Source organism: Helianthus annuus, chromosome 9, assembly GCF_002127325.2.
Source record: "Helianthus annuus cultivar XRQ/B chromosome 9, HanXRQr2.0-SUNRISE, whole genome shotgun sequence".
Lineage (NCBI taxonomy): Eukaryota > Viridiplantae > Streptophyta > Magnoliopsida > Asterales > Asteraceae > Helianthus > Helianthus annuus.
Window position 1 is genome coordinate 4,885,531 of NC_035441.2, and position 72,089 is coordinate 4,957,619.

The 72,089-nt window shown below is 36.7% G+C and overlaps 3 protein-coding genes across 3 annotated transcripts; 2 read left to right on the forward strand and 1 right to left on the reverse strand.

The window, feature by feature from the left end:
- Window positions 1-16,928: 16,928 nt before the first annotated feature.
- LOC110877050 (probable caffeoyl-CoA O-methyltransferase At4g26220) lies at window positions 16,929-19,254 on the forward strand. The gene is made up of 5 exons (XM_022125206.2): window positions 16,929-17,066; window positions 17,129-17,208; window positions 17,298-17,442; window positions 17,510-17,641; window positions 18,888-19,254. Exons 1-5 carry the CDS (start codon window positions 17,007-17,009, stop codon window positions 19,176-19,178), a joined length of 708 nt encoding a protein of 235 aa, XP_021980898.1. The 5' UTR covers window positions 16,929-17,006; the 3' UTR covers window positions 19,179-19,254.
- Window positions 19,255-28,038: 8,784 nt separating this feature from the next.
- LOC110877051 (probable caffeoyl-CoA O-methyltransferase At4g26220) lies at window positions 28,039-29,711 on the forward strand. The gene is made up of 5 exons (XM_022125208.2): window positions 28,039-28,113; window positions 28,187-28,266; window positions 28,356-28,500; window positions 28,567-28,698; window positions 29,343-29,711. Exons 1-5 carry the CDS (start codon window positions 28,054-28,056, stop codon window positions 29,631-29,633), a joined length of 708 nt encoding a protein of 235 aa, XP_021980900.1. The 5' UTR covers window positions 28,039-28,053; the 3' UTR covers window positions 29,634-29,711.
- Window positions 29,712-31,773: 2,062 nt separating this feature from the next.
- LOC110877049 (monooxygenase 1) lies at window positions 31,774-35,243 on the reverse strand. The gene is made up of 5 exons (XM_035976805.1): window positions 35,171-35,243; window positions 34,247-34,376; window positions 32,717-32,888; window positions 32,409-32,637; window positions 31,774-32,327 (listed from the first exon to the last, which is right to left on the reverse strand). Exons 1-5 carry the CDS (start codon window positions 35,241-35,243, stop codon window positions 31,792-31,794), a joined length of 1,140 nt encoding a protein of 379 aa, XP_035832698.1. The 3' UTR covers window positions 31,774-31,791.
- Window positions 35,244-72,089: the final 36,846 nt, after the last annotated feature.

Consider the following 72,089-nt stretch of genomic DNA (forward strand, 5'->3'; position numbering starts at 1 on the left):
AATTCATATTGCTTTGACTTAAACATCGGGGGTTGATACGACCGTGTCCGGGATATCCTCGGCTCATTTAATTACAAATGGCCACGACCTAAGCACGAAGTGTAGGCATACACCTGACAGATGCTAATGCTATGTTGAAATGATTTTATAACCTAATACTGGTTTGCTCAATAAGGGTATTCCCAATAAGGGAATAAATGTGTAGTGTGTCGTTAATCATGTCTCGGCCTTGTTTCCGAGCCCCATATGTATTGCCAAGCTTGTAAAACTGATAACATGAGAAGTAGTTTATCCCAAGTTATTTATGAAAATTATATGTACTATTATGTACATGAAAACAATTTTGAAATATTTTCAAAATATGTCGGTTATTTGTATTTACCAGTGTAAACTGACGTAACTTCAAAAGACTAAGTGACAGGTTGCAAGGTTATGAAATAGGCTGGAAGTGTCGGGTAATGCTTAAGAGGAATTTGCAACTCCTTGCATTAGAAGCCTATAGTCTGTTATTTCATTTTGTAATCTACGATCTGCTTGTGGATCTTTTCATACATGATCCGTCTGTATTATATTTTTAACACTCAGACATTTTTATTGTAATAATTTAAATCCAAGACTTCCACTGTGCTATCTGTGTATCTTTTATCAATCTAGTCATGTACCCCTAATCTGGGCCCACCGGGTGATGTGTAGAATACCGGGGTGTGACAGACCCCAGTCAAACTTGACATTCTTGCGGGTCAGGGTAGTCAAAGGAGTGGCTATTCTTGAGAAGTTTTCAATGAATCTTCTGTAATAACCAGCCAATCCTAAGAAGATACGTATCTCATACGGTGTCTTCGGTGCTTCCCAATTCATGATGGCTTCTATTTTGGTGGGATCCGCCTGGATACCATGCTCTCTAATCATGTATCCAAGAAATTGGACCTCTCTGAGCCAAAACTCGCACTTGGAGAACTTTGCATAAAGCTTCTCCTGCTTCAGCAACTTTAGAATGCACCGTAGATGTTTCTCGTGATCAACTTGATTAAGAGAATAGATAAGTATGTCGTCTATAAATACAATGACAAACTTATCCAGATACGGCTTGCAGACTTTATTCATGAGGTCCATGAATGCTGCAGGTGCATTTGTGAGTCTAAAAGTCATCACTAGAAACTCGCAGTGATCGTATCTTGTTCTGAAGGAAGTCGTTGGAACGTCTTCACTCCTAACCTCCAGTTGATGGTATCCCTATCTCAAGTCGATCTTGGAAAAGTAGTTGGCCCCTTGTAGTTGATCGAACAAATCATCGATCATGGGGAGAGGATAACGATTCTTGATCGTTATCTTGTTTAGCTCATGGTAATCAATGCACATTCGCATTGACATGTCCTTCTTCTTAACAAATAAGATAGGAGCTCCCCAAGGTGAAGAACTTGGCTGAATGAAACCTTTCTCCAAAAGCTCATCCGGTTGGGTCTTTATGTCACGACCCCCGACCCACCCTGGTCGGAATCGGGAGTCGCGAACAGCCCAGTGGTATCGGTGATTATTTTGAAAAATATTGCAGCGGAAATTTAATCAGGACCGTGAGTTAGGAAAAATATCAGAGTTTAGAAACACCGGATTTTTATTTATTAAATAGATGGAATAAATCTAGGTTTTACAAAGGTAGCTTTAATAAAGATAAATTTTATTACATAAAACAATATTTCTTAATTTGATTTTAATTAATAAAATAAGCCACTTCTTGATGCCTTTCAGTGCCGTGTCCATCTTTTACTCCAATGTACTGTAATTACCTGAAACGTGTTTTAAAAAGGTTTTGTCAGCGGAAAATACTAAGTGAGTTCATTCATTTTACTGAAAACGACACATTTGTTATAATTTACAGTATTAAGAGCGATTACAATGTTTCTGTTTATCAACCAACTACCCACAGTATTTGTCACTCGACCAGCCATCGGTAGCCTCATTGCCCGATGGTGTCTGTGACAATGGTCATATCACCCCTTGGCTAACTCGTTGTCCAATAGTGACGGTTATCAAGTAATGTATACAAAACCCCACATACCGGCTGTAATTTGATGATTACAAAGACTTAATCCCTGTAATTATAACTTTGAAAATAACTTGGAGTTTTGTAAAACAGTTGATAAAAAGAGAATGACTCACATTATAAGCATGCAGATTCATATGGCCAAAGTTTTAGTCTACAGATAATCCTTGATATATTGCAGATTTATATAGGCAGAGCTTAGCCTATTGATTTAACCTTGTAACCTAGTGCATACGAACTAGGTAGGTAACTTAATATAGCAATTACGATAACTCACGAGATTAAAACCCTCACAACGAATGACAAAGTGCAATCACTTAAACATCCATCGGATTCACGACGAATGACAGAGTATTCCCCGAGTTCGGGTGGTACTCAAACATCCTGTCGGAATCACGACTAATGACAAAGGATAGCGCTTAAACATCCTGTCGGATAGTTTAAATCGATCGGACATTGAATCGTAGCAGTGATCGAGTTAATACCCTGTATCGTAGCAGCCCCTGCTATACTAATTAGTGATTGTGTGTGTTAATTGTAGTAAACAGGTGATATTTCGATGTAGAAAATGAATTTGAACATCGTTCCAACTCCAGAACCCAAGTCCCAAAGTCGGCTATTTATACACGAATTTTAACATGCTTACGGACCGTAAGCATTTTTTTCCTTACAGTCCGTAAGGGACACGAAATCACTATAGGGTGGCCACGTGTGGGTGTAGGCTTGCTGAGTCGACATTTTCGTAAATTTCAATTTTGACAACATTTTATAAGGATAATCGTTAAGTAGGGAATACCCCCCCTGAGTTTTAGGGGCCCTGATCCTGATTCTGATTGTTCTGAAATTTTTAGGGTTTGTGCAGAATCACTTGGGTGTCTCAATTAGAGTTTCCTATTGGATGAAATAATACAATAAATAATAGTTTTGATGAGGGTTGTTACACTTTAACTCCTTCATTTCCGTTGGTGCTAGCCCATATGGAGCCCTTGCCATAGGAGCAGCTCCTGGTAGAATATTAATCCTAAACTCCACTTGTCTCTCCGGAGGTAGACCGGGTAATTTTTCACGGAAAACATCAGGATATTCGGAGATAACTGAGATGTCTTCAATCTTGGGCTTTGGCTCATCTATCGTCACTTGTGCCATGTAAATGACACATACGCTCTTCAAGCACTTGTATGCCTTGAGTAGTGACACAGTCTCAGGCAAACCATAGTGTATTTCTCCATGAATGGTAAGCATTTCAGCAGATGGAGATTTAACATCGATGAGTTTCTTATCGCAGGCAATGCAGGCTTGGTTATGAGATAACCAATCCATGCCTAAGACTACATCGAACCCCGCCAAATTCATTGGCAAAAGAGAGATAGGAATAGAATTATTCTTGATGGATATAGATATAGAACATCCATCAAGGATAGAAGAAGCAGTTTCTAAGGAACCGTCAGCTAATTCTATTTCATATGCAATATCTAAAGTTCTTATAGGTAGGTTTAGTAGTTTACTAAACTTATGGTTGACAAACGACTTATCAGCTCCAGAATCGAAAAGAACTCCAGCAAAGATATCATTGATGAGGAACGTACCCGTTATGACATTAGTATCATTAACTGCTTCCCTCCCAGTTAATTAGAAGACTCAAGCATTTCCTTTCTTCGCCTCTCCGGGCTTAGTATCGCCCTCTTTAGCAAGTTTAGGGCAGTTGGTTTTAATGTGGCCCTTCTCTCCACACCCAAAGCAGACTGCATTCTTCAGGTCCCTACATTTGTGGGACCGATGACCAGTTCTCTTACATATACCACACTGCTTCGGCTTCTTGTCTACCCGACACTGTCCCTAGTGTCGCTTGTTGCAGGTCTTACACACAGGCCTCTCATCGGACCTTTGTTGGTTCTTATTGAACCCAAATTTCCCTTTCTTAGTCTTCTGGGAGTTATCATCCTCCTGTTTACTTTTCCCGACGGTCTCAGTCTTGACCGACTTTCTCCTCACTTTGTCTTGAGTGAGTGAAAGGGATAGGTCCACAGCGGACCTGAAGGTAGTAGGCTTCGAAGCCTTGACCATGCCTTTTATCTCAGGCGCTAGTCCACCGATAAACCGCGCAATGCACTTAGACTCAAGCATAATCAGATAAGGAACTAGCCTGGACAATGAGTTGAAGTCAGACACGTACTTCCGACAATCTAAATTCTTAATGGTGAGAGTTAGAAAATCTGACTCCACCTTTTCCACTTCGTGTGGTGGACAGTACGTTTCTTTTATTAGGTCTACAAACATGGACCATTCCAGATTGTACAGGGATAGCTTCCCTGTAGATTGTATCATTTCCTTCCACCAGGTCAGGGCATCGCCCTTGAATGACTGGGAGACGTACTTCACTATTACTTTATCAGCACACCCGCTGATATCCACCACAGTTTTCATCTCGTCTAGCCACTTCATGGCGTATATAGCCACTTTTTCTCCATTGAAATCTCGGGGCTTGCACAAAACAAAATATTTATAAGTGCACCCGTCTTTAGCAGCACGAGACTTTTCCTTGACTTGTTGTTTCTTTAGCTCACTCTTCGCAGTTGAAGAATAGTGTGACCTTTCTTTTCATGCAGAAGAATGTGGGATAGTATGGGACTTGGAATGAGCAGCACTCGATTCCTTAAAGTTAGCTATGAAATTATTCATAGCTTTGCCAACTTCTGCGACTATCAAGGCTTAGAGATTTACTCATTCGTCGCCGCGGGCATTGTTTAAATCATTATTATTCCCGCCGTTAGCTCCACCTGAATGTGGATTCGCCACATCTATAAGCTTGGTACTATTAACCAAAATAATGATTGCTTAGTGCAATAATATATGGTCATCGAATTTGATGACTTGACAATAATATTATCATTGATCTCAATGGATCGTAAGGGCTACGAGGCTTGGACATATATCCTCCACCTATTTGATAAATGTGCTCATTATCACATTACCTTAATGAAACTTTAACACTTCATTGAGTGTTTAACAAAATGATCATTGAAGTTATGTCTTAATGATTTAATAATAATAATACGAGCTGCGATCTCATAGGATCATGTGGCTATCGGGTTTGGACATATATCTTCCACCCTATTTGGACAGTGTACCATATGGTTACAATTGTCATTGTCTCAATGGACAACAAAAGATAGCTCATAGGCTCGTCTCGAAGGACATTATAGTATAGCTCATTGGCTTATCTCAATGGACATTAAAATATAGCCCGTAGGCAAATCATTTTAACATTACATTGAATCCTAAAATATCATGATCATCTAATTTGATGATAATGTTAGCCAAGATCTCATTCGATCATAATGGCGATAAGGCTTGAACATAGTTCACCACCTTTGGACAGGGAATCATATGACCACAACTGTTATTGTCATAAATGACAATATAATATAGCTCCTACGCAAATCATCACTAAGGATGTTAAAATAAATAATCATCATATTGATGACATTAGCCATGATCTAATTTGATCATATAGGCTATAAGGCTTCGATGTAGTCGATGGCTAGTGTGGTTCCTCATGTCACACTGTAAGGAATACTAACATTACATTGAATGTTAATATAGAATAAATTTCTTAGTGGTTTGATAATAAATATATACACGTAGCCATGATCTCATTTGACCATAAAGGCTATGAGGCTTGAACATAGTTCTCCACCTCTGGACAGAAGGGCTAGTCATTCTTAACTGTCATTTATAATTGCCAAAATATAGGCTTTGCCATATGGCTGGTCAAAACCCATTATGAAGATCTTTTTGAAATGTATAGCGGATCGATAAAGTTCGAATAAAACCGAGACGATCACTTTGAAAAGGATAATATAGTAATAAGAAAATTGACAAATTTTCATTTCAAAAAGAAATATTACAATACTTTGCCCAAAAGAGGCTTGAAATAAAAATTAAACTACTTGTCCACGCATGGACTAAAAAAATAGATGTCTACACAGGGACTAAAAGAAATACATGTCCATGCAGGGACTATTGGAATTTAAAATTACAATAAATAAAAAGATATTGATTCTCTATTCGTCCTTCTTCCCTCTGAACATCTTGTTTAGCTTTTTGAAGACTTTATTCATCTTCTTCTTAGTCTTTTTAGCCTGTCGCTGAAGTTGCTCTGCTCTCTCCCAGGCCTGATTAATGGCCTCTATTTGTGGCGGTGGCTGTAACTGTGACTGTGACTGTGACTGTGACTGTGACTGTGACTGTGACTGTGACTGTGACTGAGGCATGGTAGGATACTAGTATCCATAATTTGGATATCCAGTAGTTGGATATGCGGGAGAGAAAGGATATAGGTAGAGAGTGTTGTGTATGACCGCTTGCATATAAGGGTCGTAAGCTGGCGCCTAATAGTTGTAATCTATTGGTGTAGTAGGTTTAAAAGAATCGTATCTAGTCGTATCTGGATACGTAGGAATTGGGTTATGAAAACCTGATGGTGGTGGTTGAACAAATGTTTGAGGAGTTATGTCAACCACTGGTACAACATTTGAGGGTCCACCCATTTGTGGGTCCTCAGGAATTGGAGGGTATGTTTTGGGCAACGGTGGTAGCGAGCCCGACCGTGGTCCCATACGCACTGACATGCATGCTCCACATTTACTCCTTGGTTCTGGTGGCGGCTGTGGTTGCTCCACATGCTCCATTTGCACGTCCTCTAGTGGAGGCGACGGAGGCGATGTCGGAGGTTGATAGGGTGGGTGTATGAACTAATGTAAACTGGTTGAAATATTGGTCCCATTCGTTAGGACCTTGGTATGGTGATCCTGCATAAGATGCAGAACCACTGGAAATCTCAATTGGGTACATATGCGTCCCAGTTTGTGGCATCTCTGGATTCGAGTCTTCGTCCGGCTCTTTTAGCTGGTCCAATTGGTTTTGGGCAGCTGGTGGAGTGTTGATGTACTGGTTTGGGTCAAATGACCCATTGAAGGAATGGGAATGTGAGTGATGGGATTGGTGGGAATGGTGGGAATGATATGAATAGTGAGAATGGTGGGATGGTGATGAATTATGTGAGACAGAATGTCTCGCTGGTTGAGATGAAAAGGACTCGCTTGAATATTGATAATGATTCGAGCTGTGATGTTCCGAGCTATGCGGTAGCAAGGGTGCATGTCCCAATGGACCTCCTCACATTGGTCCTTTTCCTTTACCTCTAAATCTTGGCGGCATGATTTAATTCCTGTCAAAAATAAAAAATAATATATATATATATAACTTAATAAGGATAAGAGTTAATCCTAGGTCAATGCCTAGACTCAGAAAGTCTAAGGAATATGCTATTGTGTTGTTTGAGATTAAACACAAAAGGCTAGTGTTTAATTCTCTCAAACATTGGCTCTGATACCAACCTGTCACACCCCAGTATTTCTATATCACCCGGTGGGCCCGGATGGGGTACGTGACGAGATTGGTAAAAGATACACAGATAGCACAACGGAAGTCTAGATTTAAAATACTATTACAAATATAAATGTCCGAATGTTCAAAATATAATACAGACGGATGTATTAAAAGATCTATAGGTGGATCATAAATTTACAAAATGAAATACCAGACTAATAGGCTTTTTATGCAAGGAGTTGCAAATTCCTCTTAAGCATTACCGGGCACTTCCAACCTATTTCGTAACCTTGCAACCTTCACTTAGTCTTTTGAAGATACTTCTGTTTACATTGGTAAATCCAAATAACCAACAAATTTTGAAAATATTTCAAAATCATTTTCATGTACACATTGGTACATCTAATTTTCATAAATAACTTGGGATAAACTCTTTCTCTTGTTATCAGTTTTACATGCTTAACAATACATACGGGACCCGGAAACAATGCCGAGATCATGATTAACCGACACGCCACATTAATTCCCTTATTGGGAATACCCTTATTGGGCGAACACGTATTGGGTAGCATTTGCATCTGTTAGGTGTATGCCTACACCCCATGCTTAGGTCATGGCCATTTGCAATTAAATGAGCCGATGATATCAAGGACACGGTCGTATTAACCCCAATGTTTAAGTCAAAGCAATACGAATTAAAACGGATTATTTGGATTCCCAACACATGGGTCTTTGATCCCATACCCGACCATGCGGTAATAATATACTGTATCCCAAGCCCGTATAGGGAAAATAGGTTAAGAGTATTTACCTGGCTTAAATAAGTCTTACAATGCAAGATAATATAATAAGCACAGCCGTTATCAATTTAACTAAGCTTGGTTGCAATCTACTAGAATACCTTAGTCTGGAATGAATGGTATAATAACCAATTAGAATGTTAACGAGTCTTATTCAAGTCTAAGACTTGGACCGGTTAATTTAAATAATGAAAAAGGTACGATACGCTAGATTAAGCGATGATCGGATAGAATGTAGTTTAATCCCCACAAGTACTAAGACTTGTATAATATGGGAAAACAATATACACATAAACTGGAAAAACGGGATGAACATGTTCATACATGTTCTAATATTAGTTACCAACTGATTTAGTGTTAAAAACATGAGTTAAAACGTTTACAACTTCATTTTATAAAGTTTTCAAAAATCTGCCATTTGGCTTTTTATTATACTTAACTTTGACCCGTCATTTGACCAACTTAACGTTTACATTTCATGTCTTTAGCGTACTAAACAAAACTCTATCTGAAAAATCCCTACACATTATACCGATTAGTTGTCGGGTTTGGCAAATGGGGTACTAGTTAATAGCGCTGTTAGGTTCGACAAACCTCACACCGTGTTGAGAGTCGGGTGTGAACTTTTGACCTTGACTTTATATCAATGATAGTAAACATTGATATGAGGCACAACAACTTACTACAGTCAAGTATTCGTTAATACACAGTATAGTAGCTTAACCGTGGGTCAGCTACCCATGACATGTTTTAATAAACTAATGTATTTAAAACTTACTTTACTTTAAAACTGAAACTGTGAACTCACCAACCTTTGTTGATACACTTGTGCATGCTTTGTAGGAGTTAGGTACAGCATGGGAGCTTGCAGCGTTTGGAGTGTCGTGGCTACAATAAGATATTGGTTTCAAATTATATTAGACATTGTAGTTTTTAAATTATGTCTGGATTTTTACGTTTTGCTTCCGCTGTTAGTTTAAACAGTGTTTTAGATATTTAAAACTTGATCACTAATCGTGTTGATTGTGATGATTTTTAATAATTTTAATATTTGTTCAACATGATTAGTGGCTTGAACTTGGTCAGTCACACCCCTCACGGTAAAACTCCGCATATGAATTTTGAAGGTGTGACATAATTGGTAAATCAACACACTTTTATATTGTAATATATTTGAAAAAACCATGGATGCATGTTTATGAACTTATTTTCAACTGACATGCTTTATCAACTTATGAGAAACTATATTTTTAACTAACCATAAAATAAATCTTTAAAGAATATAACGTACGATTTTTTTCCATAGTATCTTGATGACTCTTTTCGGTTGAACATATTTACTAACAGATTTTCCTTGAGACAATATGATTTTTATCAATGGTTACACCTCTTACTACAGGTTACAAATTAAATCTAACGAGGCATTAGGACCCGCGCATTGCGGCGGAACCCAAACAAAAACTACACGTAAAAATGTTGATTCACTACGTGCATTACGGAGTGTTAACTTGCCAAATTTAGACACCGAAAGAGAACACCCAAAAAATACAATTGTAACATGTCATAAGTATTTAATATAAGAGGTTTTAGCACCATGAGTAAATATTATCTTATAAAAAAAATTCTGATGTCTGTGAGTTGAGAAAAAATTGAGTTTAAACCCCCTATAGAGATTAGAGATGGAAGTTGTACCAAACACAATGGTCATATATATATATATATGGGTAAGGTTCATGCAAGAATCACCCTTATTGCAAAAACCGCGAGAACGAATGTGAACACAAAATAAAATCTAAAAAAAAATCAAAAACGCACTCAAAAGTTTTTTTATTTTTTTAAATATTTTTTAACAAAAATCGCTATATTTAGTTACCAAAAAAAAATTTCGAGTAACGGTTATCCATGCACATGTGCATATGTATCATTACTTCAACAAATTCCGTAATACATTATCAGTGATAGACAATTGCACTTTAATTTACAATAGCATTTGTAATACACTACTTTTTACATTACCAATATTCAAAATACACATGTGCATCATTAGGTATAACCATGATATAACATGTTTTGGTACAAAAAGTTTGTGATTTTGAATGGAGAAGTATAAATGGTGTTGTTATACATGTTTTTTGGTTAGTTATATCTAGTGGTTTATGGTTTGGCTATAGTTGTTACTTTATGATGTAATATGATGATTGTATGGTATAAATGGTGTTGATATACATGTAATAAAGTGAAAATATTGGTAATGGTATTGTATTATATATGGTAGGAGGTAATGATATTGTATTATGGATGGTAGGAGATAATTGTAGTGTATTATGGATGGTATGATATATGAAAGGGAAAGTGTATTCAAAGTAGTGCACCAAAACACCTTATTTCATGTTGATACATATAGATGCACATGTGCATTTCTAATATTCGTAATGTAGAAAGTAGTGTATTTCATATGGTAGAGTAAATGAAAGTGCAATTGTCTAATATTTGTAATGAGTTACGAAATTTGTCAAAGAGATGATACATATGCACATGTGCATGTTTGTGTATTATGGATGGAATGATAGATGAAAGAGAGTGTATTCAAAGTAATGTACCAAAACACCTTATTTCATGTTGATACATATAGATGCACATGTGCATTTCTAATATTGTTAACGTAAAAAGTAGTGTATTACACGTGGTAGTGTAAATGAAAATGCGATTGACTAATATTGTAATGAATTACGGAATTTGTCAAAGAAATGATACATACGCACATGTGCACTGTTACTCGGAATTTTTTTTTTTAATTTTATTTTTTTATTAACAAAATATAGCGATTTTTACAAAAAAAAAAATAGTAAAAAAATAAAAGAAAAAATTTTTTGGATGTTTTTTAGATTTTTTTAGGAATTACTGTTTGTGTTCACACTGGTTCTCGCAATAAAGGGTGGTTTCTAACGGATCCTTCTCCTATATATATATATATATATATATATATATATATATATATATATATATATATATATATATATACATATATATATTTATACATGTATATATGTATATATATGTATATATATATATGTATATATATATATATGTATATATATATATGTATATATATACATATATATACATATATATATATATACATATATATATATATATAAGCTCATATGTAAATAATTTTCTACTTTCCCTCTGTATCCAATCTGTGCAAACAAAATTTATCCTTTAATTCTCTCTCAAAAATCAGATCTAGTTCTAACTGTTAATAATGTGAATCGTGTTAAATTAAAATTTAAGAAAGGGATAATCAACCATAGAAAGGACAAGAAGGTAATCACAGTATAGTGGGATGTTTAGCAAATAGCATTCAAAAGAGTACCACCACCTCCCCTGTTGACCACAAAACAGCTCTCTAACTCTCTGTCTCTACCCAAAATCTTTAAATCCCATTACCAAATAACTTAATTTAACCCACTTATAATCTCACATCGTCAGGCATCAACCACACCATCGTGCTTCCCAAGATTCCATTTTAAACCGCACCCCTCCATAACAATTAACTTTTTACACATGTTTATAAAAACTTAAGATTTTTTGAAACAATAATGGTTGTCGTGTCTAACACAACCACCACCAAACAACCATGGTCTCAGTTTGTGTTTTTAAGTGAACATCTTTTACCAAAAAAAAAAAAAGAAAGGTTATACCCAACCCGACTACCACTCCCACAATATATTTATTCATTCCTCCGCCATCAAATCTCCGGGTGTCTTCACCTCCACTGCCACCACCACTGTCACCATAGCAGAACCACCGCTGTTGGTCGGTCATCTGACTTGTTCCTACCACCGCCACTGTCGCACCATCTCTTTCACACTCTCTTTCTTCGAAGACAGTCGCCAACCAACCTTAATGACATCCCTGTTGTTTGCCTCGTCAACCTCTCTGTTACCACCATCGGCAGGCTGCATGCCGGAAAAAGTGCGACGTCATCATTACAGTCTTGCAAGAGCTTAATTTGAGTTTGGAAACGTGTTTGAAAGTGGCGTTGAAGTTTCTTGTTAAATGAACCCACAACATGTTATACAGGTGGACCAATAATATTTAGCAAAATTGAACAGTAAAAGTAACCCACAACCATAATTTGATAATTAATATAGAGGAAATTACTAACTAATTTTATGAGGTCTATGACTTTATAGCCAAGTGGCATCTTAGGGGTGGGATAAGACTTTAAGACCAATAAGTCCTGGGTTCGATTCCCACTAGGGGGTTTTCCCATATTTATTGGGTTTCCTCCTGAATTGGTGTATAGGCATTATGCCTAGTGGAGATGGATATGATCGGGTGGTTCCGCTGGTGGCACGATGATACTCCACTGGTCCGTCAGTGATCCAAATTTACCGTTCAAAAAAAAACTAATTCTTTGTGAAGAAATATATTTACTTACCTAATATAACTCCTAATATATAATAAATATAAACACTTGTAAATAACTCTTTGTGTCTTAAAAATATATCAATACTATATCCACTAAAATAGAAGTGATAATTGTTGTACATGAATGGTTCATTTGAGAAGAATATTCTTGTAAGAAGGAAAATAAATTAATTTAGGCCCTATATTTTTTTTATCAATGGTTGGTTGTGAATCAAGATATAATTTTTGTCTACTTTTAATTAATGCTTTAATTAATAAAGGTATGATAGAAATTTTGATGTAGAATACTAATAAATATTACAAAGGGTTACTCAAGTCTTATTAATGCCACCATAATTTGCTCCTTCACCACCATTAATGTGTTGGTCCTACACCAATTTTATTAGAAGTGACCAAATTATTGAAAAGTGTTGTGTCCTACACATATTTTATTATGAGTCGCAAAATTATTTAAAAGTGTTAGGGTCATACACATTATGTACGCTACACCAAAACATTGTTTTTATGGTGTAGGAAACGTTGAATATGTAGGATCATTTGAATGATTGTTTTTATTGTGTAAGGTGCAAAACTATTTTATTTGATTACTCATTGAATGATTAGGGTTCATTAATTTGAATAGCAAAAATAAAAAATAGACTCATTAAATGATTTATTCAAATTACCTTTGTACCCTTTATTCTTTTTATTCTTAATTTATAATTTCTTCTCATTTGAAGTCTCCACTTGTTGTACATGCTATTTGCGTATTGGATAGATGACTGATGATGAATATTGATTAGGGTTTTTTTACAAATCAAAATTTGAGGATTCACATAATCTTATAAGATTTTTTGTTGATTTTATTTCAAATAATAAAAATTAATATAATAAGAGTAAAGTGTAATTTCCCATAACCAACTTATTATGGTTCGGTTGGCAAGGTCCGTATTTGCTCGATTCAGGTTATTTGGTTTTCGGGTTAAGATGTAAAATGGGAAAAATTGTCTTAACCTAAGAAATGTAGGAAACGATTTTGACTCTTAATTACATCAAATGGCTATAATTTAATTAACAACAATTTAGTAACTACTTCAAATTTAGTAAAGATCTAGAAGGGTGGAGGAATAAATTGGTATAGTCTACCATGGTTGATTTTATAATATATAACAACACAGTTAAACACAAGGTGTCATTATACTTTAAAAATTATAAAAAGTATATCAACAGAGTACTTATATTAAAAGAAAAATCCTCGATTTATTGTATAATATTTTTTAAACATATTTACAAAATACTTTCTATATCAAAGTATTTATTTTATCATTATTATACATAGTAGAACTTACTTTAAATTCCTTTGTCACAACTGCATAACTTACATTTTATTTTTAAAAACACTTACAGTCTTAATTATTTAAATGTTATTTTTTATTTTAATATCATTATTTAATATTATTTAATATGAGAGAAAAGTGAAAAAATATTTTTTTAATATTATCATATAATAGGATAGAGAGACGTTATAATTAGGATGCGAATGCACCAAATAGTGATATATGTCCTTTAAATTTTTTATTTATTATATATTATTATATAGTATAGATATAAGTATAGATATAGATATAAATGTTTACAATTATTTATGAAATATTTTAGTTTTTTCTACTACCTTTATAAGAACATGATGTTTTACAAAATTTCGAATGTATCATTGCGATGTACTTATTTTTATCTACATTTCGATATAAATTTCATTTACAACTGTGCTTTCGTGCTAATGTACAAGTTATTGAAACACGATCGGACAAGTCTTTGAAGTTGCTTCAAGGTTTCTTTTCTTATTTCCTTTTCTTTTTCTATTACAACTTTAAAAATATAATATTTTATAAAAATTTGATATTTTCAGTTTCATTGTGTTTTTTTTATCAAAGATTTTTTAGGGTGAATAACAGTGTACACAGGTTGTTGAAACTGAGCCCTACAAATACTAAAACTCCTACTGTTAACAACAACAACAACAACAACAACAACAATAAGACCATGGGGTGTGGTTCCTCTTCCTTCGTGTCCACATCAGCGTCACATTACTCTCACCTTCCACCTCATCATCTTCCACCAAACATGGGGTGTGGTTTCCCCTTCCATTTTTTAATATTATTTTACTTAATATATTTTATTTTTAAAAACATTTTTTTATTTGTCTAATGTGTTTTATTTATAATAAATACAAATACTTTTTAATAAATTCAAATTTGCATAAAAATTCTAGAAGATTACAACTAAAAAAGCACAAATTACATACTAAAATTACAAAATAAATTTTGCCTAAACCTACAAACACCACTACTCGTCATCAATGTGATCGACACGGAATTATTCCAAATATAGTCGATTATATCCGCACATAGTTTTCCATGTGCGTGCTCACTGCGTAGTGCCCACAAATTTGATTGTTGTTGTTCCTCGTCAACCGGCTCAATATTCCCATGAATGTCATTTGGATCGTATTCGCATATTGCTTTACCATCGTCTTCAATAATTAAGTTATGTAGTATTAAACAAGATACATAATGTATCTCAATTTTATTGGTTCGAATGCACGAGCCGGTTATTGTATTATCCCCCATTTTGTCTTTATCACACACACAACCGTTCGATATCTTTCCTTGCCGATTCTTGGCACTTTGCAAACTTTTTTTCTTTTTTCATCATGGGTTCAGGAATAGTTTTAGCAATAGCCGTATAGGATGGGTATATACCGTTGGCTAGGTAATACCCATGCTTGTACGACACCCTATTGAGCATGAAAGAAGAATCAGGGCCCGTATCTCTAATAATATCGTCGAAAATATGAGATTTTGCAAGTACGTTTAAATCATTGTTTGAACCCGCAACCCCAAAAAAGCATGCCAAATCAATAAATCTTGTGAGGGATAACCAATATCACCACGCATATATTGACGGCGCCATGCAGTAGGGCAATTACGACATTGCCAATGAGTACAATCAATGCTTCTAAGCATCCTAGATCCATGCCTCTCTTCATAGAATGCAAAAATCTTTTCGATATCCTTCTTCGTTGGCCTATGTAAATAGACCTTGCTATACAGGTTCACAATACCTTTGGAAAATTCATACAAACACTCCCGACTCATTCTCTCGTACATCCTTAAATATTCATCCCATAAATCACTAGCAGTGCCATACGCTAATTGATGAAATGCCGAAGTGTATTCTTAAACGTACTAAAACCCCTTCTCCCTATAACATCGTAGCGCAATGTGAAAAAGTCATCATAATTTGCCAAATCATTGGCAATACGTACGAACAATCGTCGACTCATTCGAAACTCGATGCCTAAATTGTTCGTTAGTGTACACATAATTTTTAGCAAAATAGCCACCGGCTAAACGTTCATGAGCACCTTAAATAAATGTTAAAAACTAAGTTTAATAAATTACTCAAAATAATCCTAAAAATAAATAATAAAACTTTCAAAATAAAAGTTGTATAAAAATATATACCTTTGTGATATTTAACGCAGCAGCCCTCGTTCTTGGTTGTGACGTTTCTTCGTCTTCATCATCTTCTTCCATTCGGCAACAATTTTAGCCGTCTCAAGCATCATGCTAAGAAAAAAATTCCTAGCTTTTTCTCGTCCGATGAAGAACTTATGGCGATTATTTTTTTAAAAATTATAGATGTATGTGAGAAAGGAAATATAAAAGATGGAGACGTTGATTAGTTTTGGGGAATAAAATGAGGGTTATACAGGGGCGGATCCAGGGGGTTTTTATGGGTTCCTAGGAACCCCCTCGGTTCTAGAAAAAATGAACAAAACTAGAGAAACTTTGTATGATTTGAAAAAATATCAGTGAAAATCTATTAAAAGAAACCCTTTGGAAAAAATTTCTAGATCTGCCACTGGTGTTATACAGTGTTTAAAATTAAAAAAAATGATTTTTTTAATTAAAAATATCCGTTGAATAATGGCAAGACTTTGAAATCATCATCGGGATGAATGGGAGAAGATTACCCCTAGTTTACCGAAGGCTTCCGGATCCCCCTTCCAGATACATATATACCACATAATCTAACAACAACAGCAACTTTGTCATAAATCATAAATCATAACATACCCCTTTTCTTTGAATGGCCGAAATGCATTAAAACAACCAGCTAATACTATGGAGCTAGAAGCGAAAAGAATACAACGAAAGTCAAGATGGAGGTATTAAAAAAAAAAGAAAAAAAAAAGAACACCACTACATACCTAGGGAACAAACCAAACCACCGGACAATGTTTGTGCCTATAAAATGGATTCCTTCCACTTCACAAAATTCACATACAAACAATGGAATCAGAAAAGCCAACTGAAACCACAGGCTTACTGCAAACCCATGAATTATACAAGGTTTGTTCATTATTCTTGTATATCTTTTGCTTCAAATCTTCAAAACCACTTTTCTCGTGCAGTACATCCTAGAGACTAATGTCTACCCTCGCGAACCTGAACCGTTGAAGGAGCTTCGAGCTCTTACCGCTTCACATCCATGGTAACCATCATGTTTATAACAAAAAATAACTTGTACGGACATGGTTTTAATTATTCAAATAGAAGCTTTAAGAATTTCTTTATATGCAGGGCTGTCATGGGCACTGCACCGGACGCTGGCCAGATGATCGGGCTTTTGTTAAAGATTGTTGGTGCGAAAAAAACAATAGAAGTCGGGGTTTTTACTGGTTATTCGCTGCTTCTAACCGCGTTAACAATTCCTGATGATGGCAAGGTTTGTGATTTTGGTAATCATAGTAATTATTTTTGGTAGTTTATAAATATTTTAACGTGTGGTATAGATTGTAGCAATAGATCCTGACCGGAAAGCGTATGAGATCGGTCTCCCGGTTATAAAAAAAGCTAAGGTGGAGCACAAGATTGACTTTATCGAATCCAAGGCTTTACCAGTTCTTGATAAAATGCTAGAAAATGTAAGTTCTCATCCGTTTAGTAATAAAAAAGTTGTTTGGCATGAAGTCAAAACTTGAGAAGTAAGAAAATTTAGCTAACAACATCCTCATTTATCTCGAACTGGGACCAAAAACAATAAATGAAAAACCGTATTGTTGATGGGGGTGAGAACTATAATATATAGAGAGAGAGAGAGACTTAAATACAAAAAACTTTTAGCGTGCGTAATTAGGCTTAATCCAACCTATGCGTAATTATACAAATAACATTTGTAGTTATGTATTATAAAATGCGTAATTATGCAAAGTTAATTACTATTGTGCCACTGCGCTTAATTGAAAGCCTAGATTAGATCAGATGTGCAGTTACGATGCTTGCATACGCATCTCATGATAAGGTGGCCTGGTACGTTAACTCGCCTCTATATGTATATACACATAAGTATTTAAATTTAAAAATGTATAATACAATATAAAAATATATATATATATATATATATATATATATATATATATATATATATATATATATATATATATATATATATATATATATATATATATATATATATATATATCGGGGCTTTAAATTTTGAGCCTAAAATCCTAGCATCATTTTATTGTGGTTTCACACAAACACCGACAGTTAGGGATGTAAACGAACCGAACGAACACGAACAAGGCTATGTTCGTGTTCGTTCGTTAACGAAACTTGGATGTTCGTGAACTGTTCGCGAACACATGACGAACAGAAGTTTGTGTTCGTGTTCGTTCGTTAAAGAATTTTGGTTGTTCGCGAACAGTTCGTGAACACTAACCACAAACACAAACGGACACAAATGAACACTAATTTTGAAAATTAAAAAAAGGCACCGTTAAGGCCACATGGGTAAACATAAAAAGAGAGGGAAATAATACTTATGGGGGAAAGTAAAAAAATTAATAAAACATTAAAAACTTTTAGAAAAATAAACATAAAAAACCGAACAAGAACGAACATAAACGAACATATTACCGAACGTTCACGAACGCAGTCGAACGAACGAGACCTTTGTTCGTGTTCGTTCGTTAAGCTTATCGAACGAAATTTTTTGTTCATGTTCGTTCGTTAAGCTTATCGAACGAACATAAACGAACTTCCCGCCGAACGGTTCACGAACTGTTCGCTGAACGTTCGGTTCGTTTACAGCCCTACCGACAGTGGTCAAGATTTGTATGGTTTTGATGTAAGTTGCGGTAATTATTTATACGATTTATCTTTCTTTAGCCTGATAATGAAGGAAGTTTCGACTTTGCTTTCGTTGATGCTGACAAGATAAACTATATTAACTACCACGAGCGAATAGTGAAACTATTGAAGGTGAACGGGATCATGGTGTACGACAACACACTATGGTTCGGGACGGTGGCAAAACCAGAGTCATCTGTTCCTGATTACTTCAAAGAGGGAAGAGTGAGCGCCATACAACTTAACAAATCACTTGCAGCAGACCCTCGCATTGATATCTCTACGGTTCCATTGGGTGATGGTCTCACCATTTGTAGACGGCTATACTAGAGTTTTATACGTCGTATCAATGTTTTTGTTATAAATAAATTTAATGGTGAAATAAAAGTTTTATCTTATTGGGAATGATTTCTAGGTATTTTAATATTTGTTATTTATAACTACTTGTGAATGTGAATAGAATAGACAGTTATTTTTTAGTTTCTTTGAAATAAAATAAAACTTGGTGATTTTATATATTTTCTCTTCCTCTCATTCTTGATTATTACCCATCTCTCTCTTTCTCTAATAGATCAGACTTGCACAATGTTTGCAAGCTCTCTTCATCCCTCCAACGTGAACCATTTAATAAACATTGCTTAAATCCCGGTCGACCCTCCTAACCTGATCAATCATCCGGTAACCCCAACCTTCCAACTTATTAGGTGGATATTAGAGCTTCTAAAGATTGCAAATGGCAGCTGCCATGCTCCGGGAGTGGCAGTAATTATATCTACATCTGTATTTATATCTATATTTATACTATTATATTAAGCAAACTGGATTGGAAAAGAAGATAATTTTCATTAATTTATAAGATGGCATATCAAAAGTCTTAGTTCAAATGCCAAAGTTTACCATTTTCTTCCATTCTTACCCATCTTCCCTTCATACCTTGAAAGAATGCTAAGATTGGGCGTATAAGTAATCACCCTCTTCAATGCGCAATTCAATTCGTGTGGCGTATCTATGTGTTTTTCCCTTCATACCTCTAGTCCACAGGGTTCACATCTTCTTTATGACATATGTGGACTATCCATATTTTGTAACCCAATTCATTTTCGATGTAATCCCATACTTTATCTATGAAATAAACCTTGGAAGTTCTATGTTAGGTTATTTGTTTTGAGTCTTATACTATTTGATATGCTAATTCATAATCTCGGCACACTACATACATGTTATCATACTAGTTTATCTATGAAATAAACTTTTGTCCCTTGCAAATAATGTAAAAAAAACACACCATGTAAAAAACACCATAATCTGTAACATCAAAAATCACAACCAATATTAATCAGAACCCCAACCGATTATATGGAACAATAATATGCTAACACAACAGATGATTAAAAAAAAACTTTTCTTTATAGAACAATAAAAACCTGTACACATCCACTATATAAACACACAAGACACCATAATATGCTTACCTGCGTCGTCGTTTTCCATCGATCAAGATCTTAATGAATACCCAATGAGAATACAATAAACTAAAACTCAAAACCACGAGTAGAAGATGATTTGCGAGTATTGTTTATAAAGAATTGTTCATATAGAGAGAGATATCGCTTGCGAATCTGGTACGAAATCAGAAAAAATAAAATTCGAATTCCTAAAATAACCGAACAAAAACGGTTACAAGATTTGATCTTTAATTAGGATTATGAGTAAAATTACAATCTTACCCTTAAACTAATAAAATAAATAAGGACATGTGTCATCACCATAGTCTTTCGTATCCTTCTCACACTTTTAGTCTTTTTTACAGGATATTAAACCTTTACTATATCATTATTATACATAGTAGAACTTACTTAAAATCCATTTGTCACAACTGCATAACTTACATTTATTTTTAAAAACGCTTACAGTCTTAATATCATTATTTTTATTTTTTTAGAGTTATTGTTTTTACAACTTTATATGATATGGAGTATACTAACTTAAAAGAGAAGTGAAAACTTCGGAAAGTATATTTAGATAGCTAAAAATGTAAATTCTTTTTTTTTTCACATTTTATGTAATACGTCATTCACTAATGATGATTATATACACACTTATAATTTATATTTTTTTAATATTCAACCCGTGTAAATATATGGGATTGTAAGATAGTATGTAAATGGAGGCCGATTATTGTACAAAATGCATTAACGTACGCTGCGTACGAGATTCGGTATCAACATGCGAAAATTGGTTTATAACATGCGATTTCCCTTTTTCTTTTTCACATGTGATTTCAATTTTTTCTTGTACATGCGATTTTGGGTAATTTTTAACATGCAACTTCCCTATTTCTTTATGTACATGCGATTTCCAGGTTTTTAAAACATATGATTTTCATTTTTTTTGGTAACATAATGTGCGATTTTGCCATCGCGTACGCAATGTATGTTAAGGTATATTGTACGATATACTTTTTCATGTAAGTACATGATTAATTTTATTAATTCGATCTTAAATAACTATAAAATTGTTTACAATTTGTAGAATTGATAAAAATATTATTGCACAATTTAGTTAAAAAAAACACAAAATTTTAAATTAAAAGATTTGTTGATAAAAATGAAACGATTATTTAACTTAGTTTTCAAAAGCACAAGAGTTAGTTAAAATTTCCGAATACAGTAACTATACATAATATTTTTTTAAATGATAGGTAACATCGGAAATTATATTATCCATAATTAATTTCATATTAAATTTATTTAGTTAATGATATAATTAGTATACGAACTAATTATCTAAATGTTATTTTTTTTTATTTTAATATCATTATTTAATACGAGAGAAAAGAGAAAAAAATATTTTTTTAGTATTATCATATAATAGGATAGAGAGATGTTATAATTAGGATGAGAATGCACCAAATAGCGACATGTGTCCTTTAAAATTTTTATTTATTATTATGGGGATGGTTCAAATGAAAACCACTTTTAACGCGAAAACTCGAAAACTAACTAAAAAAAGCCTAAAAAACACACAAAAAAAATTTTTTTTTTTTTTCAATTTTTTTAATAAAAATCGCTAGTTTTTATATATAAAAAAAACTTTTTTTCAAAAAAAAAAAAAAAAAAAAAAAAATTTGTGTAGTGCACATGTGTAATAATACACATGTGTAGTACACAGACACATGTGCAGTATTACACATGTGCACTACACAAAAAAAATTTTTTTTTTTTTTTTTTGAAATTTTTTTTTTTTAATAAAAAAACCTGCGAAAATTTGATTGAAAAAAAAAATTTTAAAAAAAAAATTTTTTTGCATGTTTTTTTTGCTTTTTTTAATTAGTTTTCGAGTTTTCGCGTTAACTAGTGGTTTTCATTTGAACCTTCCCCTATTATTATATATATATATATATATATATATATATATATATATATATATAGGGATGGTTCAAATGAAAACCACTTTTAACGCGAAAACTCGAAAACTAACTAAAAAAAGCCTAAAAAACACACAAAAAAATTTTTTTTTTTTTTTTTTCAATTTTTTTAATAAAAATCGCTAGTTTTATATATAAAAAAAACTTTTTTTCAAAAAAAAAAAAAAAAAAAAAAATTTGTGTAGTGCACATGTGTAATAATACACATGTGTAGTACACAGACACATGTGCAGTATTACACATGTGCACTACACAAAAAAAATTTTTTTTTTTTTTTTTTGAAATTTTTTTTTTTTAATAAAAAAACCTGCGAAAATTTGATTGAAAAAAAAAATTTTAAAAAAAAAATTTTTTTGCATGTTTTTTTGGCTTTTTTTAATTAGTTTTCGAGTTTTCGCGTTAACTAGTGGTTTTCATTTGAACCTTCCCCTATATATATATATATATATATATATATGTTATAGACCCATATATTACATGAGTTGAATAAATAAAATATCTTAATAAGTTAAAGATGATAAAATATCATATAAAAATTGCTTAAAACCACTTATTATCAAGAAAATGTCAAAGTTTTTTCTTTGTAATTTAGAGAAAAATATAATAATTTTGAAATAAATTTACACATATTAAAAGGCCAATATATACATATAATTATTGCTAATTATTATTAAATATTAAATACATAAGTTAAAACTTACGATTTAAACAACTTTAATTACAAATAATTTGAAATGGAACATTAACATTAATAATATGCTAGTACTTCCAAATGTTAAACATCAGCTTGAGCATAAACTTAACTAACGGTTTTCACTTTAATATAATATTTTCTTTTCTTTTATGTTTTTATGACAAGAACATTTACATTTTTAAAAATGACCACAAAATTTTTATACTCTGAAGTTTAACGATTTTATTTCTTTGTTTTTTTTTTCTTTCAGTTGTTATACATAGTGTCCTTACCATAACGAACTAAACCGATATTGATCGAAATTGAATTCCCGCCGAATTGCACAGAGGAGTTCAGTAATTATTACATCAAATTATATATTTGTTATTGTTTATAACTAAAGCAAATCAAATCTGTTCCGTTAGTTTATTTCACTGATCAGATGTAAATTCAAGATGCTATATAAATATTCCCTACAATAATTAGAAATAACTTAATTATTATTGAGCATAAATTAAAATATAAGTTAAGGATTATATAAAATTTAATTTAAATACTTATTTATTTATTTATTAGATTAATTTACATAATCATTTAATTATTTATCTGTTTATAATTTAAATATTTTAATTAAGAGTAAATTACAAGTTTTGTCCTTTATGTTTACATCACTTTCAGGCGTTGTCCTTTTGGCCAAAAGTTAACAGGCGCTCTCCTTTACCTTTCAAAATCTAGGGAAAGGTTGTAGGAGTAGGTGGGTGGGTGGGTGGTGGTGCCGTGATCTCGTCGGAGGTTGGGATCCGACCGTTGAGAATGCACAGGATCATCAAATTGTGTGATTCAAGGTTAAAATTCTGACAACGGTGGAGACCGATGTCTAGTGGTGGTGGCGGTGGGTTTTGAGTGTGGGTATTCATGGATATCGATTTTTTTTAATCGGTTGTTTATCAATTTTGTTGAACAATTCGTTTTTAGGGATTTGGGGTGTTTGGGGGGATGTTGGTTGTTGATTTGGAGATGGTGGAGGGTGGTGGTAGGCGGCGGTAGATGATGAAAGGCAGTTGTGGTGGTGATGGCGGCGGCGGTAGGTGATGTGGAGTGGCGGTGGCAGGTGGTAGATGGTACGAGTAGGTGGGTGGTGGCAGTTACAGATGGTATGGGGTTCGTGGGTGGTGGTGGTGGTGGTGGTGGTGAGGGTTGTGGGGTAGCAGGTGGTTGTGTGGGGTGTGAGGTGGTGGTGGTGGTGGTGATGGGTTGACGGTGGGGTTAGGTCTGAGTGTGTGTGAGAGAGTTGTAGAGGGAGATGTAATAATACAGAGTTGAATTAAGGGCTTCTGAGTATTTTAAAAGGGGAATTAGAAAGGGTTGAGGTAAAAAGACTGTTTTACCCTCATGTGCATTACACATGACAATATTTAACTGAGATTTCTAACTAGGTTTGGTCCAAAGGACAAAACGTGCAAGATTTTGGAACATTAAGGACACAGCTTGTAAAGTTTTGCGCCAAAGGACAGTGCCTGCAATTTGATGTAAACGTAAAGGACAAAACTTGTAATTTACTCTTTAATTAAAAAAGAAAACAAAGACAAAATCTATGTAATCTTTAAAAAATAAAGCTAAAGAAATTGATGCAAAGATAAATTGGGATAATGTATAACAATTATTTATATTTATATATTATTAGATATATCAACAACTAATAGTATTAGAGATTAATATAATATATTAATATATATTTATATGTTTATAATTTAAATATTTTAATTAAAAAAAGAAAATAAAGACAAAATCCATATAATCATTAAAAAATAAAGTTCAAGAAATTGACGTAAAGATAAATTGGAATAATGCATAATAATCATTTATATTTATATATTATTAAATATATTATATTACATATTAATAATATTAGAGATTAATTTAATACATTAAAAGTTAAATTTAATATATAAATAAATTAAATAAGAGAATGTCATATGGCATTAGATAAAAGTAAATGAAATGAGAATATATTATTAAATATATTATATTAAATATTAATAATTTTAGAGATTAATTTAATACATTAATAGTTAAATTTAATATATAAATAATTTAAATAACAGAACGTCATATGGCATTAGATAAAAGTAAATAAAATGAGAGAATATTAACTTCATTCTTTTATAAATATTAGATTATTATATTATATACTATATATATATAGATATAGATATAGATATAAATGTTTACAACTGTAATATTTTAGTTTTTCTACCACCTTCATAAAAACATGATGTTTTACAAAATTCCAAATGTATTGTTGCAACATACTTATTTTTATCTACGTTTCAATATAAATTTCATTTAAAACTGTCCTTTCATGCTAATTTACAAGTTATTGATACACGATGGTACAAGTCTTTAAAGTTGCTTCAAGGTTTTTTTTTATTTACTTTTCTTTTCCTATTACAACTTTTAAAATATAATGTTTTATAAAAATTTGAGATTTTCAGTTTCATTGTGCTTTTTTTTGTCTCAAAGATTTTTTTTTTTTTTGCACTGTACAGATTGTTGAAACCGGGCCATATAAATATTAAAACTCCTGCTGTAGCATATTAATAATAATAATAATAATAATAATGACGATGACGATGACAGTGTCGGTGTCGGTGACGGTGTCGGTGTCAGTGACTGTGACGATGACGATGATGACGACGATGATGACGACGACGACGACGACGACGATGACGACGACGACGACGACGACGATAAGACCATGGGGTGTGGTTCCTCTTCCCCCGTGTTCACATCAGTGCCACATCACTCTCCCCTTCCACCTCATCATCTCCCCTACACATGGGGTGTGGTTCCCCCTTTCATTTTTTAATATTTTTTACTTAATATATTCTATTTTTAAACACATTTTTTTTATTTGTCTAATGTGTTTTATTTATAATAAATACAAATATTTTTTAAGAAAATTCAAATTTGCATAAAAAATCTAGAAGATTACAAAAAAAAAAAAAAACAAATTACATGCCTAAACCTACGAACACCACTACTCATCATCAATGTGATCGACAAGGAAGTATTCCAAATATAGTCGATTATATCCTCACATAGATTTCCATGCACGTGCTCACTGCGTAGTGCCCACAAATTTGATTGTTGTTGTTCCTCGTCAACCGGCTCAACATTCCCATGAATGTCATTTGGATTGTATTTGCATATTGCTTTACCATCGTCTTCAATAATTAAGTTATGTAGTATTAAACAAGATACATAATGTATCTCAATTTTATTGGTTCAAATGCACGAACGGGTTGTTGTATTATCCCTCATTTTTCTTTTTATCACACCAAACAACCGTTCGATAGATTTCCTAGCCAATTCTTGGCACTTCGCAAACTTTTTTCTTATTTCACCATCGGGTTCAAGAATAGTTTTAACAATAGCCGTATTGGATGGGTGTATATCGTTGGCTAGGTAATACCCATGCTTGGACGACACCCCAATGAGCATCAAAGGAGAATCAGGGCCCGTACCTCTAATGATATCGTCGAAAATATGAGATTTTGCAAGTACGTTTAAATCATTGTTTGAACCTGCAACCCCAAAAAAGAATGCCAAATCCATAAATCTTGTGAGCAAACGGCCTCTAAGATTATTGAGGGATAACCAATATCACCATGCATATATTGACCGCACCATGCAGTAGGGCAATTACGTCATTGCCAATGTGTACAATCAATGCTTCTTAGCATACTAGGAAATCCATGTCTCTCTTCATGGAATACAAAAAGCTTTTTGATATCCTTCTTCGTTGACCTATGTAAATAGACCTTACTATACAGGTTCACAATACCTTTGGAAAATTCATACAAACATTCTCGACTCATTCTCTCGTACATCCTTAAATATTCATCCCATAAATCACTAGCAGTGCCATACGCTAATTGACGAAGTGCCGAAGTGCATTTTTGAAACGCAGTAACATCATAGCGCAATGTGAAAAAGTCATCATAATTTGCCAAATCATTGGCAATACGTACGAACAATCGTCGACTCATTCGAAACCCGATGCCTAAATTGTTCGTCAGTGTACACACAATTTTTAGCAAAATAGCCACTGGCTAAACGTTCATGAGCACCTTAAATAAATGTTAAAAACTAAGTTTAATAAATTATTTAAAATAATCCTAAAAATAAATAATAAAACTTTCAAAATAAAAGTTGTATAAAAATATATACCTTTGTGATATCTAACGCAGCAGCCCTCGTTCTTGGTTGTGACGTTTCTTCGTCTTCATCATCTTCTTCCATTCAGCAACAATTTTAGCCGTCTCAAGCATCATGCTAAGAAAAAAATTCCTAGCTTTTTCTCGTCCGATGAAGAACTTATGGCGATTATTTTTTAAAAATTATAGATATATGTGAGAAAAGAAAATATAAAAGATGGAGAGGTTGATGAGTTTTGGGGAATAAAATGAGGGTTATACAGGGGCGGAACCATGGGGTTTTTATGGGTTCCTAGGAACCCCCTCGGTTCTAGAAAAAATGAACAAAACTAGAGAAACTTTGTATGATTTGAAAAAATATCAGTGAAAATCTATCAAAAGAAACCCCTTGGAAAAAGTTTCTAGATCCGCCACTGGTGTTATACAGGTGTTTAAAATTAAAAAAAAATGATTTTTTTAATTAAAAATAGCCGTTGAATAATGGCATGACTTTGAAATCATCATCGGGATGAACGGGAGAAGATTACCTCTAGTTTACCGAAGGTGGTATGGGGGGGTGTTCCCATTCGGGGTCACCAGCCACGTCGGCTTCCCGATCCGCCTTCCAGATACATACCACATAATCTAACAACAACAGCAACTTTGTCATAAATGATACATCATTACATACCCCTTTTCTTTGAATGGCCGAAATGCATTAAAACAACCAACTAGTATGGAGCTAGAAGCGAAAAGAATACAACGAAAGTCAAGATGGAGGTATTAAAAAAAAAAAAAAGAAAAAAAAGAACACCACTACATACCTAGGGAACAAACCAAACCACCGGACAATGTTTGTGCCTATAAAATGGATTCCTTCCACTTCACAAAATTCACATACAATCAATGGAATCAGAAAAGCCAACTGAACCCACAGGCTTACTGCAAACCCATGAATTATACAAGGTTTGTTCATTATTCTTGTATATCTTTTGCTTCAAATCTTCAAACCCACTTTTCTCGTGATTTATATATGCAGTACATCCTAGAGACTAATGTCTACCCTCGCGAACCTGAACTGTTAAAGGAGCTTCGAGCTCTTACCGCTTCACATCCATGGTAACCATCATGTTTATAACAAAAAATAACTTGTACGGTCATGGTTTTAATTATTGATATAGAAGCTTTAAGAATTTCTTTATATGCAGGGCTATCATGGGCACTGCACCGGACGCTGGCCAGATGATCGGGCTTTTGTTAAAGATTGTTGGTGCGAAGAAAACAATAGAAGTCGGGGTTTTTACTGGTTATTCGCTGCTTCTAACTGCGTTAACAATTCCTGATGATGGCAAGGTTTGTGATTTTGGTAATGATAGTACTTTTTATGGTAGTTTATAAATATTTTAACGTGTGGTATAGATTGTAGCAATAGATCCTGATCGGGAAGCGTATGAGATCGGTCTCCCGGTTATAAAAAAAGCTAAGGTGGAGCACAAGATTGACTTTATCGAATCCAAGGCTTTACCAGTTCTTGATAAAATGCTAGAAAATGTAAGTTCTCATCCGTTTAGTAATAAAAAAGTTGTTTGGCATGAAGTTAAAACTTGAGAAGTAAGAAAATTTAGCTGGAACTGGGACCAACAACAATAAATGCAAAACCGTATTGTTGATGGGGGTGAGAACTATTATATATAGAGAGAGAGACTTAAATACAAAAAACTTTTAACGTGCGTAATTAGGCTTAATCCAACCCATGCGTAATTATACAAATAACATTTGTAATTATGTATTATCAAATGTGTAATTATGCAAAGTTAATTACTATTATGCCACTGCGCTTAATTGAAAGCCTAGATTAGATCAGATGTGCGGTTGCGATGCTTGCATATGCATCGCATGATAAGATGGTCTGATACGTAACTGGCCTCTATACGTATATACACATACGTATTTAAATTTAAAAATGAATAATACTATATATATATATATATATATATATATATATATATATATATATATATATATATATATATATATATATATATATATATATATATATATTGGGGCTTTAAGTTTTGAGCCTAAAATCCTAGCATCATTTTGTTGTGATTCCACACGAACACCGACACTGATCAAGGTTTGTATGGTTTTGATTCAAGTTGCGGTAATTATTAATACGATTTATCCTTCTTTAGCCTGACAATGAAGGAAGTTTCGACTTTGCTTTCGTTGATGCTGACAAGATAAATTATATTAACTATCACGAGCGAATAGTGAAACTATTGAAGGTGAACGGGATCATGGTGTACGACAACACACTATGGTTCGGGACGGTGGCAAAACCGGAGTCATCTGTTCCTGATTACTTCAAAGAGGGAAGAGTGAGCGCCATACAACTTAACAAATCACTTGCAGCAGACCCTCGCATTGATATCTCTACAGTTCCATTGGGTGATGGTCTCACCATTTGTAGACGGCTATACTAGAGTTTTATACGTTGTATCAATGTTTTTGTTATAAATAAATTTAATGATGAAATAAAAGTTTTATCTTATTGGGAATAATTTCTAAGTATTTTAGTATTTGTTATTTATATATCTACTTGTGAATAGAATAGACAGTTATTTTTTAGTTTCTTTGAAATAAAATAAAACTTGGCGATTTTATGTATTTTCTCTATATTAATTTATAAAAAGTGACTGCGAGTACTTTACACTACTCAATTTTTTACAACTTAGAATGATTTGTGTACAAGTAAGTTATGCACGTTCTTATCAAATATCTTATGTCTCTTCCTCTCATTCTTGATTATTACTCATCTCTCTCTCTTTCTCTAATTGTTCAGACGTGCACAATGTTTGCAAGCTCTCTTCATCCCTCCAACGTGAACCATTTAATAAACATTGCTTAAATCCTGGTCGACCCTCCTAACCTGATCAATCATCCGGTAACCCCAACCTTCCAACTTATTAGGCTATAGGGTGTGGTCATGACCCTTATGACCACCATGACCCTCCATGTTAGTGCCATGTAACCCAGCTCTAATCCACCATCGAAAACCACTACTCTAAGGGTGTGATCATTCCCCAAACCACTAGCCCCTTATTTATTTTAATTTATCTTTGTCTAAAGAAAAAGGAAATGATTTGTTGAAAAATGGAAAGAAGGACCATGGTTGCCATGATTTAATCCATGCAAACCATGGTGGATCAATCAAGGGGGTGGTGTAGCCTTCCATTCAGGTTCTTAGGTGTCAAATCATATCCCAACCATGACCCTCACACCTTATAGCCTTAGGTGGATATGAGAGCTTCTAAAGATTGCAAATGGCAGCTGCCATGCTTCGGGAGTGGCAGTAAGTGCTGGTTTATATAAAAAAAAGTTAACTAATCTATAATTATATCTACATCTATATTTATATCTATATATATACTACTATATTAAGCAAACTGGATTGGAAAAGAAGATAATTTTCATTAATTTTATAAGATGGCATATCAAAAGTCTTAGTTTAAATGCCAAACTTTTACCATTTTCTTTCATTCTTACCCATCTTCCCTTCATACCTTAAAAGAATGCTAAGATTGGGCGTATAAGTAATCACCCTCTTCAATGCGCAATTCAATTTGTGTGGCATGTCTATGTTTTTTCCCTTCCTACCTCTAGTCCACAGGGTTCACATCTTCTTTGTGACATCTGTGGACTATCCATATTTTGTAACCCAATTCATTTTCGATGTAATCCAATACTTTATCTATGAAATAAACTTTGGAAGTTCTATGATATGTTATTTGTTTTGAGACTTACTATTTCATATGCTAATTCATAATCTCCACGCACTACATACATGTTATCATACTAGTTTATCTATGAAATAAACTTTTGTCCCTTGCAAATAATCCTAAGATCCCTTTGTGTCTGTCTCGGTGTATTTCTCTGCCAATAACATAAGAAGCCTATCTGAGATCCGTCATGTCATAATTACATGAGAGTAATCGCTTCGACTCATGCAGAATGTCTGAACTATTACTTGCCAATAGAATATTATCTACGTAAAGGACAAGTATAGTAAAGTTGTTCCCACTTATCTTGAAGTATGTGCATTGATCCACTTGATTCTTTGTAAAACCTTGTTTCTTCATGACTTCATCAAATTTTAGATACCATTAACGTGACGCTTGTTTCAAATAGTATAAGGATTTCTTTAACTTACAGACTAGATGTTTTTGATCTACAGGTTTAAAACCTTCAAGTTGTTTCATAAACACATCTTCATCTAAGTCCTCGTTAAGGAAAGTGGTTTTAACGTTCATCTGATGCAACTTTAAATCAAAATGAGTTACTAGGTCCATAACCATCCTTAAAGAATCTTTTCAAGAGACGAGTGAAAACTTGATAGTTAATTCCCTCTTTCTAGGTGTAGCCATTTGCAACCAATCTCACTTAATAGCATTCAATGTTCCCATTCGGATCCAGTTTTATTTTAAACACCCATTTACATCCTGTGATTTAACGCTGTTGGGAAATTTTAGCAAATCCCAATTCTTGAATTTAAATTCTTAATCTTATTGTCATTGGATATAAACATAACTAAAAACATGTAGTAATACATTAGAGAAACAAGTCTAAAGATCTTCGAACACATCAAAGATCACCACAATCATAATTCACATGATTATACGGGTTGGGAAAGAGAACAACCAGTAACATAATATATATAACCTTCTTTATAAATGATGGAGTACCAGATAGCATACCGATGATGTAAGTCTGCAATGATAATCGTACCACCCTCATCCTTCGTTGTTTCACAAATTGATTAAATGATTCCTCAACTTTGTGGGCCATTACCTTACTCCCACTTTCAACACTATTCAAATCTAGTTGAGCCATTATTCTAGCCAACACAACCGCATCTTCTATCCCTGCTGCACCACCTTGCGCTAAAAACGGCCCCATGACATGCATAGCATCACCAGAAACCATCACTGTTCCTTTACAAAATGAGCCAGTTAACAAGTCCCATGGTGCGCGATATCTCATATGTGTAATAGATAATGACTTCATGTCTGCGTTTTCAATCAGTTCGTGAATCTCTTGGTGAATCTCTTGGGGATGATTGCTTAGAAGTTCTAGGGTCAATTGTCGTGTCACCTCAGGATCTTCCCAAACTTTTTCATCTGTTTGTTAAAATTTAAAGAAAAGGAATTAAATTGTGTAAGTATTAAAGCAATATCTGCACAAACATGATGATAAACAACCTTTAGGGATGTAAGGAAGGAAACAAAACCAGTAAACCAAGTTATCATCAATAGTAACTCTTCCCACACTAATGTTGTCTTTCATGACCTTAGCAAATTCATAGTCATATGAATGGCCATTTGGGTAGTATGTTAAACCTCTAACCGCACATAAAGGAAATATCTTAGTAGGCTTGAGGCCAAGGAATTGGGCAATTATTGACTTGCCACCATCACAGCCAATTACTACCTACAAGCAACAATAAGTATCAATATTTTGCTTTTGCTGAAATCATGAAGTGTAGTTTTGTACTCAATCAAGTTGATACCTTAGCTACGATGGAGCTTCCATCAATGAACCGAAGAACTGGTTTGCTAGAATACGGGTCAAATTTTATTGATTCAAGTTGGAAACCAAATTTTACGGCACCAGGAGGAAGTTCAGCATAAAGAGTGTCAATAAGATCCTTTCTTCTTAACCAACGTGTTTCGCCATCACATCTGATCCTCAACGAAGAATAAATAAAAGAATTAGTCAATAACATGTTAAGATGCTTCCTTCTTATTAAATAACTACCATTAAATTTCTTTTGGTATTTGTATTTTTAAATCTACTTTTTATTTATTTTAAAATCTCATTGTTTCTTATTCATGATGTATATAAAATGACTAGATTTTATAAATAAGTAAATTGATATATTACATTTTAAAATTTCACCACTTTTATATATGTTTAAAGAATATTAAAGGAACTTTTTCTACATTCCCACTATATATCCTGTTTTCATAAAAATTAAAAGCAATTAATTGCTAGTTGTTAGAAAAAATGGAGTAAGGTGCTTCTATCTTAGGTTATCTTTTCACTGAAATTGCAGAGATGAATTCAGTCGCCATTTTCATTCAAAGGGGATAAATGAACTAAATATGGGATTTAAACAAAGAAAAGGATGTCCTTACATTATGTAATCATATTTAAGAGAAAGCTTAAAGATAGAAATAAAAAGCCATTTTGTATTATTTTCGCATAATAAATATAATAATACCAAAGAGTTTGATACAATTTACAGACTTAAAAAAGATAGGGGAGGTATTAGGTTCAAACCGGATAAGGAAGTAATTTAAATTTATGTGGTGTAAAGTAAAGTAGGAGTAACAAATTCAAGTTAAAAAACAGTCTCAAGAAAGAGAGAAACTAAATAGGCAATATTCAAGAGGTAACACGGTCTCTAATATACCCTCTCCATCGAAACGAACCTAGGTACAACCCTTTGGCCGATAAATAATAACTAGGCACATAGCCAATGCTGAAACTCTAATTCATAATCAAGTATCATATGCAATGCAAGTCGATCTCAATGTGTTTTGTGTGTTGACGAAACATAACATTAACTGTTAAATAGGTAGCTCCAATGTTGTTAAACCACAAAGTAAGTGGCCTGATGATAGGAACATGCAACTCATGAAAATACATATGTAATCCATCTAAGCTCGAAGGGAATGTAGCAGGATCACGATATTCCGCCTTGGTAATCCATCGTGAAAATGTATGTTGTTTCTTGAAACTCTAACTAATTAAGGAGTTTTTTTTTTGCAGAAATGCTGCTGGGAAGAACTTTTCACAAATAATGCCATACTCAAAACAATTTCACAAGTAATGCTTTCTCCATTTTGAATGGCGATTTTATTTAAGTAGCAGCCTTTGTGAGTAATGTTGCAGGGAATATTCAGCTTTAATCATTGGAATATGGTACATCTCCATTATGAATGGCGATTTCTACGGCACCTGGTGATGATGGGAGACTAGGCGAGTAGGCGGCGATCGCTAGTTCGATCCTTGAACTGAGCAGGTTTTACCTTACCGTACTGTCGTGCTTTCGGGCGAGTGTTCACAGGCTTCGGCCCGGGTGAGGGTTTTCCCCAGCTCGGAAGGCATGTATCCCGATGTGGTGAATTTCGCCAGTTGCCCATTTGAAGGATTCGTTGGCTGATCTGTAAAGACAAACTAAAGTGTGAAAAGACAATAGCAGCTCGTTGCTCAATAACAAACTGAGGAATGAAAAGAAGATCTTTTATCAAATAAGGAACAACAAGAATGTGACATATAGTGATTGTGTGGTAAGATAATGTAATAAATGCATGGGCTATATGAGTAATAGTAAGTGGAGAATGATTAGTGATGACCACTCTTTCCAAACCAAGGTACCGAATAACATTGTGAGGCCAATAGTGGAAAAATTCAAAAGAAAATTATCATTATGGAAAGCTAGAACATTGTCATTCGGCGGGAGGATGGCCGTAATCAAAGCGGTATATCCAAACATGTTCAACTAGGCTGGACCAAATTCGCTACAAGATGTATACCCAAACCTGTTTAACAGGGAGACTGAAAAACATTGCACAGTGCAACAACGTTATAACTTAGTCACCGGAACGACCACGTGGATCTCGGGCAGTGCTAAAACACTGCTGGAAGATGTCATGAATTCGGAATGGAATGGGACGACTGTGTACGGTTCCTACAAAATCAGAATATCAGACACGGGTCAGACGAATGATTATGGGTCTCGGGTGACCAGCAAGTGCAGTTTCAGGTGGGTGCACTAAGGAACAAATTAGATCATATACTAGAGATCCTGGAAACAAAGGCATTAGTGTGGGATAGCTGGATACCTAAGAAGATTAAATGCTTTTTGTGGAAGGTAGTTCAAGATAGGATTCCTTCGAGAGAGGCGCTCGCAAGGCGAAGAATCCCAATGCCATCAATTGGTTGCGTAATGTGTGACCTGCAAACTGAAACAACGAACCACCTCCTGATCTCTTGTGGTTTTGCGCAGCAGGTTTGGGTGGCGATCTCATTCTGGATAAAGACCCCACTGCCAAGATATTTATTGAGTGTGGTAAAACTGATGGAATTCATCCGGAATATGCGCTTTAGGGGGCACAAGAAAAAGGCAATTTACATGATCATGGCGGCAACCAGTTGGTCTCTATGGATGGCACGTAACAAAACTATTTTCAACAATAAAGAAAGTCAAGTCTACAAAATTATAGGGGAAATCAAGGCCCCCTCATTCCTGTGGATCAGTTCAAGGGCGGCACTGATCAAGGCAGATTGGACTCACTTGGGGGATTTAGCTTGAATTGGTAGTTTTGTTCACTGTAACAACAATGTACACTTTTTTTTCTTTATTCCCTATACCTGTAAAACAACTTGAGCATCTTGCTTAAGTTTATTTTCAATGCAATTGCCGCCTTTAAAAAAAACAATATGTTAGATGTGATGTGTGAAGTAGCACCAGATACTATATTGTAGACTTAGTATTAACTCTTCCATTGCAATCAAAGTTAGAGCTAACGATAATGGTCCAATTATAACAATCAGACTTTTAAAGACAGAATCAAACCAATCTCATATACACAGCTGTTGTTAATTGGATGTTGTCATTGTTATGTAAGATTAAATATAATATCATGTTATATTTAACTATGTAGCCATTATAATCTTTTATATTATATAGATTAAAATATATTATGCCTATAATATAATTAGTTGGTAATTGTTGATAGACCATATTACCCTTATTAAGTAATTAGGTTTCCCCTTGGGTGTATATAAGGATATTACTAGAGAGGGAATAAGGTTAGACTCTCATAACATAAACACACAAAATCGTCTCCCCCCTCTCTCCACAACCACGAAATCCTAACCCTAGATTTCGATACTACCATCAAGAACATACATCCTAAACGGGAACCAAATCATGCTGACAATTATGTCGAACTCTGTGGCTATATTTGTCTCTGGATTCTCTGTTGCCTGCTGCTGTAACAGATGTGATTTACATGTTTTCCATTATGTTTAAACATAACTGATCAACATGTGATATCAGAGCATATGTTGCTCAATCGGTTCTGTTTTGTTTCCATGAATCTGGAATGAAAATCTGGAAAACAAACTTTCTGAAAAACCTAATAAAATTCGAAAACATGAAATTCGGTTAAAACTTAAATTTCATGGATTTTATGTTTTAATGGATGTTTAATCACATCCTAACTAATCACAATGTTGACATCTGTATAAACATATAAAAATTTCAGATTCCAGAATTGAAGTTTATTAAAACATGAAATTCGGTTAAAACTTAAATTTCATGGACTGTGTGTTCTAAATGGATGTTTAATCACATCCTAACTAATCACAACTGTAACAACCCGAGATTTCAAGGTCTTTCTCCTACGCATCACTTGGGTTATAATCTAGTTTTACAATTTGTTTTACGTAGTGTCAGGTGTAGTTTAATTGGATGATTAAGTATTGTTATGTTGGGTGTTACATGATGTCTATGTAATGTTTTGTCATGTTTAGCTTTGGGTTGCACAACACACCTGAGTTGAAACACACTTGATGAAGAACTAGAGTTCTTCACAACCATCTCGACGAAGAATAAGTCTTCGTCACACATATAACAACCCTCCTAAAATTTTTTCGACAACCCTAAAATAATTAAAGTATCCCTATATGTCTTAAAATACACCCCATATGTGAAAACCGAGCCCAAAATACCCTACATAATTGAAAATTAAATAAAAACAAAATCCTGGTGTCGCTCGCGGGCCACGTAGAAGTAAGCCTGAGCTTACGCGAGCCGCGACAGCCCAAAGTCAGGGCGACACCCTAGTGTGCCACGTGTCAGCATCGTGGCAAGTCTACAACTGGCGAAGCGGCATAGCTAGGCCCTACCCCCTATGTCGCGAGCCGCGAAGGATTGACCTTTGGGCTACGCGGGCCGCGAGCAAGTGCTGTATCAGCACTATAAATAGGGTCGAGCGGTTTCAGTCGAAATCGTTCAAAACTTTTAAATCTCTCTCAATAGTCTGCATACCTATTATACTCTCGGGCATAATACCCCCTTAATTAACAAAGTTATGCCTCGTTGTAAGTATCATAACCCCGGTTACGTATTAGATACGCTGGCCGATTGATCCAGGGTACCGTAACGGCTCTCGTGGTTCTGCCCGACGTAGTCGTTGGAATGCCGTCTCGGGGAGGTTATTATTAATGTAAATATTGGGTTATTATACTAATGCGTGTGCATTTATGTAATTTATAGATAATCACCAGGAAACCCTTAAAGGAAACCTAAGACAGCAATGTGAGTAATCTCCTTTTTGCAAATTGTTTTTTACAAAACCTCACACAATTAATAATATATTAAACAGTGATTGAGTATTTGTATTCTACAATTATTGTCGGTATGTTGGGGTTTTGTATACAAAACTTGTTACTACCTTGCGAGGGGTAACATGACCACAAGTCGGGTTGACAGTACCGTGGGTGGTAATTAAGTAGATGGAAACAAATGTAATTGCGTGACCGGCCTCAATATTGTACAATGGTTTTTACTAAACTTGATTCAACTGGGATTCACTCACCAGTATTTTCCACTGACAAATGTTTTTAAACGCGTTTTAGGTAACAAAATGTGAAAGCCAAATAGAAGTCAGCTGGACAGCACTGAAGGCTTGGAAAAGTGGCTATAGAGTTACCTAAAATAAAGAGATGTTTTATTAAATAAAATAGGGTTTATCCCTATGAAAATGTGTGTACTTAAAACTTGGGATTTTTCCCACGTGTTTAATATTATAAAAGTGTGGTATTTTACTCTGATAAAATATTTCATAACTACGGTCCTGATGTAATTTCCGCTGCCAAAATGATAAAACACAGATACCACCAAAACTGGTCTCGGCCGCCCGTTCCCGGATTGTTAGGGGACGGGGGGTTGCGACAGAAGGTGGTATCAGAGCTAAGCCACTAATTCAGCCACAGAAGTGTTCTGCTAACACCAAGATATTATTCAACGTGTTAGGAAATAAATTACGGAACTACGTATATATTTGCATTTTATTGTTATGTGTTATTTGACTATTTGTTAGTTTACAGTATGAGCGACCAAGGACCTTCCGACGCGTATCGTCAGTTGTCCAGCTCACCTAGGAGCGAAGGCACCTCTTCACAGCCTGCCCTCTCAGGGTATTCAGCTGACAATGAAGATGGGATATTCGTGTTTAAGGCCCAGTCTGAAGAGTCATTCCCTCCTAAAAAGAGAGGATGGTTCAGTAGGGGAGCGCATGAACGTAGGAAAAGAATGAAAAAGTTGCAACAACAGCGAGCCCTAGCAGCCGCTAAAAGAGAAATAGATGCCCACACATAGGATATGCTTAATAGGAGTTTAGCCAATTTTCATATCCTAGCAACCACAGCTGCCGACCCTAACGTGGAACAACTCATAGCACCCCAACGATTACCACTATTCCCCGCTCAGCCAATGGAAATAGAAAACAACCCAGAAAATCAAATCCAAATGCATGATTTTAACCCAGAAGAGATACCTAGGATACCAGCACCCAATCCCTTAGATCCAGACTACGACCCGTGGTTAGATGAACTTAGGGATTACCAGCAAGGCTACCCAATCCCAGAAGACGAACCCATGCCGAATCTAGCAGCATACCTAGGTTTAGACCCTCTAGATCCCTACTATGATAACGAGGAATACATTAGGGAAATTTTAGAGAATCCTTACCCATACCAGGAACCCATGCCCAAGTTCCCAAACCCAGTCCCAGCACCTGCACCCCTAATGAGTGCAGAAAATGTGCAAGAACTCCGAACTTTTGGAGAAGAGATTTTAGAAAGTAGTGAGAGAATGAGGCAGGTCGGAGAGTGCCTCGTCTGGAAGTACGACGAGCGCAATATGGAGTTCTGGATGAACCCATATCAGTGAAGGTGATGGTGGAGATAGTAATAATAATATCATAGTATAATAATATATAATATGTGTGTATGTTTGAAAGAAAAACCTAAATCATAGCTATGGATAGTTTAATTTTTATTTCAGTTGTATTGTAATTTTAAATTCCAGTTTCCGTTTGTATTAGATATATAATATATAAGAAAAGAGTAAGTCGCAATGTTCGACGTTTTTGACCAACATGCGTGTTATGTGATTGGTTATATTAAATATTATCTTGTGATATTAATACGTGGTAAATGTTTAAAATTCAGATGGACAACGAAGTGAACCAGGAAAACCAGAATGATAATAACCAGAATGACAATAACCCGAATAATGAGAATCCAAACAACAATAACAATGGAAACCAAGTGGATCACAGTGCCGTCCAACACATAGTGGCACAAGGAATAATAGATGCAATGCCATATATTATCAAAACAGTTAGGGAAGCAGATAATAAAAGTAACCATAGCAGTAAACGACCCACTGAACCTGAACACAGCGTAAACAATGGACCCTTACTTCAAGTTTCCATTCCCAAAAGAAGGAGAACCATATCTTATGGTTGTTCTAATAAAGAAAATCTGGTCTTGTAAACCAATTGAATTCTCGGGCAATGAAGGGGCCATTGCAGCTCTACGCTGGATAGAAAAGACTGAGGCTGTCTTAAAAATAAGCAAGTGTGCGGAAGAGGATAAGATAATGTTTGCTTCCAATCTGTTTAAGAACTCAGCCTTAGAATGGTGGAACACGATCCTCCAGTCTAGGGGAAGTGACAGAGTTTACAATATGGAATGGGAGGAATTTAAGAACATGGTAGAAAGGAAATTCTGCCCTCCCAATGAAAAAGAACAGATAGCAAATAAATTTTTAAACCTTAGGATGACTGGAGTGGATAGTAAGGGTTCCACTACGTTATTCTTTGAATATGCTAGAATAGTACCAACCCTTGCATCACCTGAGCCAGTATTAATCTCCCGTTACATTTGGGGATTAATTAGTGAGATTAGGCATGTAGTCAAGGCAGCTAGACCTCAAACCATAGAAGAAGCTGTAGAACTAGTAAACACCTTGACTGATGAATTAGTGCGTACACGAGAATAAGACCAGAGGAGGAACCTAGCCCAAAGGCTTACCCAAGAATTTCGTTATGGAAATTCCAATCACGGGAAAAATGTAGGTTCTACCTCTGCTCCTTACTGCAAAGCCTGCAAGAAGAAACATTCGGGAAAATGCTCTACCTACTGCAATTTCTGCAAGATACCAGAGCACAAGGAAGAAGATTGCAGGAGGAAACCTAATAATGGGATATGCTTCAACTGTGGAGAAAAAGGTCACATCAAGCCAAACTGTCCGAAACTAGTTCCAGCCATGGGCAATAAGAATACCAAAAATGCTAGAGCATTTGTTCTAACGGCAGATGAAGCCAAGATGATTCTGGACGTGATAGCCGGTACGTTTTTAGTTAATGATGTTTTTGCTAAAGTATTATTTGACTCTGGTGCGAACCAAAGTTTTATTAATACTTTATTTTGCAAGCTTCTCAATCAACCATTAACTAAACTCCCACAAGAATGTCTAGTAGAGACAGCAAATGGAGAAACTGTTTGTGACAACCCAAACTTTCAAGGTTAGTGACATTAATCTTGTGATTGCGTTGTTATAATTCCGTTAACCTCAGTTATGTTAAGCCTGTTTCGTAACCTTAGTAAACTTACTAAACGTAAATTATGATCGTATGACACGCGCTTGCGGGTGTAGTGGGCCGCACTCATAAGTGGGCTACACTTACACATCTCGGTTACCTTTGATTTGAATTACCTTGGCCCACATGTGTCCGGCCCAAACTGCTCGATTGAGTCCACCCCTTTAGTGCTATGTATATTACCCACATGTTATACGTAATTAGGAGTTGTAGAGTAGAAACCCTAGAACCCTTGAAACCCGTCGGCAACAATCCTTTGTTCGTGAAGCTTTTCCCACTTCCTTCTCTATTTTCGGTTAGTAAAATCTCCTCTGTTTGCAAATTAAATTCCCTTGTCATAATTCATGATTGTTGTCAAGGTTTATGTTTATATGTGACACTATGTGTATTAATGTTTAGAAGATGATATGATAAGAACTAAAATCAAGGATGAAATTATGAATCTGTGTTGCATGAATAGATTATTAGATGAATACATCACATGAATAAAGTTGTCAACCCACTACATAAATCAGTCCAATGGTAACTTCAATACATTAACAGTGGTCGACCATTGTTGTTTGTTTTGATAAGGGTAATGATGCTGTGAACATTACTTTAATAATGGTGGCATAACATGAATCGATAAACTTGACTACATGATGTAATGATTTCATTCGGTTTATGGTGACTGTGATTATTAGGGTTTGTGATGCATCATAACCACCTGTACACAACCCCCGACGAAATCCCTTATCCGACGAAAACCTGGTCCCGACGAAAACATGGTGCCGACGAAAACCCTTTTGTCGACGAAATCCTGGGTCGACGAAATCCCATGTTCGTCGTGACCTTTTCGTCGCAACCCGGTGTCAACGAAATCTCATGTTCGTCATAAAGCCCACTTGATAAACTCATCTCGGTTCAATAATATAAATCGTGTCATCACATGTGATCATTATGAGTTGTCGGCACATTTAGTGATTGTTAGAAAGGGTTTTATCCAGATTGCATGTGTTTGTATCAAAAGTCTAATAGAACAAATAGGAAGTCAGTGATATCATTTAGAGTATTGTCGGCCACATTGTTCATGTGCATGGAAATTGTCAGTAGGCATGTGTTTGTGATATGTGTGTTTATGATAGGTACAAATATAATAATGGACACCTGTTGACATATGTAATCATGGCATGCTACTTATAATTGATGTGTTCCTTGTAATTCTTACTGTTGAGATTGTGTGATAGCTTTGGGAAGGTAAAAAGGGTTAACATGTAATGCGTTTGGGATGTAAACTTATATGCGGCTTGTTTGGATGAGATGAGGTACCGATTATATTTGAGTAATTAGAAGTATTGTGTCATTTAATAAGCCACTGATAAGAATTAAACGGATGTATGGGTTTTCATACTAATCTGACCTGCATGTTAATTATTTGGATTATACTAAAGAGTATTGGGCCTAGGAACTGGTTACATGCTATATGTTTACTCGATGATGTTGAATTAGAATGTAAATTGCCATGATTTGAACTATATGGGTGTCATTTAAATATTAGGGATGTGAGGTAAGTGGTCAACTGTTACAGTACGTATGGTAATACGTGTGTTACATATGCATGAGATTGCGTGATATGTGATTAGGGAGTATGTGCGTTAAACATGCATGAAATATCTAGTGTATCTGCATTCAAAACTGATTGTTGTCGGTAACCGTGTTAGGACGTTTGTGACCGACTGTTAAACATGTAACTGGTCTTACCGAGCAAATCAAGGTGAGTTCACACACTTTCCAAGGCATGAGATTCCCGGTGGTTGGGAATGGGTTAAAGAATTTAAAACGGAACCTACATATCCTCCTTGGGTAGGATATGTACCTCCATCCTCCATGGGTAGGATGCCAACATTAAAACTGTGTATTCTCCTTGGGTAGATTACGTACGTTCGTCCTCCTTGGGTAGGACAACAACCTTAAAACTTACTAGACAAAACTCTATCATGAAGTCCCTCATTTTTATATCGACTTAATCGTCGGGCCAATGGCGAATGGGTCATTAGTTAATAGCGCTATTAGGGTTGACAAGCCTCACACCGTGCCGGTAGGACGGGCGTGTACTAATGGATCTGGGCACTTAGTCAATGATGATAGACATTGACGTAGGTCACAACTTACTTTCATCAGTTGTCGATATGGTGACGGTCTAGTGGTTCACATGGGGAAGCCCCCACTGATTTTGGATATGGTTTGGGAAACAAAGATACTGGTTAACTTGTGATTTACGAAACAACTTATGGTTTTCAAAACAAACTCTTAAAACTAAACAACCAACTGTCAACTCGCTCAAATTTGTTGTTGACTCGTTGTTACATGCCTTGCAGGCCTTTAGGTACCTATTGTTGGAACTTGCTGTCTGGAAGGCTGGAGTGGTCATGGGTCGAGATACATGGAATCGCAACACAAGTCTAATGGCTTACTTATGCGTGGTTTATATAACATTTAACAAATGAATTATGCTTCCGCTGTGTACTATGAGTTATATGTAACGTTTTGAAATACTTTCTTTTAATAAATGAAAGTTTTATTTAATTATACTTACGAGTTCAATGTGATTGGTGGCTATGATCCTGGTATGTCATACGCCCCGCGGTGATTCCGCATGTGGTATTTTGGGGGTGTGACACTGTTAGGATTTCTGAAATCTTGCAGGAAGCAAGAATAGAATTTTTTAAATCAAAAGTTTATTGCAAACCTTTACCCAATGAATCTGGCAGGATTTGATGTTGTATTAGGAATGGATTGGTTAATAGCCAACAAAGCCAGTATTTTATGTGATCAAAAGTCAATCCAAGTAAATTCACCCAGGGGTGAAAAGATCACAATAAAAGGAGATAAGCCCTCTAAATCCACGAAATTCATCTTTGTAATGAAAACAGTAAGTTATATAAGAAAAGGGTCATTAGTGTATTTAATTTCCATAATCACTAACACTAAAGGAAAAGAACTAAAAGATATTCCAGTAGTATCCCAATTTTCAGATGTGTTTCCAGAAGAATTACCAGGACTACCTCCGGACAGTGAAGTTGAATTCAGAATCCACTTACTACCAGGAACAACGCCAATTGCCAAAGCACCTTACCGTTTGGAACCAGCAGAAATGCAGGAACTGAAGAAACGGTTAGACGAGTTGTTAGAGAAAGTATTCATACAGCCAAGCTCATCACCATGGGGAGCACCGATTTTATTAGTTAAGAAAAACGACGGATCTATGCGTATGTGCATTAATTACCGTGAATTGAACAAGGTCACGATAAAGAATCGGTATCTATTACCAAGAATCGATGATCTGTTCGATCAATTGCAAGGAGCTCGATTTTTCTTTAAAACTGATTTACGGTTAGGATATCATCAATTAAAGGTACAGGAAGAGGACATTCCTAAGACCGCATTTAGAACAAGGTATGGCAATTATAAATTTACTGTCATGCCATTTGGTTTAACCAATGCTACAGCCACATTTATGGACATGATGAACCAAATATGTAAGCCATATTTGGATAAATTCATAATTGTCTTTATAGATGATATTCTCATTTACTCTAAGAGTAAAGAGGAACATGCAGAGCATTTGCACGCACTTCTAAGTTTATTAAGAAAAGAAAAGCTTTATGCAAAGTTTTCAAAGTGCGAGTTTTGGTTAGAACAAGTACAGTTTCTTGGACATTTAGTCAATCATGAAGGAATTCATGTGGATCCCACCAAGATCGAGGCAATAACTAAATGGAAAACCCCTGAGTCACCAACCAAGGTTAGAAGTTTCTTAGGATTGGCTGGTTATTATAGAAGATTTATTCGAGATTTTTCTAGAATAGCCATTCTCTTAACTAAGTTAACCTATAAATCTGCTAAGTTTGAATGGGGACCCAAACAAGAAGAAGCTTTTAGAATTCTTAAGCAAAGACTAACCCATGCACCCATACTAGCGTTACCAGAAGGAACTGAAGACTTTATAGTCTATTGTGATGCTTCTAAGTTAGGTTATGGATGTGTATTGATACAACGTCAAAAGGTAATAGCTTATGCCTCTAGACAACATAAGAATCATGAAGAAAATTATTCAACCCATGATTTAGAACTAGGAGCTATAATTTTTGCCCTAAAAATTTGGAGACATTACCTTTACGGTAATAAGTTTACCATTTTCACTGACCATAAGAGTTTAAGATATGTCTTTGGGCAAAAGGAGTTGAATATGAGACAAAGACATTGGATGGAGATACTCAGTGATTATGATTGTAATATCCAGTATCATGCAGGAAAAGCAAATGTAGTCGCTGATGCTTTAAATCGAAAGTATCACGAAAAGCCAAAAAGGATATGTTCTCTTAAATTGAATCTACAAGTAGATTTAAATGAGCAAATTAGAAAAGCACAAGAATCAGTAATCAAGGATGATACTGAAAAATTAAAAGGAATGATCAAGGAACTAGAACAAGGAACCGATGGAATTTGGAGATTCCATAAGAAAAGAATGTGGATACCTAAATTAGGAAACCTAAGTCACCGTATACTAGAAGAAGCCCATAAGTCTAAGTATACGGTGCATCCTGGAAATGATAAGATGTATCAGGATTTAAGAAAGAATTTCTGGTGGATAGGAATGAAGAAGGACATAGCAGTTTATGTTTCTAAATGTTTAACATGTTCACAAGTTAAAGCTGAACACCAGAAACCTTCAGGTTTATTGCAACAGTTAGAAATGCTCGTATGGAAATGTGAATTGATAACAATGGATTTTGTTACCAAATTACCCAAAACAAGAAAAGGTATACAATCTGGGTGATTGTAGACAGGCTAACTAAGTCAGCTTATTTCCTACCAATGAAGGAAACTTTCAGTATGGAACAGTTAGCTAAGTTGTATGTAAATGAAATAGTTTCATTACATGGAATTCCTTTATCAATTGTTTCTGATAGGGATAGCCGTTTTACCTCTCATTTTTGGACAAGTTTCCAAAAAGCAAGGGAACCAAGTTGAATCTAAGCACAGCCTATCATCCTCAAACGGACGAACAAAGTGAAAGGACAATTCAGACAATGAAGGACATGCTTAGAGCTTGTGTAATTGATTTCGGAGGTAATCGGGACGATCACTTACTATTAATAGAATTTTCTTATAATAACAGTTATCACACAAGTATCATTGCTGCACCATTCGAAGCACTTTATGGACGAAAGTGTCAAACCCAGTCTGTTGGGCAGAAATTGGGGAAAAGCAACTATCTGGACCCGAAATAGTGAAAGAAACAACTGACAAAATCATTCAAGTAAAGGAACGACTGAAAACAACACGTGATCGACAAAAGAGTTATGCTGATAATAGATGAAAACCGTTGGAATTTCAAATAGGAGACAAAGTGTTATTGAAAGTCTCTCCTTGGAAAGGAGTGGTAAGATTCATCAAGAGGGGAAAACTAAGTCCCAGGTACGTTGGACCTTTTGAAATTACTAGAAGAATAGGACATGTAGCCAATCAGCTACAACTGCCAGAGGAAATGGCAGGAATACATGATGTATTTCATGTATGCAATCTCAAGAAATGCTTAGCTGATTAATCACTGATAATACCTCTTAAGGATATAGAGGTAAATGAACAACTTAAATTTGTAGAGAAGCCTCTACAGATCGAAGACAGGAAGGTTAAGAACCTCAAGAACAAGAGATTAGTTCTGGTCAAAGTGAAATGGGATTCCAAGAGAGGACCAGAGTATACATGGGAGCGTGAATCAGAAATGCAAAAGAAATATCCGCACTTATTCCAGTAGATCTCGAGGACGAGCTCTAAAACAAGGTGGTGAGGATATAACAACCCTCCTAAAAATTTTTCGACACCCCTAAAATAATTAAAGTATTCCTATATGTCTTAAAATACACCCCATATGTGAAAACCGAGCCCAAAATACCCTACATAATTAAAAATTAAATAAAAACAAAATCCAGGTGTCGCTCGCGGGCCGCGTAGAAGTAAGCCTGAGCTTACGTGGGCCGTGACAGCCCAAAGTCAGGGCGACACCCTAGTGTGCCACGTGTCAGCATCGGGGTAAGTCTACAACTGGCGAATCAGCGCAGCTAGGCCCTACCCCCCTATGTCGCGGGCCGCAAAGGATTGACCTTCGGGCTACGCGGGCAGCGAGGAAGTGCTGTATCAGTAATATAAATAGGGTTGAGCGGTTTCAGTCGAAATCGTTCAAAACTTTTCAATCTCTCTCAATATTCTGCATAGTTATTATACTCTCGGGCATAATACCCCCTTAATTAACGAAGTTCTGCCTCGTTGTAAGTATCATAACCCCGGTTACGTATTAGATACGCTGCCCTATTGATCCAGGGTTCCGTAACGGCTGTCGTGGTTCTACCCGACGTAGTCATTAGAATGCCGTCTCAGGGAGGGTATTACTAATGTAAATATTGGGTTATTATACTAACGCGTGTGCATTTGTGTAATTTATAGATAATCACCAGGAAACCCTTAAAGGAAACCTAAGATAGCAATGTGAGTAATCTCCTTTTTGCAAATTGTTTTTACAAAACCTCACACAATTAATAATATATTAAACAGTGATTGAGTATTTGTATTCTACAATTATCGTCGGTATGTTGGGCTTTGTATACAAAATTTGTTACTACCTTGCGAGGGGTAACATGACCACAAGTCGGGTTGACAGTACCGTGGGTGGTAATTAAGTAGATGGAAACAAATGTAATTGCGCGACCACCCTCAATACTATACAATGGTTTTTACTAAACTTGATTCAACTGGGATTCACTCACCAGTATTTCCCACTGACAAATGTTTTTAAACGCGTTTCAGGTAACAAAATGTGAAAGCCAAATAGAAGCCAGCTGGACAGCACTGAAGGCTTGGAAAAGTGGCTATAGAGTTACCGAAAATAAAGAGATATTTTATTAAATAAAATAGGGTTTATCCCTATGAAAATGTGTGTACTTAAAACTTGGAATTTTTCCCACGTGTTTGATATTATAAAAGTGTGGTATTTTTCTCTGATAAAATATTTCCTAACTACGGTCCTGATGTAATTTCCGCTGCCAGAATGATAAAACCCAGATACCACAAAACTGGTCGCGACCGCCCGTTCCCGGATTGTTAGGGGACGGGGGTTGCGACAACACAACCTTCACCGCAAACTATCTTCGACGAAGAATAAGCTTCGTCGAGAGAGAGAGAGAGAGAGAGAGAGAGAGTTCGCCAAAAAGGGCTTTCGGCCCAGCTGCATTAGAGCCCAACCCACTGATCCATCGTTATGCGCAACCCATAAGAATGTGTGTGCATTTTCTTGTGTAATCATTCTAACCCCTAGTCCTCTTTCCAAGCACAAACAAGCGACAGAAACACCTTCATTCAAAGTATCATTACCCTTGATCGAACTCCTTCTCTAGAAGTATTGTTGTTCATCAATAACCGACGTTATACCCTCTTGGTTAGTGGATCTCTTCTTGTGTTAACTCTTGTTGATTGTTCTTAGTCGTGTGCAAATTGTTTAATTGATAGTTCAAAGGATCGTGTCTCTTTGTATGATTTAGAGTGAGGATAGAAACATGCTATGATTATGTCTATATAGATTTCCTTATTGAATTACTTGTGATAGATTTCTGTTGATCCAAATTACATGGTTAATCTTGAGGGTAGTTACAAATCTGGTGTGACAGGAACATTAGGGTTGTTGGTGATTGATTGTTATACCACAATGAAGTTAAGAATCTAGAAACACTCATAATATTAGTCGATGAACTAGAAGTTGTAGAGTGTCAATGTTGATGATCGACGAAACTGTTGAATGATATGAATTGATTAGTAGTGAAACTGTCTGAATCATTAGGGTTTAGGAAAACATGATCACCTGTGTAATGCAGCGACGAAGAAAGAACCCGACGAAGAATTCTGGTTGACGAAGATCCTGAACCTTCATCGACTGGCTGGTGACAAACCGTAAGGATACTTCACCGTATCCATTATCGACGAAGTATGATTCTTAGCCACATGATTCTTCACCGTACTCAACTCCGACGAAGGATAGACCTTCGCCGGATGATTATTCGCCGTGCCATGGACTAAACAGAACAGCAAACAGTAACAATTGTGATGCTTATGGTTGATGGATACTAGTGTTTACAAATGCTATTTGATGCATGTTAACAATATTGACTAAGAATAAGAAATCTGACCTGTCTTATGAGGTTAGAACATTCATCTGTTATGTGTTGATTTGTGACATTCACGTGGGATGTGGACTTGTATGAGAACTGAGTATTTGATATGTGATATACGGTGATCGTGTGATAAATGCAATATGTGAAAATACATGATTTAGTTATTAAGGAACGGGTATTTTGGTAACAACTGTTGGAACATGAACTTGTGATGCAAACGTGTATGAAATCTAAATGTTGCTATGTGTTACGTGTTTTGGATATGTGTTTGTGAAACTGATTTTGCATTCGTAACCACGGTAGGGTTTGGGTTGACCAAGTTGGAACGGGGAATGTGACGTAACATACCGAAGAAATCTAAGGTGAGTTCACTGCTCTTTTTCAAGCATGCGTCCCCGGGAGGGACATCTGGTAAATATTCCAGGGAGGAATATTGGGTAATGGGTTTGACTGGAATGTTAAACCGGAATGTTGGATAATACACTCACTCCTATCACCTTAAGTCCCACCATCTATCGAATTAGTTGTCGGGGAGGCAACGGGGTATTTAGTTGATAGCGCTATTAGGTTTGGCACCCTCACACCATACCGGGGAGGACGGGCGTGAACTAATTACCTTAAGTCATGCCCAATGCTTGATAGGGTCATTGGGGAAATGGCAAAATAATCTGGAGCCATCTGGTACGGTATCGAGTTATTATCAACATTGTTTTTGGAAATTGCTTTTGAACTGAACGAAACTTTTGACAGTAAAACATGTAACACGATTCTAGGTAAACAAAACTGTGAACTCACCAGCATTGTCAGATACACTTTTCTGCATGCTTGCAGGCCTTTAGGTACATGCCATTGGAACTTGCTGTCTGGGATGCTGGAGTGGTCATGGGTCGAGTTGCATGGAATCACGAGACCCTTCTAATGGCTTTTACACATTTGGGTTATGAAATTCTTAACTATTGTAGTATGCTTCCGCTGAACAATAAATAATGTTTTGTAACGCTTAGGTTAATAAATGATAGTTTTATTTGAAATATTGTTATTAGTTCAATGTGATTGGTGGCTAGATCCTGGTACGTCTCACGCCTTGAGGGGATTCCCGCGTGTGGTATTTTGGGGGTGTGACAGTTTGGTATCAGAGCCACTGGTTATAGTGAACTTGGTTTTAAAAATGTTTTTTTTTATAAAACCAGACTATAACTGAACCGTTCTGAATACGTGAATACGACCATGACACTCAGCTCCAGATTGCAAGGTTCGTCTTTTTCACCTGCTGCATACATTACATGACTAGTGCACATTTGTTTATGATGTAGCGTACGGACACACACTCGTCACTATAGCATGATTACATGAATTGCTTGCTTACATTATGATGTGTTGATAGTATGTCATAGTCCTTGGATTTCTGTGATCTTATCATTTTGATAACCTTCATTTGACATCTGAGTTTGAAGAACCATTTGACATGAGTTAGGAGGAACTGAGATGAGCATGCAAATCACAATGTTATTGTGGGTGCACACATAATAATAATGTGGGGTGCATGTGAGTCCCAGTGAGGCTTAACAAGTGAAAAAGTGGGGGTTCTATTCCGCTATTCAATCAATGAGAAATGTAACAAATCTATAGGAGTCATAGCAGTGATTGTCTCCTACTCGAACGTGATCTTTTCACTCCTCTCTGAATCCTTACAAGTCTCAATGCTATCGAGTATTACCTGAGCACTCGTCTGAACGTCTAGTGAACTGTGTAGAATGTTAGGTGCTAGTACGAACGTCTCTGAGTTGGATGTCGCAGCGTCGAATGATTGGTCTATACCTTTCTTACTTTTCTTCATTTGCTGGAACTTAACGTGTTGACGCGTTAGATCCCGAAGTGCGATCACTTCTGCAACACTCTAGCAACATACCGTGTATTACTCAATTAACTTGCAAAATCGATGGACAAGAGGATGAGCGTAGTACCTTACCGACCTCAGTATTAGGACGACCCTGACTACCAGCAACGACCACCAACAAATTAACTTTGATTGAATCCTTAACCCTAGACAGCAACTTATGGGAATCAACTCATACGAACCAAGCAGGACATAAACGCTGGAAACCGACTGGAACATGGGATGTGTAATCTCTAGCACCATGGGCAGTACCCTAGGACGTGTCAGGAACAACGGGAAGGTGGACCCTAAGGGAAAAAGATCGCAAGGATCTGTCTTCAAAGCAACAACAATAGAGGCAACAGTCACGGCAACATCAAGGTACTCGTAATTGTAGCCAACGGTATGGAAATGAAGGTGCCTATGACATGGATTGGCCGTTATTAAATCAAGACGACAACAACCAAGGGAACGACGGCAGTACTGGAAATTCTCGTAACGAGAACAACAACACTGGAAATGATGCTCATGGAAGGGCATTTAGGATTGGCGTGGGCGACGCCAGGATTATAGCAACATGGTGGCCTGCACGCTCTTGGTAACTAATCATCTCATCCTTGTTCTGTTCAACCCTGATATTTCTTGAAACCGAACTTGTTGTGGAATCAGCTGATGGCAAGTCAATTGAAGCCTCAGATGTTCGTTGGGATGCAAACTTGACCTTGTGGGACAAGTGTTTGACTCGACCTTCCTTCTGCTATCCTTGATAGTTTCGATGCAGTATTTAGTGTGGATTGTTTATCCAGATATCGCGCAGATATACCCTGTGAGAAGAAAATTTTGCATCGTTATATGCTCTAAAGTGTCATAGTGGTGCAAAGGTTAGCGCCCTTTCAGCTATGAAAGCCCAGACGTGTCTACAGAGGGATTACCCCGCTATTTTAGCAACCGTTACTGATGTTAAGGATAAGGAAAAGAGGATCGAGGATCCACCAAATGTTCGTGATTCCTCTCGGTGTGCTACCTGAGGCACTTTCAGGTTTACTTCCAAAATTGTAGGGAAGAATCTCAGTTTGATCTCGCACCTGAGGCAGCCCTGATTACTCATACTCCTTACCGTCTTGCACCAGGAGGGTTGCAAGCACTGTCTAATCAACTACAGGAACTGATGGGCAGGAGTTTTGTCGGATCTAGTTTTTCACTTTGGGGAGCCCCAGTTATATCCGTGAAGATAAGCCTTTTCGTATGTGTACTGATTATCGAGAACTCAACAAGGTGACAGTCAAGAACAATTCGCCCCGACCATGTATTGGCAACCTGTTGACCAGTTGCGAGGATCGAGCTCCTGTCCGAGGGTTGAATAGTGAACGAACTATCAACGGATGGAAGTCCAAGGGGAGAATGTTCCTAAAACGGCATATCGAACGCAACACGGCCATTACGACTTTGTATTCCGTGACCCTTGGGTTAATCAACACACCAGCAGCTTTATGGATCACATGAATCAACTGTGTTCATTGATGACGTTTTGAATCATTTCCAAGAGAAAGGAACACCATGAGCGGCACATGTATCTTACCTTAGAGCTCCTGGGGAAGGAGCCACTCCACGTGATGTCTTGTTAAGTGTGACTTCTGGACTCGAGAGATACACCTTCTTGGTCACATAGTCAACAAATGGGGAATACATGTGGATCTCGCTAAGATCCATTTTATTAGAAACTGGTCGACACCAAAGAGTCCTTCGGGGATAAAGCAATTTCTTGGTTTCGCTAGATACTATCGCAGATTCATAGTAGGATTTTCGAAGATTGCGCAGCTTTAACCTCTTTAGCACAGCAGGGTGCTGTGTATTCGTGGGAGACAAAACAGGAGAACGTCTTTTCAGCTTTTGAAACCCAACACTACGATGCACTGAGCATCGTCTTTACTCGAGGATACGGGTAATCTAGTGGTATAACATGACGGTTCGAATCAGAGTCCCAGTTACACGCTGATGCAACACGAAGAAAGTGATGACTTGCGTGTGGACTTACAAGAAGAATTGCAGGAGTCACAACCTGTGGTGGAAGCCATGGTCTTTGGATTGAAGTTGGAGGCATTACTTGGACGGTACCAAATGCACTACTTAGACCGATCACAAGAGCCTCCCGTGTACCCTTGTTTCGAAAGAGCTAAACATGTGATGGCATCGTTGAATGGAACCTTTGAATGATTACGACTGTGAAACCTAGACGCGTATGAGCCTCGCAGCACACCATTAACTCTAACCTATCTGATCAGATTCGCCCTGTTCGAACCGAGGCACTGAAGGAAGAGAATTTTCAAGTTTGAGTCCATAGAGGGCATGGAGGAGTAACTTTTGGCAAATCGGGCGATACCCACTACCCCATGGAGCGAATAGGAGTCTCACTATACAGCAATCCAAGGGAACTTGTGTTGAATGAAGCACACCAGCCTCGATATTCTAGTCGTCTGGATTTTGATAGGAGATATTGTTGGTGCATACATCTGTCGACTTCGTCTTGTATCGAGTCTTAAATTGCATTGTATAGATTAGGGCATGTTTTACGAGTAAATAGGAGAGTGTATGTTTATTATATGCTGATTTCGCTCCAGGGTGCCAATAGGTGATTTCGGGCGAAATCATAATGTCTGATTTCGCTCCTATGGTCAGGTGTCATCATGAGCGAAATCTGAACACTATATATATGTGTTCTTGAGCGAAATCAGGTATCGATGTTCTTGTATTCCACGCCGAAGTGCTGCCGGTGTGAAGACTGCTTGTATTCGTGTTATAATCAATACAATCAGTAGTTTTAGTGAAGAATCAGCTGTTTCTAGCTTTGTTTCTTGTTTTCCGCACCTGAAACAGAGTAAAACTCCTCTGAACGACTCATTCGGGTCAGATCACGATCCTACAAGTGGTATCACAGCTCAGGAGGAGGAGTTCTGTAGAGATTAGCTGGAATTCATCATCATTTCTTACTTCTACACCTTCTTTCTTCATCAGAACGAGTTTTAACGGATAAAACCTGCTCAAAATTTCACAGACTATAGATAATTGGACATTAACAAATCCCTGAAAGTTTGAGACCTAAATTCAACTTAAAAATGGACTAAAATTAAACCTGAGTTGATTTCTCTCATATGGACATTCTGTAATTTCGCTCATAGTTCACATCAGATTTCACTCCAGCTGGTAATTTCACTCCAGAATTGTCGTAATTTCGCTCCAGAGTCCAGGTTTTGAGTGATTTCGCTCCTGATAATTGTACTGATTTCGCTCCATTGTGCCAAAGTCAGTTATTTCACTCCAAAGTACATTGGGATTTCCTCTTGGGATACAATATTTGAGGTTTCGCTCAAGAGTTGGTTCTGATTTCGCTTCTGATTGCTAATCTGTTGATTTCGCTCCAGTATACAAGTGTGATTTCGCTCCAAGTACACAAACATCTAATTTCTCTTCAAGGCTACAGTTTTTGAAAAACGTGATAAGTAATGATGGATACCGAGTTTTACAACGCATTTGCTACACCGTCTAGCCCGTCTATCATTGCATAAGCCATGAGTTTAGAAAACGAGATGGGAACTACACAAAAGCCCCCGAAACTAATGAGTATTGAAGAATACTACGGGTGGAAAGACAGATTCGAAAATTGGGTTTAGGCAAACCATCTCAGGTCATGGGAGTGTATTCTCAAGAAATATGTATTGCCTCCAACAGATTTGCAGGTTATCAAAGATTTATCAGAGTTTAATGATTAAGAACGGGTTATGTACAAAGCTGAAAAGATGATGATCAGTCTGCTTCAGCAAGCTATCAAAGAAGACATCTTCATATTGCTTCAGCACGACAAAACTGCAAAATCGATCTGGGATGCACTTAAAGTCAAATTTGAGGGTAGTGAGAACATGATAAAGAGCAAGAAGGCACTGCTCAAGAAAGAGTTTGATTTGTTTAGCAGTCTACCGGGAGAGGATACAAAGAAGCTAATTGAACGATACTGCCACTTATTGCGATCAATGTCGATGTTGAGTATTACAAAAGATCGTGAAGAGTGGGTAGACAAATTGGCTGATGCATTACCGCAAAAAGAGTGGGGAACGGATTTGATGATTTTGAAGAATACGGGTGTTTATGATGGGCTAACGATTTCTCAGTTTATTGAAAAGATCGAGAGTCAGGATTTGGAACAGCAGAAGATCGCTAGGATGAACAGTCCAAGTGGTCAACAGGATGTAAAAATGTATTACAAAGGTAGTGTTCCGGTTCCAGAAGCTGAGAGAAGTCCTAAAATCCAGACTGCATTTAGTGCTGGGGATTCAACAGAAAAGGTTGATCAGGGTTCAAACAACAGCAGCAGTGGATTCTCATTATTTCCAAGTGTTAATCCGAAAGAGTCAACTACAAGTTTCCATTCTCAGAGCATAAAGACAGGAAATGGTTATGTGATTCAGTGCAACATCGCTCTAAATCTTCCAGAGGGTCAAAATTTTTCGGAAGAAACTGCCAAAGACCATATGGCTTTACTTGGTTCTGTGCTGCTCTCTTATGAAGGTCTAGTTGCAGGTCGGATCGGAAATCCTATGCTCACAAAGGACGATTACGATCAGATAGACGCCGAAGAGATGGAACTGATGGACATTAAATGGTGTCTAGCAAGTGTTCTCAGACGAGCTGAAAAGTTCAAGCTTATTACTGGGAGAAATGACTTTCTCGATGCTCATGTATCTACTTTAGGTTTTGATAAATCTAAAGTTACTTGTTTTCGATGCAGGGAGAAAGGCCATTTCAAGCGAGAGTGCAAAAACAGGGAAGCTGGTGGTGCTCAGAATCCGTTTGGAAAAGATTATTACTACCGAAAAGCCATTTATCAACAGGTTGGTCAACAGCAAGAACCACAGGTGGCTCATGGTAGGAAGATTGAGGATTCAAAGAGAGCGTGTTTAGTGGATTTTAACTGGAACAACTACATATCACCTGAAAGCAAAGCATGTTTAGTCGATCAAGATGATGAAAGACTACCTGAAGGCTTCAGCTGGGATATGTTTATTGATGAAAAGGGAGAATTCAAAGCTTTCATCGCTAAGATTGTTAGAAAACCAGACATGTTTGCCACCTGGATGAAGTCTATTGGAGAGACTGTGAAGAGCGTGGATGAAGAGTTTGTTGTTTCTGATGAAAGTTCATTAAGTGCTGATGAAAACTCACAGAGTTCAGATGAGAGTGTACAAAATGATGTTAGCACGGAAAAAGAAGTCATCTTTGATCAAACACCATCTGATTCTGGTTTATCATACGCTAGTTTAAAAAACCTGTACAGTTTGATCAGTCACCTCCTGATGACAGTAGTGATGATGAGGAGGAAAAACACATTAATATTGCAAAATCACATTTATCTCCTGAAAGTTTTCATTTCTATTTTGCAGATCGCATGGAGAAGCTGAAAGAGAAACGAGCTGCTAAAGAACAACAACAAATGAAAACTGAAGATGTTGTTCAGAATGTGAATGTTGAAAGTGTTGCTGAGGAGATTTCTAAAGATGAGAAGGTAATTGAGACAGAGAAAGTGATAGAAGTGGTAAAGACAATCAAAGTTGAAAAGATTGTTGAAGTCATCAAGCCTTGCACGAAGTGTCTGGAAGCATGCAAGGAATGTGTAGTAAAAGATGATATGATTGCTGAGTATGAAAAGAAGAAAGAGCAGTTACTGTTCAACCTCAACTATGTGAAAGAATCTTATGATGTCTTGAACAAAACAGTAACTGGTCTTCAAAAGACAAATTCTGAAAGAGAACAAGCACTAACTATGATGAATGCAGTCATGATGTCGAAGCAGAAAGCTATAAACTTCTACATCGAAGAGAGTGCTAAGTGGAAGCAAGCGTTGGAGACACAGAAGATTGAAAATGAGAGAATCAGAAGATTATTGCAGAGTTATTCTAGTTCTGATTATCCTATTGATCGTATTTACCCAACTGTTGCAGGTATGGAAGCTTTCCAAGATGAGAAGACAAAGAAGAAGGATACTGGTAAGAAACCGACTGTTAGCTATAACAAGTGTCCGCCTCCAATTTGGGTAGGGTATTCTCCTAGAAAACCGAATGAGGAGCAACTTGAAAACGCAGTCAATATAAAGCTAAAAACCGACACAACTGATGATTTACCAGAAAACATTGACGTCACGTTTACCTCGTCTAACACTGATCATGAGTCTGAGTTAATCAAAAAGGTGGTCGATCAGGTGTTGGATACTGATGAGGAGTCCGAGTCAAAGTCTGAGTCTGGAGGGTCAAATTCGTCAGTCAACAGTCAAAAGTCATCGGTTAAACGGTCTTATAGTAAAGAATTTTTGTTATCAAAAGCAAATTTGGATGATGAAACATTTGAAGTAGCATACACTTTAAATGATTCTGACAAATTATACTCTGACAAAGAGTTTCCAATAAGAAGTGTCAGATTTGAAATGATCAAAAAGGTTTTCAAACTAACAGAAATTAATATTTCTAAAATAAAAGATTTAAATCTTACTGAAAAACCTAAACGTTACACTTCAAGAGTTCAACAACGGTTAAACAAGAAAAGGGGTTACAATTCTGGTTCTGGTTTTCAAAAGAAACCAAACCAAAATCGTAGCTACAAAAAGAAAGGTCTTGGTTTTGTTCCACCAGAAAAGTATAAAAATGAGAAAAATTCTAAAACAAAAACAGAATTTGTTTCAGGTGGAAGTGCTGAAGATGAACTGAAGAAACCGTTCTTGAGACAATCAAACCAGGAGTTTCTTGCTGAGAAGAAAAGGATTGGAGCTGATGTGTTTCATCCAAAGGAAACTCGAACTTGTTACAAATGCAATGAAGCTGGTCACATTGCATGGAATTGCTCGAAAAATGCCAAAACAAAACAGGGAGTTTCTAAGAAATTGAAAGAAAAGGTTGTTGATGTTGAACCACCAATCGAGAAATTTAAGATTTTTGAAAACTCAACTTATGAAATTGGTGAGTGTTCTAAAAAGAATGTATACAAAAAGAACAGAAAGACAACTAAGTGTGCGTTGTTAAAAAGGTTGATGAGAAAATCGGCGATGATTCTGGTTCCACAAAGCCAGAGGATCCACAAGGTGAGGTAAAAGAGAATTTTGTGTTTACAATAAGTGATGATGATTTTCCATCACTGAAGTTTGAAGAAGTTAAGCAGAAAGTTGGAAAGGTTGAAATCTCAAATCAGTTTTACACTGAGAAAACTAAGTTTGATGTCGAGAAAACATTCAATGGGAATGTAAAGAAAATTTTTGGAAAAATTTTGAATGGGAAAGCAAAGGGGGTTAAAGATTTTTATGCAACTAAAAAGGCAACATACAACCCCACTGCGCAAGAATTGAAAACCATCAAGTCTGAAAAGACCTGGATGGAAGTTTGTTTCCCTTGAAGTCTTAGGACTATGCCGGAGATCCCAAGTTTATATCGTGGATCAGGAATCGGCATCATTCATTTTTTATGAGGTTGAATGAATTTGAAAAATATTTGAATTTTTACAGGTAAAGGACTACGCCGGAGCTTCCAGGTTGGTAAGTGCGAAGCAGGAATCGGCATACTGATTGGTAAAAGTGATTTATGTAGACGTGACATTCCTACGATTGGTATTGCTTGGTCATAACTACAAGTGGTATTGTTTGTGATCTTACAAGTGGTAGAGGTTACTTGAATGCAAAACGGTAAATCAGGGACATTAAGTTGTACTTGATTTACTAACATGATAAAAACAGAAACAGACAAGATGATGAACCATATCCCTGATATTAACATGTAGTTAATCTACAAGTGTCTACAGGTGGTAAAAACAAATTCATTTTCCGGAAAAATCATTTTGATTAAAACAAACTTAAGTGTTTTGAAATCTAAATGAGAAAATGGTTTGTGAAAGGGGGAGTTCAGATTGTTTATGCCTAGTGAATGGCGAATTGATGCAATTCGATGTCAGTTGTCAAGTTGTTGTACAGTTTGTTTTGAATTTTCTTCAAACGGGTCATGAGTTTAGATAGTTTTCAATTTTTCGTTAATGTGTTTGCATTTTAGGGGGAGTAGAAAATTTCATAAAATCCAAAAACATTAGAAAATTTGAAAAATACAAAAAACATGATAAAATGTAAAATGAGTTTTGTTGTGAAAAGAGGAAATGATAGTACATCAGTGGATTATCACAACATGCTAAAGAAATGTAAAGATTAAAATGTGATAAACAATCTCACTGAGGATATGCCAGTAGGTTTTTGCACATTTACTAAATTGTGACGAGACATAAACATAAAAAATCGAACTTGCTTGTTCTGTGGGTTAACAACTTCTTGGATATATAGGTAACCCCTGAAATCTTGTTTGAAAGGTCCCTTATTCTGAGATACTAGGTCTTTATGCTCAGTGATATCTGGGGTATTATCCCGGGACTTCTGCTGTATGGAAGTACTGACCTAGTCCCCGAATAATGCTTTCTGCAAAAGCTTGAAACACAGCTACGCCCTCAGCATGTCGATGAAACAATAAAATTGATAATCACTGTTGTTGTAATCAAAAGATCCTCTAAAGGGGACACACCAAAAAGTCGAAGCAGTCATCTCTTTGCGTATACGGAAGTATCGACCTGAGCTCTCACGGCCCTCGCACCTAACCCCTGAACAGATATCATCTATGGTATACTCACCTGTAAGATTGAATATTGGGATCTGGATACCAGAGTATATTCAAGTAGTGGGACACACGGATAAGTTCAAGTGATTAAAACATTAATTACATATCTCGAACCAGTTGAAATTTGTGTGAAAATTTAAGAGGACAAACATACTGAAAATCTAGGTGAATTATTTAGAACTTAAAAATGTAATGCAGCTTAACGGTGTTCGTGACATGTCTCATAAACTGATATGATCCTCTTACACAAACTCACAAAAATATTGTTTGTAAATATTTCATTTCTGCATTTTGTTGATTCTACAAGTGGTGTCATTTATTTTTTTTAGAAAATTCAAAAGGATTTTGTGTGTGTTTTAGCATAAACTTTTGAAAAAGTCAAAAAGATTTTCGACAACTGGTGTTGGAAAGCTGATTTTCAAAGTCTCAAGTGCTAAACATGATGACATTGTTGTGAGGGGGAGTGTGCTTTGAATGTGAAAATATGTTCTTAAATCTAACAATTGGTTCATCGAAGAGGAAGTATTATGAGAGGGAGTCGTTGATTGGTGCATGTGTTTATATTCAAACTGTTAAATGTGTAAAACTTACTTTTAGGTAAAGGTTATGCAGGTTAAGATGAGCCAGGTTATTCGATTCTGAGTTCTGAGCTGAACTAGAGCCAAGTTTCGATCTTGGAAATTAACAGCTGTGGGATGGAAAGCCAGACAACGATCCTGATACAGATGCTGCTGAAGAACAAAGAAATACCAGCACATTGTTAGGGGGAGTCTGTTGATGAAGATACAGAGAGAAAAGCCCAGAGACTGATCAAGACCGAAGAAGTGAAGACATGGCATTGTCAAAGACTCGACGACTCGTCAACATCTGAGGGGGAGTCTGTTGGTGCATACATCTGTCGACTTCGTCTTGTATCGAGTCTTAGATTGCATTGTATAGATTAGGGCACGTTTTACGAGTAAATAGGAGAGTGTATGTTTATTATATGTTGATTTCGCTCCAGGGGTCCAATAGGTGATTTCAGGCGAAATCATAATGTCTGATTTCGCTCCTATGGTCAGGTGTCATCAGGAGCGAAATCTGAACACTATATATATGTGTTCTTGAGCAAAATCAGGTATCGATATTCTTGTATTCCACGCCGAAGTGCTGTCGGTGTGAAGACTGCTTGTATTCGTGTTATAATCAATATAATCAGTAGTTTTAGTGAAGAATCAGCTGTTTCTAGCTTTGTTTCTTGTTTTCCGCACCTGAAACAGAGTAAAACTCCTCTGAATGACTCATTCGGGTCAGATCACGATCCTACAGATATTAGGATCTATATATCTAGTACCGGCAACCGGGCATGAAGGCCTACATAGCAATGTATGTGAACGATGTTTGACTTATGCGAAAGTCAAGGTAGAATATCAGAAACCCTCTGGTTTGGGTCAGCAACCGGAAATACTCATACGGAAATGAGAACGGACTGCCATGGATTTTGTCACTAGTAAACTTAAAACTGGAAATGGAAACGATATCACCTGGGTGATCGTTGATTGTCTCACGTAACTAGCACACTTTCCGGCAACTAGAGAAACTGACGAGTCTTCACAGCTTGTGAATATTCCTCTGAGAGAGGCGGTTCCTGGGCCCGAGGTGCCAACTTCTATTACCTCTGATTGTGACCTGCGTTTAAACCCAATTTGGACATGCAGCACACGAAACCTGTGGTTCATGTTTAAACGTGGGCACTGCTTATCACCATCGGTAAGATGGTCAGAATAAGTGGACCAACCGGACACTCGAAGACATGCTGCGAGCATGTGTAATTTATTTGGGTAAAAGTTGAGATATTTACCTTTGGTAGAATTTCACGGCAACAGCTACCATTCTAGTATACATGCAGCGCCGTCCGATGCATTGAATGGACGACAATGTCGATCTCTTTACTGGGCGGAGGTGGATGACAGCCTAATCACAAGCCCAGGGCTTGTACTCGAAACTCATGAGAAGATCAATTAAAACTTAAATCATATGACGGCAATGCGTGACCGCGAGAAAAGCTGATAAGCTTAGAAAACACTGGGAGTTCGCTGCAGGCGAGTGAGTCATATTGAAAGTCTCACCCTGGGAGGGTGTGGTACGCTTTGGGAAGCACGTCAAGCTTAATTTACGTTATGATGGGCCATTCCAAAATTCTAGAAAGAATCGGTAACATGGCCTGCAAACTCGAGTTACCTGACGAATTGGGCAACGTTCGCGATGTCATTTATATCTTGAAACTAAAGAAGTATTTGACCGATGAAACGCTTGTGATACCCTTACTAGAGCCTAATATTAACGACAAGTTGCAGTTTGTCGAGGAATCCATCGAAATCATGGATCGGGAAGTTAAGGTCCGTAATCACAGTCGGATTCTAATCGTGAGAGTCCATTGGAACTCAAGACGTGGACCGGAGTTCACGTGGGAACGTGAGGATCAAATGAAGCTCAAGTATCTTCACTTATTCCCAGCTGACCAATCTAAATCTGATACAACTGGTGAATTTTGGGGCAAAATTCCCTTTCAAGTTGGGGATGATGTGGCACCTGCGGAAAATCCACAGTCATCCTGATCTAACAATCTTACCGCTTTGGGGTTAGTTATCATATCAAATTTCGGGACGAAATTTCTTTCAAGTTGGGGATGATGTGACAACCCGAGATTTCAAGGTCTTTCTCCTACGCATCACTTGGGTTATAATCTTGTTTTACAATTTTTTTTACTTAGTGTCAAGTGTAGTTTAATTGGATGATTAAGTATTGTTACGTTGGGTGTTACATGATGTCTATGTAATGTTTTGTCATGTTTAGCTTTGGGTTGCACAACACACCTGAGTTGAAACACACTTGATGAAGAACTAGAGTTCTTCATAACCATCTCGACGAAGAATAAGTTTTCGTCACACAACCTTCCTCGCAAACTATCTTCGACGAAGAATAAGCTTCGTCGAGAGAGAGAGAGAGAGTTCGCCAAAAAGGGCTTTCGGCCCAGCTGCATTAGAGCCCAACCCACTGATCCATCGTTATGCACAACCCATAAGAATATGTATGCACTTTCTTGTGTAATCATTGTAAACCCTAGTCCTCTTTCCAAGCACAAACAAGCGACAGCAACACCCGCATTCAAAGTATCATTACCCTTGATCGAACTCCTTCTCTAGAAGTATTGTTGTTCATCAATAACCGATGTTATACCCTCTTGGTTAGTGGATCTGTTCTTGTGTTAACTCTTGTTGATTGTTCTTAGTCGTGTGCAAACTGTTTAATTGATAGTTCAAAGGATCGTGTCTCTTTGTATGATTTAGAGTGATGATAGAAACATGCTATGATTATGTCTTTATAGATTTCCTTTTTGAATTACTTGTGATAGATTTCTGTTGATCCGAAATACATGGTTAATCTTGAGGGTAGTTACAAATCTGGTGTGACAGGAACAGTAGGGTTGTTGGTGATTGATTGTGATACCATAATGAAGTTAAGAATCTGGAAACACTCATAATATTAGTCGATGAACTAGAAGTTGTAGAGTGTCAATGTTGATGATTGATGAAACTGTTGAATGATATGAATTGATTAGTAGTGAAATTGTCTGAATCATTAGGGTTTAGGAAAACATGATCACCAATGTAATACAGCGACGAAGAAATAACCCGACGAAGAATTCAGGTCGACGAAGATCCTAAACCTTCGTCTAATGGCTGGTGACAAACCATAAGGATACTTCGTCGTGTCCATTATCGACGAAGTATGATTCTTAGCCACATGATTCTTCGTCGTACTCAACTGCGACGAATGACAGACCTTCGCCGGAGGATTCTTCGCCGTGCCATGGACTGAACAGAACAACAAACAGTAACAGTTGTGATGCTTATGGTCGATGGATACTAGTGTTTACAAATGCTATTTGTTACATGTTAACAATATTGACTAAGAATAAGAAATCTGACTTGTCTTGTGAGGTTAGAACATTCATCTGTTATGTGTTGATTTGTGATCTTCACGTGGGATGTGGACTTATACGAGAACTGAGTATTTGATATGTGATATACGGTGATCGTGTGATAAATGCAATATGTGAAAATACGTGATTTAGTTATTAAGGAATGGGTATTTTGGTAACAACTGTTGGAACATGAACTTGTGATGCAAACGTGTATGAAATCTAAATGTTCCTATGTGTGACGTGTTTTGGATATGTGTTTGTGAAACTGATTTTGGATTGGTAACCACGGTAGGGTTTGGGTTGACCAACTTGGAACAGGTAATGTGACGTAACATACCGAGCAAATCTAAGGTGAGTTCACTGCTCTTTTCAAGCATGCGTCCCGGGGAGGGACATTTGGTAAATATTCCAGGGAGGAATATTGGGTAATGGGTTTGTCTGGAATGTTAAACCGGAATGTTGGACAATACACTCACTCCAATCACCTTAAGTCCCATCATCTACCGAATTAGTTGCAGGGGAGGCAACGGGGTATTTAGTTGATAGCGCTATTAGGTTTGGCACCCTCACACCTTACCGGGGAGGACGGGCGTAAACTCATTACCTTAAGTCATGCCCAATGCTTGATAGGGGCATTGGGGAAAGGGCAAAATAATCTAGAGCTATCTGGTATGGTATCGAGTTATTATCAACATTGTTTTTGGAAATTGCTTTTGAACTGAATGAAACTTTTGACAGTAAAACATGTAACACGATTCTCGGTAAACAAAACTGTGAACTCACCAGCGTTGTCTGATACACTTTTCTGCATGCTTGCAGGCCTTTAGGTGCATGTCGTTGGAACTTGCTATCTGGGATGCTAGAGTGGTCATGGGTCGAGTTGCATGAAATCACGAGACACTTCTAATGGCTTTTACACATTTGTGTTATGAAATTCTTAACTATTGTAGTATGCTTCCGCTGAACAGTAAATAATGTTTTGTAACACTTATGTTACTAAATGAAAGTTTTATTTGAAATATTATTATGAGTTCAATGTGATTGGTGGCTAGATCCTGGTACGTCACACGCCTCGAGGGGGTTCCCGTGTGTGGTATTTTGGGGGTGTGACAACAATGTTGAAATCTGTATAAACATATAAAATTTTCAGATTTCGCATTCTAGAATTGAAGATTCGACTAATCATCATGTCCTTATGAAAATTCGAATAAATTCTATATTTTGGAATGAATTGAGGATCAAAGGGTGTTTTCTGTTTTTGATTAAGTTTTATCTAATTAGGATTTCGAAATCTGTTAAATTTTAATGGATATAATATTTCGAAATGTTTTAGATAAATATAATACCACTTAAACAGGAAACATGATCCCCATGATCCCATAATTTTCGAATTTTCACCCTTATCACAATTAACAACTATCTATCAGCAGATTTCGAGTCTGGAGAACAATTTTTGAGATCCATAATAGATTTCGAGATAACATAGAACTCGAAATCTTATTATTTTTGAAATCACACAAGCCTACTCAAAATCGCTGGAGATCTCGAAAACCCACTTAGAACTTGAAATCTTATTAGATCTCGAAATCTCATTAAAATATCGATATTAAAAAGGCTACTCGAAATCTCATCAAAACTCGAAATCATAAACTTTTTGAGATCATTAGAGATTTCGAGATTACACAAGATTCTCAAAAACTACCTTGTTTCTCGAAAACTATTTTTTCTCAAAAACTCACATGTTCTCGAAAACTCACTCATTCTTGAAATCTCATTACTTTACCGGTAGTTATTGTGAACTAAATTTTAGCTCGGGGCTCGCCCCAAACCCCGTGCTTGGGGCATGTTGTCAAGTGGTTTGTTATTAACTAAATGGTCTTGTAAGCACTTACTTAATCAGAATCAGATAACTTTTATAAAACCAAAAATAGCTTAACTTGAATGAGCTTCTAATGTATCACTTCTGCTCAAAGGTGATTTGGTACATCTATTTATTGTTCAAGTATAATAAGAAGCTATGTTAATTATACCTTACAAACATTAATGTCTCATTTCTGGCCAAAGCTCATTTAATTCATTCATGTCTAGCATACTTAACAAGTGTATGACTAGGGTAATTGTCTCATTTCTGGCCAAAGTTGATTTGTCACAATTACTTTGCATACATACTTAGATGATCACACTTCTACCCAAAGGTGATTTGTCTTCATTTAAGTAGAATTTTCTAATAACTTAGTTTATTATTTTGATGTTGGTAATAGACAATATCACAACTTCATAACTATAATGGTCATTACTTATGCCTGCCTTAGTGTAACATGCCCTTAGATCACATTAAGACTTCTATCTTAGTATCATAATTCTCTCATATTATTTCCACTCTCAGCACCCAATTGCGGGATTCTACCATTAACTGGTGATAACTATGCTGCCTGGAAAGACTCTCTCATGCTTACTCTTGCTTTGCTGGATTTTGACTATGCTTTGAGAAAGGATAAGCCTGCAGACCTTACTCCTCAAAGTACCACTGCTCAGCAGATAACTTTCGAAAAGTGGACTAGGTGCAATCGCATGTCTCTCATGTTGATGAAGCAATCCATAAGCAATGCAATTCGAGGAACCAATCCTGATTTTGATAATGCTAAAACCTACATGGCTTCTATGGAGGAGTAGTTCAAAGGGACGTCTAAGGCGCATGCTAGTACTTTGATTCTCAAACTGGTGACTACTAAGTATGATGGGAGGAGCGGCATCTGTGAGCCCATCATGATGATGAACGACATGGCCTATAAGCTGAAGGGATTAGACATGGCGATTAATGATGGTTTTCTCGTACACTTCATTATGACTTTGCTTCCTTCGTCCTATGAAGCATTCAAGATCAATTATAACACTCAGAAGGACAAATGGACGATGAGTGAGCTGATTGCCATGTGCGTGCAGGAGGACGAGCTTATGAAGATGGATAGAACTACTGATGTTGCACATTTTACTACCCCTATCTCTAAGAAGAGGAAGAACAATCACTCAAGGAAGGATGCTTCTAAAGTCCAAAAGTCTAACCCTAATACAAGTGCACCTTCCAGCTCTAAGAACTCCTTAGGTAAACCTTACTGCAAGTTCTACATAAGAACAGGATATAAGCAGAAGGAATGCCCTGATTTTAAGGAGTGGCTGGCTAAGAAAGGTAATGATTTTTTCATGATACTTGAGTCCTATAATTTAAATGTTCCTGCTAAATCTTGGTGGTTTGATTCTGGTTCTATGGTTCATATGACTTCTACTCAGGGATTCCTTTTAATCCGAAGACTAGGAAGAAACCAAATAACACTTAAAGTGGGGGATAATAGAGAACTAGAAGTGAAAGCCATAGAAACCTTACAGTTATCTATAAAAATGGGGTTGTGCATTAAACTTTATGATACCTTATATGTTCCTGAGGTAACTCGGAACCTTGTATCAGGACCAAAGTTAGACATAGACGGTTTTGATGTTTCTCATGGTCATCGCAAACTCTTTATTCTCTATGATTCCGTTGTTTATGGTACTAGCATTCTGGATGGTGGTCTCTATAGATTAGAACTAGATGATGATTTTTCCCGATCTTTGTTATCATATAATATTAATGAATCACTCACAAAGATGAAACAAATGAGACTTAGAGACTTCATCCATGTTGTGGCATCAACGTTTAGGCCACATCTCATAAGGACGATTAACTCGACTCGTAAAGGAAGAAGTCTTACCACCTCTCGATTTAACTGATTTTGGAATACGTGTCAAATGCCTTAAAGGTTAAATGATATGAGCAAATAAGAAAGGTGCCACTAGGAGTTCTAATTTATTAGAACTCATTCATACTAACATTAGTGGTCCTTACCCCATTGCTGGCATAATTGGATATACTTCATTTATCACTTTCATTGACGATTGTTCTTGTTATATGTACGTGTATCTCATTAAGGAAAAATCTGAATCTCTTACAACTTTTAATGATTATAAAGCTGAAGTTGAAAACCAACTAGATCGTCAAATTAAAGTTGTGAGATCAATAGTGGCGACGAATATTATGGAAGACATACTGATGTGGGTCAAACTCCTAGTCCATTTTATGAGTTTCGTAAAGGCCAGGGGATCGTGAACCAATACACCATGCCAGGTACACCTCAGCAAAATGGTGTCGCTGAACGAAGAAACCGTACCCTAATGAACATGGCGTGCAGTATGCTAGCCAATACTAATTTACCATTATTCCTCTGGACTGAAGCATTAAAAGCAGCTATTCATATACTCAATAGAGTTCCTTCTAAGTCTGTCCCTAAAATTCCTTATGAACTTTGGATAGGAAGGAAACTGATCTTAAATATATGAAAGTATGGGGCTACATTGCTGAAGCAAAACTTTAAAATCCTTTCCTAAGGAAACTTGACCCTAAAACAGTTACCTGCTTCTTTATCGGGTATCCTGATCATTCAAAGGGTTATTGTTTCTATTGTCCTTCCCATGTTACCTACATTGTTGAAACCAAGCGTGTTGCGTTCCTAGAGGATTTTAAGAAATGCAAGAAGTACAAGACGCGGAGGAGAGAGAATCGTCGCTTACCATAACTCCGTTTACTCATCTTGTACCCGATGCAACAACTGCACCTGAAGCTACTACACCAACTCAAAATTCACCTCCATAATTAGAACCTTTATACCTCATAATGAAGGCACATCAAATGCTTAAAACCCCCGATAATCAACTAAGGAGGTCATCCAGGCTTAGAAGGCCCACTAATTGGGATGATTATGTTACCTACCTGACTGAAGCTAAAATGGATGCAAGAAAGCTCAATGATCATATCTCTTATAATGAAGCCATTAACAGTGATCAGTCTTCTGAATGGAATAAAGCAATGAACGATGAGCTTGAATCTATGAAGAAAAATGAAGTTTGGGATTTGGTAGAATTACCCAACGGTGTCAAACCCGTAGGATGTAAATGGGTATTCAAAACAAAACTAGATCCGAATGGGAACGTGGAATGCTACAAAGCGAGATGGTTGCAAAGGGCTACACTCAGAAAGAGGGAATTGATTGTCAAGAGATTTTTTCACCTGTCTCTTGTAAAGATTCATTAAGGATCGTTATGGCCCTAGTAGCTCATTTTGATTTGGAGCTACATCAGATGGACGTTAAAACTGCTTTCCTTAACGGAGACTTAGACGAAGATGTTTACATGAAACAACCTAAAGGCTTCAAACCTGAAGGTCAAGAACATCTAGTCTGTAAATTGAAGAAATCCGTATACGGGTTAAAACAAGCATCACGTCAATGGTATCTCAAGTTTGATGATGTGACAACCCGAAACCTAGAACCTTCATTGTGTCTTGATGCGATATACTTGTACGTTATGTGATTAGTTGAATGATTAAACTTAATGATAACGTGAACTTTTATGTGCTTTGTTTTGTGTGCATTGTATGTATATATGTATGTGTGTTATATGTGAACCGAGAACCCGACACGAAACAACAAGGACCCGACTCGAGACCATGTGGTCTCGAGTGAACCGTAACCATTAGGCCGGTTTGGGCCTTTGGCCGGTTGGGCCATTGGGCCGAAACCCATAGGGTGCACACACTTGGAACTTTGACTATAAATACACTACCTTAGTTAGTGTTACCATTTTGTTGAACATTACAACACACACTCTCCTACTTCTCTCTCTCACCTAAACTCTAGAACACAAACACACTCCATCATTCTTGGATCTTTGGACTTGGATCGGCTCACACACACACCCGGTTGGAAGCTTTTCACACACCCTCGAAACCCATAACCGGTTAGTGTTCTTGATGTTTTGTTGAATGTTAGTGTGTTCATGTTATGTTCGTATGAGATTATGTGACAATATGTTAAGTTGTTGAGTTATACATAGAAATCGGTTCATGAATGTTCTTGTTATGTGTTGAAATTTGCATAAAGGCTTGATGTTGAAAATGGGTTCATAGTATGTTAAAAAGGGTGAATGATGATATTGGTTGCACTTGGATTAGATCCGAAAAGTTTGGGTGTTTATACTATGAAAATCGGCTAATGAATATGGTTGTCAAGTAGGATGCATGCTAGTAAATTGTATCTTGATAGTTGTTCATGATTTTGGGTGAATAAGTGTTGTTTATGTTATGAAGAACTTGAATATATGCTTTGAATGTATGAAGAACACTTTGAATGATAGTTGAAGATTGAAAACCCTTGTGATTTTGATCCATCTTTGACTAATAACCTGATTAGGAAATATGTTAGTGGAATTCTATTGGTTATTTCCGGATTTGGGCCTGATTATATTGTACTAATGGACTGATACACCTGCATCAACACGTGAACTTGAAAACGACAGCTTACCGACTCGCAATCACCCGTTGCGACTCGCAACCACAGCGTGATGACTCGAGACCACGCGGTTGCGACTCGCAACCATAACAGGACAAGCCGAGACCGCAGGTTACGAGTCCAGTTGCGACTCGAGACCTCAGCATGACGAACCGAGACCACGGTTGCGACACCAGTTGCGACTCGCAACCATCCATGATCAACACACAGCATGACTCGAGACCATGCTTGCGAGTCCGGTTGCGACTCGAGACCACACTTTTGGGCCTTAGTTAATGGGCCAGACTGATGGGCATCTGTGTCAACTGCTTTTACGTGTTTGGGCCTAAGTAGTTGGGCTGAACTTGTGAACCGTATGTGCTTTTATTGACTGTTAACTGTTACTGCTAAACGTGCTTGCCAAACGTGTTGAACATTTGTACACTACTTGGTTCGAACCTGATTATACGTGATATCCGTGTTAGGACGTTATTGACTACTTGCGACTTGATTGACTTTCTGTGATTAACCGCCGAGCAAACCAAGGTGAGTTCACACCCTTTACAAAGCATGGGATTCCCTGGGTTGGGAACGGGGTTAAGGAACGTGGTTCCTCGTCTACCTTGGGTAGGACGTCAGTGGTTCAGGAATGTGATTCCTCGTCCGGATGGACGGATAAACGTACTAGACTAAAACTCTATCACGAAGTCCCTCCTTTTTGTATCGACTAATCGCCGGGCCAATGGCGAGCGGGTCATTAGTTAGATAGCGCTATTTAGGTCTGACAAGCCTCACACCGTGCCGCAGAGGACGGGCGTGAACTAATGGATCTGGGGCACGTCAATGATGATAGACATTGATGTTTTCAGGGCACATAAACATGACTACAGTCAGCAATCGATACGGTAACGAGTCTAGTATACACATGGGGTAGCCCCCACGGCTGGAGAGCCAGATGATGTACATGGGGTAGCCCCCACGGCTGGAGAGCCAGATGATGTACATGGGGTAGCCCCCACGGCCGAAATGCCTGATAACTACATGGGGTAGCCCCCACGGCCGGAGTGCCGGAGTAACTGGGAACGAACTGGTCACGTTTTTAAACAATGGGGTAACCCCCACGGCAGGATGCCAGATAAAGTAAACTGTTTTCGAAACAACTAAAACGAACGCCCACCCGTGAACTCACTCAACTAGTTGTTGACTCGTTACTACATGCTTTGCAGGACCATAGGTACTCAGTGGGAGCTTGCATGGAGGAGGATCGTTGTGGGACAGGGATTGCTACAAGACTATGTTAAACTTGAAACTTTTGGAACTTATGTTATAACTTTAAACTTATGCTTCCGCTTGCAACTTAAACTTATTTGTTTTGGAACACCAATCGTGAATGGTTAAACTTTTATAACTATTTATATGCTTGTTCAGTATGATTGGTGGCTGGATCCTGGTCAGTCACGCCTCCAAGCGGTAGTACTCCGCAGGTGGGATTTTGGGGGTGTGACAGATTGGTATCAGAGCCATTGGTTATAGTGAACTTGGTTTTAATAAAGGAGAAACGTTTTTGTTAAAACCAGACTATAACCGGTTTAGTGCTCAACGGTTCACAACGACACTTCACTCCTCATGCAAGGCTCGACGCTTTAGGTAATATGATGTATGTATATTGCCTACTTGTTAGTTACGTAGTACGTTGCTCATGGTATGCTTGATTAGTATAACTACTGTTGTTTAAACACGTGCGTGCTTACTCTGTCCTACTATTGTACTTTCGCGAACCACTCTCACACGTATTACTCTTATTATGAAGAAACATGTCTGGACGCGTTAACATGACACAAGCCCAGTTGACGGCTTTGATCAACGAGCGAGTTGCCGCAGCGCTCGCAGCCGCACACGCAGGAGGTATATCCTGCAGTCCGAAATTTGTTCTAGGATCATTTGGATCCTACTCTCGTGAACCAACCTTTGTGTTAAACTCTGTCTTTTCTTTCACCTACCTTAGGTCAGGCACCGGTGTGCACTTTTAAGACTTTTATGGACTGTCGACCCACGACTTTTAGCGGAACTGAAGGAGCGGTAGGTCTCCTACACTGGTTTGAGAAACTGG

What these genes read in the sequence shown, in the direction of transcription:
- LOC110877050 (XM_022125206.2), top strand. Translation starts at nt 17,007, where the DNA reads ATGGAATCAGAAAAGCCAACTGAAACCACAGGCTTACTGCAAACCCAT. An exon ending in CAATTCCTGATGATGGCAAG is followed by an intron (nt 17,443 to 17,509) that starts GTTTGTGATTTT and finishes CGTGTGGTATAG; the next exon opens with ATTGTAGCAATAGATCCTGA. An exon ending in TTGATAAAATGCTAGAAAAT is followed by an intron (nt 17,642 to 18,887) that starts GTAAGTTCTCAT and finishes ATCTTTCTTTAG; the next exon opens with CCTGATAATGAAGGAAGTTT.
- LOC110877051 (XM_022125208.2), top strand. Translation starts at nt 28,054, where the DNA reads ATGGAATCAGAAAAGCCAACTGAACCCACAGGCTTACTGCAAACCCAT. An exon ending in AAACCCATGAATTATACAAG is followed by an intron (nt 28,114 to 28,186) that starts GTTTGTTCATTA and finishes TTATATATGCAG; the next exon opens with TACATCCTAGAGACTAATGT. An exon ending in CAATTCCTGATGATGGCAAG is followed by an intron (nt 28,501 to 28,566) that starts GTTTGTGATTTT and finishes CGTGTGGTATAG; the next exon opens with ATTGTAGCAATAGATCCTGA.
- LOC110877049 (XM_035976805.1), bottom strand. Translation starts at nt 35,243, where the DNA reads ATGAGATCGCCACCCAAACCTGCTGCGCAAAACCACAAGAGATCAGGA. An exon ending in CCCGAAAGCACGACAGTACG is followed by an intron (nt 32,889 to 34,246) that starts GTAAGGTAAAAC and finishes GTTGAGGATCAG; the next exon opens with ATGTGATGGCGAAACACGTT. An exon ending in CCTTCCTTACATCCCTAAAG is followed by an intron (nt 32,328 to 32,408) that starts GTTGTTTATCAT and finishes TTTAACAAACAG; the next exon opens with ATGAAAAAGTTTGGGAAGAT.